The following is a 72,089-nucleotide window of genomic DNA, read 5'->3' as shown; positions in this document are numbered from 1 at the left end:
CACATTTATAGAGCTGATTCTCAGCCTCATCCAGGACACTTAGTTTTCTTACTCCTTTTTCTCCTTCCACTGCTGTGACCTGTAGTGCCCCATCTTTTGGTGGACACTGGAGGGTCAGGTTCATCTTCCAGAGGGTCACCTTCAGGGTTATGTGAAGAAACATAGTCCATTTCAACCTTTTCTTCTAACTCTTCTTCCCCTAGAGCACCATACTGCCCGGAGGTTATGGCCAGCACTGGCGGATCCGGGGTTTTCTTTGCTGTAGTGCTGTTCTTTCTTTTTACAGTCTGGAACCCGTCTTCATCCACAGAGGACCTCCTGAGCTTCCTGAGCCCTGCAGCTGGACCATCAGGCTTTGTAGACGTAGAGGGCAGTTCTTTAGGTGGTTTGGCAACTGGTTTACTCGTCACTTTACTTTGTATGAGATTTCTCTTCGGTGGCTGGTACTTGTAGTGCTACAGATGGTACTTTAGTTTCCACAGCAGGATTTCTGGATTTAGAAGCCTTTTTAATGGCTGGTACTTGTAGTTCAGCAGATGATGGTACTTGTACTGGAGCATATGGGCTATGAGCCTCTACCTCTGCTGCATCAGGAGGGCCATCACCATCTACAGCAGGGTCACTAGTACTTTTCATTACTTCAGTATGAGGATTGTCCGTTTCTGGGGCTGTATCCGCTCTTGAAGTGACATCCTCCTGACCTTCCTCCATGGCCTCTGAGAAGATCTCATCACTGCCTTTATTATGATCTGCATGCGGACATTCCCGGAACGTATGACCCGCTCCTAAATACAGGTTACAGATAACCGGACCTGTACAGTCATTCTTTGAATGTCCAAACTGTCCACAAAATGAGCACTTAATACGGGAGCAGTTGATGGCGAGGTGCCTGCCCCCACATCTGTGACACAGCCGCGGCTGACCGGGGTAGTAGCATATCCCTCTCTCTGAGCCCAGGTAGAAGGAGTGCGGCAGATGTCTGGTCACACCATTGTTTTGCTCTAGTTGTGTCCTCACGGTGTATCCACCATTCCAGATATCTTCCTCATTTTTTCCGGATGACTCTTCACCAGACACTGTCTGCTCAGCCAATGCTCCAGATCTGCCAGCGCACCACCTCAGACTGGAACAAGATGGTGGCCCTCACTACCTGAGGCTTGGACAACTGGATCACCTGTAGATGCTCCCAGATTGACTGTTCTATCGTGTCATTGTATATATTCCAGAATAAGTCCAGATCATACTGAAGCTTAAAGCTGATGTTATAGATCCTGCTGGAGGGGATTTGGATCAGGGCGTACACCTCAGATGCCTTAGGGTACTTTCACACTAGTGTTTTTCTTTTCCGGCATAGAGTTTGGTCCTAGGGGCTCAATACTGGAAAAGAACTGATCAGTTTTATCCCCATCGATTCTGAATGGAGATCAATCCGTTCAGGATGCATCAGATTGCTGGATCACTCTGCAAGTGTGAAAGTAGCCTTAAACTTCATGAAGTCCTTTAGAAGAACTTTCCCTATGTACAGTCTGTAGGGGAGGTTTTCTTCTGGTCCCGTATACTTAAGCCCGACAGCGTTCCTCCTCTGAGGTGGAGGGTTAGCCGACCTTGTGACATTGAAGAACAGTCTCCTGAATTGTGGACGGTCAGCAGGAGGATCAGTGCTGGGCCTCCCCTCTACAGGCTTACTGACTCCAGATTGTCCTGCAGATCCACCTGTGTCTGCTCCAGACTGCTGTGCACCTGACACTGTGGACGGCTGAGGGTCCTGTGTACTGACCTCCATGTCTGCTCCAGTCTGTGTGTTTGTCTCCCCTGAGAGCTGACTTTCACTCACAGCGCTGAGCGGGGTCTCCTCCACAGCACTGAGCGGGGTCTTATCCACAGCACTGAGCGGGGTCTCAATCACAGCACTCAGCAAGGTCTCATCCACAGCACTGAGCGGGGTCTCATCCACAGCACTGAGCGGAGTCTCATCCACAGCACTGAGCGGGGTCTCCTCCACAGCACTGAGCGGGGTCTCCTCCACAACACTGAGTGGGGTCTCAATCACAGCACTCAGCAAGGTCTCATCCACAGCACTGAGCGGGGTCTCCTCCACAGCACTGAGCGGGGTCTCCTCCACAGCACTGAGCGGGGTCTCCTCCACAGCACTGAGCGGGGTCTCCTCCACAGCACTGAGCGGGGTCTCAATCACAGCACTGAGCGGGGTCTCCTCCACAGCACTGAGCGGGGTCTCCTCCACAGCACTGAGCGGGGTCTCCTCCACAGCACTGAGCGGGGTCTCAATCACAGCACTGAGCGGGGTCTCAATCACAGCACTCAGCGGGGTCTCAATCACAGCACTCAGCGGGGTCTCATCCACAGCACTCAGCGGGGTCTCATCCACAGCACTCAGCGGGGTCTCATCCACAGCACTGAGTGGGGTCTCAATCACAGCAGTGAGCGGGGTCTCATCCACAGCACTGAGCGGGGTCTCATCCACAGCACTGAGCGGGGTCTCATCCACAGCACTGAGCGGGGTCTCATCCACAGCACTGAGCGGGGTCTCAATCACAGCACTGAGCGGGGTCTCATCCACAGCACTGAGCGGGGTCTCATCCACAGCACTGAGCGGGGTCTCATCCACAGCACTGAGCGGGGTCTCCTCCACAGCACTGAGCGGGGTCTCAATCACAGCACTGAGCGGGGTCTCAATCACAGCACTGAGCGGGGTCTCATCCACAGCACTGAGCGGGGTCTCACACACAGCACTGAGCCGGGTCTCCTCCACAGCACTGAGCGGGGTCTCCTCCACAGCACTGAGCGGGGTCTCAATCACAATGTCCATACATGAAGCACTCTCCTGCTCACACACAGGATTGCTGCTCGCATTCACTTCACAGAGTTACAATCTGAGTCCACTGCAATTAACCCCTTGTTGGATGACTCACTTTGCTCCATAGTATTCCCAGCATTTTCAGAGACGGACTGCTCAGACCCCATACATAGTGACCCTGAAAGCAGTGACCCTCCAGGCGCTGCACCCACACATCTCTGAGGGGTTCCTTGCTTCACCATATTGTACACATCGCCGTAATCTTTACCATTTATTTCTATGATTTCTTTTATCTTCACATTCTGGGCTCTGGCCTCCCCCTTTTTCTCCATTGCCCAGCTCTCCACTTTAGGTATTGTGTTTTTACCTTTATCTAGTTTATCTTTTAATATATCAAGTTCACATGTGCAGTCATCCAGGCATTCATACTTCATCAGCTTTTTCTTGGGATCAGTCTCTGTCTTAATCTCATCTCTTAACTTAGAAATGCGCCTTTCCAGTTTAAATAAACTTTTCTTTGTCACAGTTGTACTCAATCCAGAAGCACTACAAGATTCAGTAGACTCACCAACCACCATTTCCAGATTATCGCTTCCAGGATCTCCATGTTGCAGGCCACACACAATGCTCTGGACTTTCCCAGGATCATCAGCCCAGCTCCCCTCCCCTCCACCTGGGTCAGAAGCCATGTCTTGTCTATCCTTTCTTATGGAAAAGAATATAATTACTATAATACTGCTCCTATGTACAAAAATAGAACTACTATAATACTGCTCCTATGTACAAGAATATAACTACTATAATACTGCTCCTATATACAAGAATATAACTACTATAATACTGCTCCTATGTACAAAAATATAACTAAAATAATACTGCTCCTATGTACAAGAATATAACTACTATAGTACTGCCCCCTATGTACAAGAATATAACTACTATAATACTGCCTCCTATGTACAAGAATATAACTACTATAATACTGCTCCTATGTACAAGAATATAACTACTATAATACTGCTCCTATATACAAGAATATAACTACTATAATACTGCTCCTATGTACAAAAATATAACTAAAATAATACTGCTCCTATGTACAAGAATATAACTACTATAGTACTGCCCCCTATGTACAAGAATATAACTACTATAATACTGCTCCTATGTACAAGAATACAACTACTATAATACTGCCTCTATGTACAAGAATATAACTACTATAATACTGCTCCTATGTGCAAGAATATAACTACTATAATACTGCCTCTATGTGCAAGAATATAACTACTATAATACTGCTCCTATGTGCAAGAATATAACTACTATAATACTGCTCCTATGTACAAGAATATAACTACTATAATACTGCCTCTATGTACAAGAATATAACTACTATAATACTGCTCCTATGTACAAGAATACAACTACTATAATACTGCCCCCTATGTACAAGAATATAACTACTATAATACTGCTCCTATGTACAAGAATATAACTAATATAATACTGCTCTTATGTACAAGAATATAACTACTATAATACTGCTCCTATGTACAAGAATACAACTACTATAATACTGCCTCTATGTACAAGAATATAACTACTATAATACTGCCTCCTATGTACAAGAATATAACTACTATAATACTGCTCCTATGTACAAGAATATAACTACTATAATACTGCTCCCTATGTACAAGAATATAAATACTATAATAATGTCTCCTATGTACAAGAATACAACTACTATAATACTGCCCCCTATGTACAAGAATATAACTACTATAATACTGCTCCTATGTACAAGAATATAACTAATATAATACTGCTCTTATGTACAAGAATATAACTACTATAATGCTGCTCCTATGTACAAGAATACAACTACTATAATACTGCCTCTATGTACAAGAATATAACTACTATAATACTGCCTCCTATGTACAAGAATATAACTACTATAATACTGCCCCCTATGTGCAAGAATATATCTACTATAATACTGCCTCCTATGTACAAGAATATAACTACTATAATACTGCTCCTATGTACAAGAATATAACTACTATAATACTGCCTCCTATGTACAAGAATATAACTACTATAATACTGATCCTATGTATAAGAATATAACTACTATAATACTGCTCCTATGTACTAGAATATAATTACTATAATACTGCTCCTATGTACAAGAATATAACTACTATAATACTGCTCCTATGTACAAGAATATAACTAATATAATACTGCTCCTATGTACAAGAATATAACTACTATAATACTGCTCCTATGTACAAGAATATAACTACTATAATACTGCTCCTATGTACAAGAATATATCTACTATAATACTGCTCCTATGTACAAGAATATATCTACTATAATACTGCTCCTATGTACAAGAATATAACTACTATAATACTGCTCCTATGTACAAGAATATAACTACTATAATACTGCCTCCTATGTACAAGAATATAACTACTATAATACTGCCTCCTATGTACAAGAATATAACTACTATAATACTGCCCCCTATGTACAAGAATATAACTACTATAATACTGCCTTCTGTGTACAAGAATATATCTACTATAATACTGCTCCTATGTACAAGAATATAACTACTATAATACTGCTCCTATGTACAAGAATATAACTACTATAATACTGCCTCCTATGTACAAGAATATAACTACTATAATACTGCCTCCTATGTACAAGAATATAACTACTATAATACTGCTCCTATGTACAAGAATATAACTACTATAATACTGCCTCCTATGTACAAGAATATAACTACTATAATACTGCTCCTATGTACAAGAATATAACTACTATAATACTGCTCCTGTGAGGTGGACTCACTTTCAGAGATGGACTATCTGAACTGATAGATATATGGCAATAGCATAGCACTTTTTCATCTATGCATTTTCTATGGACTTCTATGGAATATTGGTTTAAAGATGTTTGCTGCCAGTAATTGGATTGCGATATCTCGTAGTGAAGAAGGCAAAAAAGGCTCGAAGCAGCGCCACAAGGGATGAAGATCTTCCAAGATTTTTCAGAAAATACATTTATTAGGTACACGGGCAATGGTGTTACTACCTGGTGAAGGGGTTGCTGCAACCCCAAATCTTGGAAGAACTTCATCCCTTGCAGCGCCGCTTTGAGCTCTCTTTGTTTTCTTCACCACAACGTATCTGTGTCAAGCTTCGGCGTACATTTCTCCTGAAGAAGCCGCACGCAGCAGCAGGGAACTTCACGGCTATCACATGTTCTTCAAGCCGTTGTGCACTGAGCACAACCACATTTGGTGAGTGGACTTCTATGGAATATTGGTTTTATGATGTACAAACCGGATTCCAAAAAAGTTGGGACACTAAACAAATTGTGAATAAAAACTGAAGGCAATGATGTGGAGATGGCAAATGTCAATATTTTATTTGTAATAGAACGTAGATGACAGATCAAACATTTAATCCGAGTAAATGCATCATTTTAAAGGAAAAATACGTTGATTCAAAATTTTCACGGTGTCAACAAATCCCCAAAAAGTTGGGACAAGTAGCAATAAGAGGCTGGAAAAAGTAAATTTGAGCATAACAAAGAGCTGGAAGACCAATTAACACTAATTAGGTCAATTGGCAACATGATTGGGTATAAAAAGAGCTTCTCAGAGTGGCAGTGTCTCTCAGAAGCCAAGATGGGTAGAGGATCACCAATTCCCACATTGTTGCGCAGAAAGATAGTGGAGCAATATCAGAAAGGTGTTACCCAGCGAAAAATTGCAAAGACTTTGCATCTATCATCATCAACTGTGCATAACATCATCCGAAGATTCAGAGAATCTGGTACAATCTCTGTGCGTAAGGGTCAAGGCGGTAAAACCATACTGGATGCCCGTGATCTCCGGGCCCTTAAACGACACGGCACCACAAACAGGAATGCTACTGTAAAGGAAATCACAGAATGGGCTCAGGAATACTTCCAGAAACCATTGTCAGTGAACACAATCCACCGTGCCATCCGCCGTTGGCAGCTGAAACTCTACAGTGCAAAGAAGAAGCCATTTATAAGCAAGATCCACAAGCTCGGGCGTTTTCACTGGGCCAGGGATCATTTAAAATGGAGTGTGGCAAAATGGAAGACTGTTCTGTGGTCAGACGAGTCACGATTCAAAGTTCTTTTTGGAAATCTGGGACGCCATGTCATCCGGACCAAAGAGGACAAGGACAACCCAAGTTGTTATCAACGCTCAGTTCAGAAGCCTGCATCTCTGATGGTATGGGGTTGCATGAGTGCGTGTGGCATGGGCAGCTTGCATGTCTGGAAAGGCACCATCAATGCAGAAAAATATATTCAGGTTCTAGAACAACATATGCTTCCATCCAGACGTCATCTCTTTCAGGGAAGACCCTGCATTATTCAACAAGATAATGCCAGACCACATTCTGCATCAATCACAACATCATGGCTGCGTAGGAGAAGAATCCGGGTACTGAAATGGCCAGTCTGCAGTCCAGATCTGTCACCTATAGAGAACATTTGGCGCATCATAAAGAGGAAGGTGCAACAAAGAAGGCCCAAGACGATTGAACAGTTAGAGGCCTGTATTAGACAAGAATGGGAGAGCATTCCTATTTCTAAACTTGAGAAACTGGTCTCCTCGGTCCCCAGACGTCTGTTGAGTGTTGTAAGAAGAAGGGGAGATGCCACACAGTGGTGAAAATGGCCTTGTCCCAACTTTTTGGGGATTTGTTGACACCATGAAATTCTGATTCAACATATTTTTCCCTTAAAATGGTACATTTTCTCAGTTTAAACTTTTGTTCCGTGATTTATGTTCTATTCTGAATAAAATATTAGAAGTTGGCACCTCCACATCATTGCATTCAGTTTTTATTCATGATTTGTATAGTGTCCCAACTTTTTTGGAATCCGGTTTGTATGTTACAAGTTATGGATTGAAGGATATATTATCGCAATGAATTGAAAATACATATGATACTGAAAGCGACCCTTGTGGTTTGTTGTTGCGGTGTATTGTGGACCGGGAGAGTCCTGGGACATTGTGGCCTGTGCCAGGTTACACCCTCTCCTGATATTTTGATTGCTATCTCCTGATGTTGCTCATGACCCCGGCCGTAACATTACGTAGATCTAGGCCAGCCCTGACCAATATGTAAAGTTCACTTTACATCTTTTGTTTCTTCTGTAATTTGCAGTCGTTCTCCTGAGACAAGTCATTGCCCTCATCTTCCCTGATGATTCAGTATTGAAGGGACAGGTAAAGGCTTGAAACTAGAAATGCAATTATATTGCATAATTATATAAGTGCAATGTGATTGGGACTAATGACTAATTACCCTCTGGAATTTTCCTTTAAGGAGGTTATGCAAGGTTCTTATTACTTTCTTGCCCTGGAGATCGAAAGTGTTGATGACGGGGAGGCTGGCGATGATGGATTGTTAGGTGGTAAAAAGCTGACAGAAGAAACTTCTGCTCTCACAACCTATATAACACGTGGACTCAGTGCATACTGAGACCGAGGAGGAACTGCTGTGTAGTCGTAGTCAGGTGTGGGAAGGGCCAGAACCGTTCTGGTGGAGCGTGGGTGCCAATGAGTGCCAATAAATTGTCACTATACAATGATGAAAGGCAGGTAACAACTAGACTCAACTTGCTTGAAGTTGGGGATCACACCGCCACCTCCTCTTGACGTCCTATGTGTCTAATGTTACCGCTAGGACCACCATGAAAATCAGACGCGCTGCCCGCGTCTCCTCTCAGGCAGCAAATTTTTTACAGAATCACTCAATCACACAGGGGCACGGTAGTCACATGGACCAGGGTCGGGCTGGGCCGGGGGACAGGAGGGCACATGTCCCCATGGACCCATGTCCAACAACACTCAAGGAGGACAACCCCTTTAATAATTTTAGCCACTGGACTTTGTGAGTAATGCCGCCTCCCTATGTTTGTGTGTTCTCACAATATTGAATACCACTGACCTGCTAATACCCACCAATCATGGTGTCTGGGCCGTAATGGAAAAGGAATATTTCAGCCATTTGTGACAACTAGTGATGGACGAACATTGGCCGGGACGATTCGCGTTCGCGATCAAATGTTCGCGAACCACGCGTTCGCAGCGGGCCCCATTCACTTTAATGGCAGACGAACCTGAAAAACCTTCAGGTCATATTTGCAGCCAGCAAACACTTACTAGAAGTGCACAAATAGTCCCACAACATGGACAGTGACATACCAGAGGGGGATCCTTGGCTAAAATTCCCACAAAAAATATGTATTTTAATCAGGGGCCATTTTTATGCGTCTTAAAGGGAAACTCTCAAAAATGTGCCCTGCTGGAGCCTAGAAATGTTTTTTTCCTATCGGTTTGATGTATAGAAATGTGCAGCACTCCACGTTTTTGTATCCTGCAGAGTCCATTAAAATAATGCATACGTTCACGTAAATTTATTTTCTACCATGGAACTGTATGGTGAACGGACGCCACTGTACGGCATCAGTCTGAGGCATCTGTTAACGCATACATTTTTGGTTTACATTAAATGGATGTCAAAAATAGGATGTGAACCCAGCCCTAGTGTCAGAATAAGCTCCAGTACACAGCGGAGCAGCGTGGCGGAGAGGGGAGGCCGCCATGTACTGAAGGAGCGCTACCTGGTCCTGGTGGTCAGGGGTGAGGACTGTGCTTCCCAAGGATCATTTTCTACTGGGAAATACAGGGCACAGTATAATACACTAGAATCTATATAATATACAGATATTAGCCCTACCCCCGAATAATAATACAATTAGGTGGTCATTTATTATATAGAAATACGTCTATGTTAGGCGTATTTCTGACACAGATTGTGGCGCAAAGGTCCTTAGTACCGCAATCTGCATATTTTTCCCTCTCATGCCAGGTCTAAAAAAGGATGGCGTGGGCAGGGAAAGGGATACAGTTGACCGGATAACACCGCCATACAGTGACCGGATAAAAGGGTATAAGAGGGCACAGTACAGGGAATGACTAGGGGCACTGCACACGGTGTGGTAAGAGGGCACAATGCAGGGTATAAGGGGGCACAGTATGGGGTGAGGGGCACAGTATGGGGTAGATGGCACAGTACGGAGTGAGGGGAACAGTACGGGGTGGGGGCCACAGTCACATGACCCTGTGACATTAAAAGGTCCTTATTGTGAATGCGGTTCATACGCCACCATAATGAGAGGCAGAGGAGTGAGAGATGGGTGTGATTATGTGGCTAGAGATAAAAAATGTAACTGTCGGCCAGTACAGCCCCCAAAAATTAGGCAATAGGCATTCACCTGACAGCAAATAACTTTGGATTCTGTGGCTGGAGGTACATTAGGCGATCACAGGATAAATATGTAACTGTCGGCCAGTACAGGCTCAAAAAATTAGGCATTCACCTGACATAAAAGGCCTTTTATGCCGCTGTATATACATAAGGCAAGGACCATTCTTTGTTTTGGGTGGTGGCAGATATGTGTGGGCTGGCATGAGGAAATTCAATTACACGTCACAGGTGTTGAATTCCTCCGATATCCATGCCTCATTCATTTTTTTAAAAAGTGAGGTAGTCCACACTGAGCTAGTCCACACTGTGAGCTAGGCAAGTGCGCTTTTCGGTCACGATCCCCCCTGCTGCGCTGAATCTCCTTTCGGACAGGACACTCGACAAGGGGCAAGCCAAGAGTTCCATGGCAAATTGTGCCAGCTCTGGCCACAGGTCAAGCCTGCACACCCAGTAGTCAAGGGGTACCTCGCTTCTCAGAGCGTCCACATCGGCCGTTAACCCAATGTAGTTGGACACCTGTAGGTCTAGGCGTTCCCTGAGGCTGGATCCAGAGGGAAGCTGTCGATGGGTTGGCTGCAAGAATGATCTCATATCCGAAGTGACCAACACATCTTCAAACCGCCCTCTTTTTGCAGGCACGGTAGGATTGGTACCTGCACCTGTTTCGCTGTCGGTGGAAATTCCTCTGCCAGAGCCCACAACAGCAGAATGCAGCATCTCTCGCAGCAAGGCCTGGAAATGCTGCATTCTGACAGCCCTCTGTGATGCTGGCAACATGTCGGCCCTTTTGTGTTTGTACCAGGGGTCTAAGTATGTTGCCACCCAGTACAGGTCCTTGAGATTTATGCTTTTTATACGGGGGTCCCTTTTCAAACACTGGAGCATGAAGGCCCCCATTTGCACTAAATTGGAAGCAGTGGAGCGGCTTGACTCCTGCTCATTGCCCAGGAGCAAGGTAGTGTCGTCGCTGAACGTCAGCAAGGCGAGCCATGGCCGTGTAAGATCTTCTAAAATGGCCAGAGATTTTCCTGGCCTGCCGCAAGACGTCCTGGACCCCGGGGTATTTGGCAACAAATCGCTGCACGACTAAGTTCAGGATGTGTGCCATGCACGGCACGTGTGTCATTTTGCCCTGTTTCAGCGCGCGCAGCAGATTGGCACCGTTGTCGCACACCACTTTACCAACTGTCAAATTGAGTGGGGTTAGCCACTGATCGGTCCGTGACCGCAGAGCTGAAAGCAGTGCATGACCGGTGTGGCTCTTGGCTTCCAGGCACAACAGCCGCAGCACAGCATTGCAACGTCTCACCTGGCACGTCGAATAGGTTATGGGGAGCTTGAGGGGTGCAGCGGAAGAGGCGGTAGCAGTGGAAAAGGAGGAGTCAGCCGAGGAGGAGACTGAGGATGGAGTAGGAGGAGGAGAAGAGGCAGGCCTGCATGCAATCCATGGCGGTAACAACAAATCCACACGGGTGCCACGGGTTACATGCTTTATGGCCGTCAGAAGGTTCTCCCAGTGGGCAGTAAAAGTTATTTACCTTCCCTGCCCATGTTTGTATCTTGGCACCGACACTGTGTGCCAGAGATACATTCACTTGCCGCTGAACGTGGCCATATAGCTCTGGGATGCCCTTCTGCGAGAAATATTTCCTTCCTGGGACCTTCCATTGTGGTGTGCCAATGGCCACAAATTTTCTAAAGACCTCCAAGTCCACCAATTTATATGGCAGTAGTTGGTGGGCTAGCAGTTCCGATAAGCCAGCGGTCAGCCATTGGGCAAGAGGATTATCCGGCTTCATCACTTTTTTACGCTCTAACATTTGGGCCACGGAAGCCTGCCTTGTGCCAGATGAACGTGACGACGGCACGGTGAAAGTGGAAGGTGGAGTGGAGGACAAATGGGAGGAGAGAGAAGAAGGAGAAGAAGAAGAGGTAGGACGTGGAGCGCCAGGAGTGTGGCTTTGTGGGTTCTGACGGCATAGCTCCCACTGGGCTCGGTGATGGGAGGCCAGGTGCTTTCTTAAGGCGGTGATCCCTAGGTGAGTGTTGGGCTTACCGCGACTTATGCGTTGACAGCACAGGCTGCAGATGGCAACAATATTGTCAGCAGCTGACACGTTAAAAAAAGCCCACACTGTGGAGCCATGTGCCGGCGCCTTGGGAGCGTAAGATGTGATCGTGCATGGTGGATGGCTCGCTCCAGATACATTTGCAGTCAGCTTTTTGCCTCCTGTGCACTGCGAGTTCTGCCTGCTTCTCCTCCCTATCTGCTGCTCCGTCTCTCCCTCTGAACTCTCCTCCTCTTCCTCTCTTGTAGGGAACCCACGTGACATCCATCGACATGTCATCATCGTCACCTTCACCACCACTGACATTAGATATCTCGGAGTAGGCAGCAACAGCGGGGACCACCCTCCTTGGGCTGATCTGGGTACTGTCGTCAGACCGCTGGGTGGCGGCCGTTGCTACCTCCTCTTCCTCATCCGATGCCAAGGATGGCTGCGCATCGGTAAGGTCTGGGAATGGATGGGAAAATAATTCCTCTGACTCGAGTGGAGGGGCTATGGTGGTGGTGGTGTCTTTGGGGGGTGCACACAGCAGAGAGTGAGGAGGGTGCAGATACAGAGGATGAGGAGGGTGCAGAAGCGGAAGGCTGAGTGAGCCACTCAACCAACTCTGGTGCGTCCTTTGACGTAATCGCACGCACCTTCTCCAACTTCCCACTTAGGCTCCGGCCTGGTGCACCTGCCCAACCCCTACCACCCCTGCGGAATGCCCTACCTCTTCCTCTGCCTGTCATTTTCAAAATGACCCTGTGCCAAAGTCCCTAGAGAAGAGCAGTATTTGTGGAAGCAGATATATCGCACCCCTTAATCTGTATTTTGTGGAAGCAGGAATATAGAACCCCTTAATTTGTATTTTGTAGAAGCAGGTATATCGCACCCCTCAATCAGTATTTTGTGGAAACAGGTATATAAAACACCTGAATCAATATTTGGTGGAAGCGGGTATATCGCCCCCCTCAATCAGTATTTTGTAGAAGCAGGTGTATCGCACCCCTTAATCAGTATTTTGTGGAAGCAGGTATATCGCAGGCCTCAATCAGTATTTTGTGGAAGCAGGTATATAGAACACCTGTATCAATATTTGCCAAAGTCCCTAGAGAAGAGCAGTATTTGTAGAAGCTGATATATGGCAGGCCTCAATCAGTTGTTAGTTGAAGCTGGTAAATAACCCTCAAGCAGTAATTTTGTAGACGCAGGTATATGGAAAACCTCTATCACTATTTTGTGGAAGCTGATATATGGCAGGCCTCAATCAGTTGTTAGTTGAAGCAGGTACTGTATATCAAAACCCGCGATCTGTATTTTGTGGACGCAGGTATATGGAAAACCTTGATCACTATTTTGTGGAAGATGATATATGGCAAGCCTCAATCAGTTAGTTGAAGCAGGTATATCACCCTCAAGCAGTAATTTTGTGGATGCAGGTACATGGAAAACCTCTATTACTATTTTGTGGATGCTGATATATGGCAGGCCTCAATCAGTTGTTAGTTGAAGCTGGTATATCAAAACCCGCAATCTGTATTTTGTGGACGCAGGTATATGGAAAGCCTCTATCACTATTTTGTGGAAGCTGATATATGGAAGGTCTCAATCAGTAGTTAGTTGAAGCGGGTATATCACCCTCAAGAAGTAATTTTGTGGACGCAGGTATATGGAAAATCTCTATCGCTATTTTGTGGGAGCTGATATATGGCAGGCTTCAATCATTTGTTATTTGAAGCAGGTATATCAAGACCCGCAATCTGTATTTTGTGGATGCAGGTATATGGAAAACCTCTATCACTTATTGGTGTAGACTGATATATGGAAGGCCTCAATCAGTTGCTAGTTTAAGCTGGTATATCATCCTCAAGCAGTAATTTTGTGGTCGCAGGTATATGGAAAACCTCTATCACTATTTTGTGGAAGCTGATATATGGAAGGCCTCAATCAGTTGTTAGTTGAAGCAGGTATATCAAAACCCGCAATCTGTATTTTGTGGACACAGGTATATGGAAAACTTCTATCACTATTTTGTGGAAGCTGAAATATGGCAGGGCTCAATCAGTTGTTAGTTGAAGCAGATATATCACCCTCAAGCAGTCATTTTGAGGACACAGGTATATGGAAAACCTCTATCACTATTTTGTGGAAGCTGATATATGGAAGGCCTCAATAAGTTGTTAGTTGAAGCAGGTATATCAAAACCTGCAATCTGTATTTTGAGGATGCAGGTATATGGAAAACCTCTATCACTATTTTGTGGAAGCTGATAGATCGCAGCCCTCAATCAGTATTTTCTGGAAGCATACAAATGCACTATAATATACTTTCTATGTTAGAAAGTATATTATAAGTATATCACACCCCTCTGTGTATCACACCTATCGATAGCACAACGTTACCAGTCCTTAAAAGGACTTTTGTGGCCCTATTAGCTAGCGTTTGGTGTCCCTAAGTTCCTAACAGCCTGTCCCTGCTCCAAAATGCAACCTCTCCCTACACTGGCAAAACACATAATGTAAAATGGCTGCCAGATTGGGTTCTGTTATAGGGTTGGGGTTGTGTCCATGTGCTGAAATGTCTCAATTGGCTGTCCTGTCCCACCTGATGGATGTGTCATGGGTCAAAGTTTGGCGCAATGCAAAAGAATATGGCGCGCGTGGACATCGCCATATGTTCGCATGTTCAGCGGAGCGCGAACGCTTAAAGTTCGCCGCAAACCGACCGCTGGGCAAACCGCAAGGCCATCATTAGTGACAACTACCACACTTTACATATTCAACATATCTACTATAATAATACACATATAAGAGTAGAAGGACCTGCACAGATTAGGTCACATGACCATAACAGGTGTGCAGCTCTTGGATACTGTACAAGGACCTGCACAGATAAGATTACATGAACGCAATAGATATGCAAGTATCAGGGGCGTGGCCCGCAGAAGCAGGGGTCCCAGGATGGAAGGAGGACGACAAATTAATTATTTACTTTAAGGGCCCACCAACCACGACAGCAGGGGGCCTGGCACTTATACCCTAGAGTGGCACTGGCACTCTGTCACAGTCTGGTAATGCTGGGAGTCATAGTTCTTTCCTCTTATACACCTCCCCCTATAGTGTCTACTGATGCCCTATAAAAACAGTCTAGTTGTCCTGGGAATTGTAGTTCATTCCTGTTAAATACCTCTCCATATAATGTCATCTAATGCTCCATAATAAAATCTTAGACATGCTAGGAGTTGTAGTTCTCTTCTCATATCCTTCTCAGTGTAATGTGCACTGATGCTCTCTAATAGTGTGGACAAGTTGGGAGTTACAGTTCCCTCCTCCTATACCCTTCTCCGTCTACCGATGCCCTATAATAACAGTCTGGACATGCTGGAAGTTGTAGTTCATTACTCTTACACCTCTCTGCCTGTATAATCCTCTGATAGACCATAATAACATCCTAGAAATGCTGGTAGTCACCAGTGGCACGTGATCTGTCACTGCTGAGGCCACTCATTCACTGCAGTGGTCGTGTAACCAGCCTCAAATTGGATGTTGATGCAGGGCGACCCGGGACCTGCAGAGCTGGTGGTGGAGCCAGATTCCAGCAGGGGGGATCAGGTAAATAAGTTCATTGCAAGTCTGGTCATGAGGTGATCTCGCACCATATGTGGCAAGTCCCTGCTGTGAATGTGGGGAACTTGCTAAGTGGGGGCCTGTTTAAAAATTTGCTATGGGTCCCAGTCATTTCTAGTTACATCCCTGGCAAGTCTTGTTATTGATGAAGGACCTACACAGATAAGGTCACCTGACCACGATACGTGTGCAGGTCTTGTTATTCATGAAGGACCTACACTGATGAGGTCACCTGACCATGATACGTGTGCAGGTCTTGATATTGTAGAAGAACAAACACAGATAAGGTCCCCTGACCATGATGCGTGTGCAGGTCTTGTTATTGTAGAAGGACACACACTGATAAGGTCCCCTGACCATGATATGTGTGCAGGTCTTGTTTTGTAGAAGGACCTACACAGATAAAGTCACGTGACCATGATACGTGTGCAGGTCTTGTTATTGTAGAAGAATATACACAGATAAGGTCCCCTGACCATGATACGTGTGCAGGTCTTGTTATTGTAGAAGGATCTACACAGATAAAGTCACCTGACCATGATACATGTGTAGGTCTTGTTATTGTAGAAGGACCTACACAGATAAGGTCACCTGACCATGATACTTGTGCAGGTCTGGTTATTGTAGAAGGACCTACACAGATAAAGTCAACTGACCATGATATGTGTGCAGGTCTGGTTATTGTAGAGGGACCTACACAGATAAAGTCACATGACCATGATACGTGTGCAGGTCTGCTTATTGGAGAAGTCTTTGAAGTGTGGACGTGCCTAGGACTCCATAAAAGGGCGCACAATAGGGTAGTATGTCCTAAGAGGTTTAAAGGACAGAAACACTCAAAAGTGGAGGCTCACCTTTTGGGGTTGTGCTAGTATAGGCACAACCCTCTTGTAGACTTATCAAACGGAAAAGCTGGCCTTCGTGTGTGCTGCCGCAGGTTTGTAGAAGGATGTCCAGTTCCTCCAGAAAGGTAGTCGCATGAAGAAATCAAGATCCTGCTTCGGCGCTTCAAGACCCGGTCAAGATTATCTTGAGTTTTCAAATCTTCTTTATTCCATTTAAAATGTATTCAGTATAAAAACAACGCATTTCGGGGAATTATGATCCCCTTCATCAGGTTAGCAATTAAAGCCCTTTAATTGTTAACCTGATGAAGGGGGTCATAATTCCCCGAAACGTGTTGTTTTTATACTGAATACATTTTAAATGGAATAAAGAAGATTTGAAAAGTCAAGATGGTCTTGACCGAGTCTTGAAGTGCCGAAGCAGGATCTTCATTTCTTCATGCTTATTGGAGAAGGACCTTCACAGATAAAGTCACCTGACCATGATATGTGTGCAGGTCTGGTTGTTGTAGAAGGACCTACACAGATAAAGTCACATGACCATGATACGTGTGCAGGTCTTGTTATTCATGAAGGACCTACACAGATAAGGTCATCTGACCATATGTGTGCAGGTCTTTGGAGAAGGTTGGGAACAGCCAATGGCCTATGGTTACTTGATCTATGACGGAATAATAGGGTTCTGGCCAGTAAATAAAGTATGAGATTTCTCAGAACTATTTAAAAAGATACCGTACATATCCTATTATAATAAACAGCTCAAATATCTGCTGAAATTCCTTTCCAGTTAATCATCACTTGATTAATGTTCAGATTCTTAGCATTTCAATTATATGCTTTAAATTTATCTAAGAAAAACATATGAAATGTTATTAACATTCCAATTATCTCAAATCAATGATGGGGAGAGTAGTATGGTTATACAGTATATGCCAAGTCCACAAGTTAGCTTCCTAATATAGTCATAAAATTCAGCTTCTCTGAAAATTTTTGCCAGAAGATGCCCAGGTTATACAAGCATGGTCCATATCACTATATACAAGAAGATGTATAACTTATACCAGCTGTACATATATAATTATATACAGGAGATACCCAGGTTATACCAGCATGCTCCATATCACTATATACAAGAAGATGTATAACTGATACCAGCTGTACATACACTCACCTAAAGAATTATTAGGAACACCTGTTCTATTTCTTATTAATGCAATTATCTAGTCAACCAATCACATGGCAGTTGCTTCAATGCATTTAGGGATGTGGTCCTGGTCAAGACAATCTCCTGAACTCCAAACTGAATGTCCGAATGGGAAAGAAAGGTGATTTAAGCAATTTTGAGCGTGGCAGGGTTGTTGGTGCCAGACGGGCCGGTCTGAGTATTTCACAATCTGCTCAGTTACTGGGATTTTCACGCACAACCATTTCTAGGGTTTACAAAGAATGGTGTGAAAAGGGAAAAACATCCTGTATGCGGCAGTCCTGTGGGCAAAAATGCCTTGTGGATGCTAGAGGTCAGAGGAGAATGGGCCGACTGATTCAAGCTGATAGAAGAGCAACGTTGACTGAAATAACCACTCGTTACAACCGAGGTATGCAGCAAAGCATTTGTGAAGCCACAACACGCACACCCTTGAGGCGGATGGGCTACAACAGCAGAAGACCCCACCGGGTACCACTCATCTCCACTACAAATAGGAAAAAGAGGCTACAATTTGCACGAGCTCACCAAAATTGGACTGTTGAAGACTGGAAAAATGTTGCCTGGTCTGATGAGTCTCGATTTCTGTTGAGACATTCAAATGGTAGAGTCTGAATTTGGCGTAAACAGAATGAGAACATGTATCCATCCTCTGATGGCTACTTCCAGCAGGATAATGCACCATGTCACAAAGCTCCAATCATTTCACATTGGTTTCTTGAACATGACAATGAGTTCACTGTACTAAAATGGCCCCACAGTCACCAGATCGCAACCCAATAGAGCATCTTTGGGATGTGGTGGAACGGGAGCTTCGTGCCCTGGATGTGCATCCCTCAAATCTCCATCAACTGCAAGATGCTATCCTATCAATATGGGCCAACATTTCTAAAGAATGCTATCAGCACCTTGTTGAATCAATGCCACGTAGAATTAAGGCAGTTCTGAAGGCAAAAGGGGGTCCAACACCGTATTAGTATGGTGTTCCTAATAATTCTTTAGGTGAGTGTATATAAGAAGATGTATAACTTATTCCAGCTGTACATATATAATTATATACAGGAGATACCTAGGTTATATTAGCATGGTCCATGTCACTATATACCCTTTGTACTTCCGATCTACTCTGAAACCACTAATCATCGGGGGTGCGGAGTGTTGGATCCCCATGGCTCACTGGAGCAAGAGAATTTATGGTCTCTGTAGATTAACTAAAGACCGTATGGTGACCAAGGCTGCCATCATCACTACGGAAGTGACTGGCATAACTCACAAGAGGGAGGTCAGATAGTTAATAAAGATGGGAGGAACATGCGGAATAACAGGAGCGCAAACAATTGTCCTGGACATCTCCTTCTATTTGAAGTTCTGTAAAATTTTATTGGAAATATTGGTCTTGGTAAGAAAAGCACAATGCGGGGCCGCCGTGGGAAGTGCGTGTTTTGTCTTTGTGCCGCTCTCGGTGTCTTCCAGTCGCTCTTCTCATGGATTTCAGATACAGATACTTTACATTAATACCTCAAGTTCAAAATCTTCTGGTTTCTTCTATGAAGACATACCAGACACAAAGAGTGAGCAGGCAATTATCAGGAAGGGACCGTTCCTTCCCCATAACTGCCTGGTCATCAGTGAAGGTAAGAGTTGTATATACAAGCAGCAATCACCGCCTCTGCCTGGGGGCGAGCCATTGCTCATTAATCCTAATACTGGGCAGACAGATCATTTCACCTGAAGCCAGTGATCGGTAGCACATTTACATGGCCAAATTATTGGGGACAAAGGTTCGTAGTAACGTTCATTCCCAATAATGCCCAACAATTGCCCTGTGTAAATCCACCATGAGACATCTCCAAGAGATGCTGCAAATTTTATTGTGAGGACCGTGGACACGAATCCTAAATCAGACTACTTTTAAAGGGGTTGTCTGACTTGGAACAGGGCACGTGGACCTACTGGAGGTGACCCTACTATGTCGCTGAAAAGAGGATGCTCGATCTGTCGCAGGCTTACTGCGGATTCGTTGCAGAATTTCTCCATTGATTTCATTGCAGATAAAAAAAATTTCAGTCTCCCCACAAAAGTCGGCGCCAGCGTAAGATCTGCTTCAGTTTCTGAACTTCCACAGCAAATCTGCATGCACAGGACAGAGAATAATGGGGTTATTTATTAAGGCCGGCGACTGAATCTGCGACAGATATACACCAAAAATTGGCGTATATCTAATAATAAATGACTCCCTAAGTGTCTGATTGCTGGGAACCCACTGATCACAAGAACAGTGATCCAATGCCCCCAATTGAATGGAGCAGTAGTTGAGCATGCACATTGGCAGTCCATTCATCTCTATAGAGATAGTTGGATATTCTCCTTCAGCTCCATAGGCTTTACAGACAGTGGCAGTGAGCATGGACAACCACCATTCAAATAGAGACACAGGACTCTCATTCTTGCAACTGATCGTCGGTCCAGCTGTCAGACACTTATCCCTTATCAAGTGGCTAGAGGAAACATTTTGATTCCAAGGAAACCGCTTTAAGTTTCAGGCTGTTGTCCTCAAACCATATAGTAGCACACATAGCCAGCAGGGGGCATGCTTTTCTGTCTATCTGCAGCTTCATGGCCTGGGGAAGGTATTGTAATACTGTGTATGGTAAAGTACTGGAGGGGGTGTATATATTGGTCAGACTTCTTAAATGGGTGATATTAAAGGATCCAGAAAGTTGTATTTGTTTCATCAAAGTGTACTTTGACTGAACTGTTCGTTCAGAATTTGTTTATAGGGTGGATTTTATTTTGAATGGCAGGTAGGTTTGGTAGAGGGACATACCATTCCACCCCTCACTCCAGTACAGCATTTTCCCTAGCATTAGATGAACCTATGTAGCTACTGGGCTTATTACTGATGTGATAAAGCCAGGGCTGAGAGCACCATTTATTGTTAGCGCCTGGAAGCTACAAGTCGTCTGCTGATCTACAAAGTTACTGAGAACATAGGTTAGTGCCCAGACAGGCAGGTGTTTTCTTTGAGTTTTGTTCTGTGGATCCACTCAAGTGCATGTTAAAATGTCTTTGGACTTTTAAACGGCTGTATCCAGTGAAATCTGTCATTGCCGAGCTCGCTGACCAGTGACAGTACTAGATATATATATATAGTATGGTCAAACATCTCATGCTTAGTCTCATGAATCCCATGTGTCCCATCAGTAGAAAAAGCCTAAGAGAGACCGATATACTTAGCATACAGAGCTGACAAGTCTTTACTATCACTCTTACCCAATAGCCAGAACCCTTTGGTAAAGAGTTAAGGTGAGCCCCATGTCAATTCCACATTGAGCCTATTTACCAGATTGCCGTGAGCCCTACAAGCCCCGTGGCTCCTGGCATGACTTTTCCCTCGGGTCTATGTTATACTTGCCCCCCCACCCACCATCTAATGCAACATCTTAAATTCCTAAACGTGGTGTATGTGAACTTTTGGGCAACACAGTTACAGTGGACCCCCTGTCCACCCCTCACTTGACTTGACAAGCATAAGACATGTTTACCCAGATTGCCATGAGCCCCCAAGCCCAGTGGTCCCTTCCATTTGCATGCTTCTGTCCACTGCTCGCTACCACTGTCCCTAAGATTCTCAGATGGATCAGGATCTGCTTCCTAGTGTAATGTGATATTTCCATGTTATTTTGTCTGCATGCTCTCATCGTGTCCTCCTCCACCTCACTTACATACTATATATTCTCGTCAGCCATAAGCAAAGAGAGAAAACATCTTCTTCCTGCACAATAAATACGACGTACACCACTCTGACAATCTGTTTTATTTCCCGGCATATGCTCATGATATAGACTTTGTCATGCATTTAGCAGATGCTTCTGGGAATGATGCTCTTTGGTTGTCATACCTTGGACCCCGTCATGCATCATCTTCATCATACCGGATCCCTGGTATTACACAGTTTCATGTCTGATGTATTTGCATGTCTATATATACATATATACAATTTAGACCAGGAGCCTGAAAGTTATGGCTTTCTCTGGCTGTTGTAACACTATGACGGGCATGCTAGTCACAACAGCCAGAGGGAGCCTCAACTTGCAGATCACTGATTTAGACATTTGGCACAGAGGATAAATTAAAATGTAGTCCATTTAGCAGCGTAATATCCCATCTCTGGAACACAGGTCCAGATGGACCATTTTACATTTAAACTTTTTCTTTTTAAAGTTTTTTTTAGCATGCTCTTTCTCAATAGTTCTCCGTTATCAACCAATGGGTTTTCTTATTTCAGTGCTTAGGATGATCGGCTGGTCCTTTTGCCCATCATTGGAGCAGTTAGACACTGCATTGGCTACTTGGCAGAATTTTCTGAGTAGCATTTGTCTAAGTAAGAGGTAAACCCAAGGATCCAGTATTTGGTTGAGCGAGGCCAGGCGAATGGCCGTCAGAAAGAAGTTGCAGTCCTTCTGAACCTCCGCGCTTTGCGTGCGCGAGGTGGGGTTGCAGCGTTCCACTGAGGTATGATTGAAGATCATCTTTAGCATAATGACCTGTTTGGCAGAAAAGAAGAGGAGCGTATGTTAGACTAGTGGAAGAAGTGGTGGAAAAACATAATACAGGAGGAAATACAAGCTGAATAATAGGTTATGTGCCAGCATGGTGAGTGGGTCCAGTCCCTAGGAATGCATTGATGGAGGATGGGGGCAAATGCAATTAAGTAGCAATCATCGTCGTTCCTCTTTCAACCCTTCCATGGATAGTCAGAAGAGACTCCAAATGTATTAGTATAGCAAAGAGAAAAAAAAATGATCTAGGGCGCAGCTGTCAGGAGTTTTTATTGGCAATCATTTATTTTTTTATTTTTTTAAGTTTTGACCAATAAAAACTCCTAAGAGTTTTGGGAGTGTCTACTCTATGGAGTGTCTTCTTTTTTCTTTGCAAATTTATTAGGAGGCGTGCATCTCTTGATACACTGGGTGCTTCTTACTCCAATGGACTTCTGACTAAGACATGCACATGACTGAGTTTTCTGTCTGGATGCGATGCCCCACATGTTCCACATGGGAAAAAAACTTCTAACGGTTGTTTTATTTTTGGATTATTCACCTGTATATTTTTTTATGCATTTATTTGTTGGTGCCACCATATTCCCCACATTTCTAGCCTTCCTATATATAAACTGGGGAAACTTGGGGATATAATCACCTACTATGTTATCCTCTTTCCAAATGTCCCAATGTTTTTTAATAATGTTTTTAAACATCTTAGTCTGACAGTTATGTAATGATAGGCGGTATTTCAAATTGCTCCCCTTCATTCTTCTCTCCATTTTCATTCTCACATCTCTTGTTCTTAATTCATTTCTGTCTTTCTAATTCAGCTATTATTGTTTTTTGTTCTATTATCCTATCCCTACTGTAACCTTTTGCTTCAAATGTATGTTGTAGTTCCTCTGCTTCTTTCTCATATTCCTCCCTTTTTGTACAGTTTCTTTTTATTCGCATTAATTGGCTCTTAGGTATATTTTCCAGCCACTGGGGGAGATGACAACTATCTTGTGAAATAAAACTATTCACATCTGTGGGTTTGTTATATGTCCTTGTACATATTTTATCCTTCTCTATATAAATAGTTAAGTCAAAAAAATTGATCTCCCTTGTACTAAACGTCAGTGTAAATTCCAAATAAAATTCATTTTTATTTAACTCTTTAGAAAATTGAACCAATTCTGCTTCCCCTCCTCCCCAAATAAAGATTACATCGTCTATAAACTGTTTCCAGAGGACGAGATTCGCCCGGAGCTCACCGTTGGGGTGGATCACTTCATGTTCCCACTGCCCCACATATAAATTTGCGAACCCCGATGCGAATCTCGTCCCCATCGCAGTACCCCACTGCTGAAGGTAAAAAGTATCCTCAAAAATATTTTTTTTTTCTTTAAAATGAACAAAATAAGCACCCCCCTATGAAATCGATTGGATCTCTAGGTAGTTCTCCCTCTTTTTAAAAAAAAAAAATAATTTGCAGCTTCACATCCTTTCTCATTTTCTATTAAAGTATAAAGTGATTTTACATTAAATGTGCCAATAATATAATGCAATCTCCATTCTATTTCATTTAATATCTGTAAAATGCGCTTAGTGTATTTCAAATAGCTCGGTAATAGGGCTGCAGTAAACGATTATTTTAGAAATCAAGTATTGATTAATTGAGTAATCTAATAAGAAAAAATTTATTAATTGACTACTTTCCTTTATAAAAAAAAACTCAGACCCCCTGCCATCAGTCCCCAACACCCTTCGTTCCCCCCTGTGTGATCAGCCCAAGTGCTTCAGTTCCCCCAGTGCCATCGGATCCACTATCCCCCAGTGCCATCGGCTCCCCCCGTGCCATCAGCTCTCCCCCACCGCAGTGCCATCAGCTCTGTTCCCCCAGTGCCTTCAGCTCTCCCCCACCCCAGAGCCATCAGCTCTCCCCCCTTGTGCCAGCAGCTCTTCCCCCCTTGTGCCAGCAGCTCTACCTCTTGTGCCTTCAGCTCTATTCCTTATGCCAGCAGCTCTACTCCTTGTGCCAGCAGCTCTACCCCTTGTGCCAGCAGCTCTAGCCCTTGTGCCAGCAGCTCTACCCCTTGTGCCAGCAGCTCTCTCCTTTTGTGCCAGCAGCTCTCCCCCTCCTTGTGCCAGCAGCTCTCTCCCCCCACTTGTGCCAGCAGCTCTCTCTCCGCCTTATGCCAGCAGCTCTCCCCCCTTGTGCCAGCAGCTCTCCCCCCCCTTGTGCCAGCAGCTCTCCCCCCTTGTGCCAGCAGCTCTCCCCCCTTGTGCCAACAGCTCTACCCCTTGTGCCAGCAGCTCTCCCCCCTTGTGCCAACAGCTCTCCCCCCCTTGTGCCAGCAGCTCTCCCCCCCTTGTGCCAGCAGCTCTCCCCTTGTGCCAGTAGTTCTCCCTCCTTGTGAAATCATCTCCCCCCTGCTCCTCCTGACACCCGGAGTGTATAGCGTCACTGGTTGCTATGACGCTGTGTACTCCAGGCGCCCGGCCTTAGTCGCACCAACTTACCTTTCCAGCAGGGGCTCCGCCGACACTGCATCGTCACACAGCGCGTCAGGTCACACAGTGCGTACGTCAGGAGGTCAGTGCAGCGCGGGACCATGGTTGTGCTGTAGTGTCCGAAGGCCCCCTGCTGGAAAGGTGAGTATTGCGGGCCAGCGGGAGACCATGGAGCGGGAGTAATAGCATCAAGGATTTTTTGTGTTGAATTACTCGATTCAATCGAGTAATCCTTTAAGCCCTAGTCGGTAACATCTGGGCACAAGGCTGTAAGTGGGAATCCGCATACCTCGATAGATTACTGGTTAGGCATTCAGTGCCTGTTTTCCTAAAAAAAAAGTTTGCAGCTTCACATCCTTTCTCATTTTCTATTATAGTATAAATGGATTTTACATCAAGTGTGCCGATGATATAATGCAATCTTCATTCAGTTTCATTTAATATCTGTAAAATGTGCTTAGTGTCTTTCAAATAGTCGGTAACATCCGGGCACAAGGCTGTAAGTGGGAATCCGCATACCTCGATAGATTACTGGTTAGGCATTCAGTGCCTGATACAATCGGTCTACCAGGCGGTTCCATTGTGCTTTTATGGATTTTAGGATTATGATAGAAGGCCGCAATCCTTGGGTGTCTAATTTCTACAAACTCTGCCTCCTTTTTATTTAATATTCTTAGTTTTTTGCCCCTTTGTATTAATCTATTGTTTCTGTTGGGTCTATCTTCAATATTCCATATGTTTTTTGATCCCCCAATAAATTGTATACCTCCTTACAATAATTTTCTCTATCCATAATTGCGATTAGAGATGAGCGAAAGTTTAAAAAATTCGATTCGCTGGTTCGCCAAATTTTTGGGGAAAAATTCGGTTCTATCCGAATATATTTGTGGCAAATTTTGTTAAAAAACTGCTATTTCCTGGCTGCAGAGAGCCTCCATAGTGGTGTAGAACACTGTGCCTTGCAGTAACACGCATAGGAAGTCTGCTGTGGTAGTTTAATATTACTGTGAGTCGGTATGACATGCAGATGACAGGCGTTGATCTTAGAATCACTGCAAACTTCACTTATTTGGGCAGTCACGGGGCCAAAACTGACCAAATTACTCAAGTATGAACTCAGCCTTACAGGTCCATGTTAGCGCCAAGAAGAAGCGCACTCCTTTTACACTGTCGGGAGCAGATTCCACATAGATGTCTACAGAACCTGTTCTATTAAACGCTTATACAAGTAGAGCCCCCGACAGAGTGGAGAGGGTGTCAGCAGTAAGTTTGTGTTGACGTCACTGATAGTTTTGCCCTTCCTCTGATCCGTCAGAACAATAACCCCCGAAAAACGGATCCTGTCTGTGGAGCATCCGTCTTCACTCAGTCAGCATTTGGTCAGTAATCCATCAGTATTGCTAATGCCCAAAAAAAACTGGTGTGGATTCAAAACAGAGATGACACGTGAATGGAATATTTGCATGTCTTCTGTGTTTTATACCCACTCCTGCTATTGGCTACCAAATCACAAGCTAATTCTGATGGGACCGTACAGGCCTTACAAGCTGCTACACAGACAGGATCCGTTGTGCGTCTCATTTTACCTTCCTTCTGACAGATCAGAAGAAGGGTCAAATAAATGATGATGTCAGCCAGGCCAAAAAGGCAAAATAGTGGACCAGTCATGAAGTAGGGAGGGTGGAAACAGCATGAGAAGTCCACAGAGTAGCCATATAACATAGTGGTGAGGTGGAAGCAGCATGAGGAGACCACAAAGTGGCCCAATGACAGAGTGTGGAGGTGGCAGCAGCATGATGAGACCACAGAGTGGCAAGGTGACATAGTTTGGAGGTGGCAGCAGCATCAGGAGGCCACAGAGTGGCAAGGTGACATAGTGTGGTGGTGGGTGGCAATACCAGTTCCTACTGAATATGGTGGGTGAAAGAAGGAGCACTTGGCATCAGTTGTGTGGCATAAGGCGGGTGGCAGCATCAGAATAGTAGCTGAGGTAGGTAGCCAGAAGAAACCAGTCCCTTTTGTCAAAGTGTTGGTGTGGCACCATGGATGATCTAGCTTGATGCATCAGGAATTGGTGGGTGGAAATCCTGGCTGATCCATGCCTGATTCATCTTGACAAAACTCAGTCTCTCCACATTTTGAGTTCTTTTAGGGGTAACTATGGTCCCCGCCGCACTAAACACCCGCTCTGATGCCACACTACTGGCCGGGCAGGACAGCTTTTCCAGGGCAAACTCTGCCAGTTGTGGCCACAAATCCAGTTTGGCTGCCCAGTAGTCCAGCGGATCTTCAATGACGGCTGGCAGGGTGCACTCCAAGTATGCCACCACCTGCTAGTTCAGGTTCTGCTCTACGTCTAGCTGCTGGTGAGTAGTTTCTTCACTATGCGGGGGAAGAAAGCTGCTCATCAGCGACTCCAGACTCAGGCTGCTGATGGAGCTGGTACTGCTCTGGCCACCCCACCCCTCCCCAGCAGCCATGGCAGTGGAACGTAAGTGCAGAGGGCCCCCTGGTCAGACCTGCGAGAGGGTGGCCGATGGCGCAGATAGGCAGCGGCCAACCTACTACATATGATGTCTCTGTAGTAGTTCAGTTTGTTCTCCCTCTCAGCGGGTGTAAAAAAAGGCCCCCATTTTGTACCGGTAGCGAGGGTCCAACAAGGTGGAGAGCCAGAAGTCATTCCTCTGCCAAATGGTGACAATTCGGCTGTCACTACGCAACCAAGTAAGCATGTAGCGGGCCATTTGCGCAAGTGACTCGGAGAGACTCCCTGCCTCCATCTCCAATGCATACTGCCACGGTGTGTCCGGGTCCTCTGTCTCGTCTTCCTCATCGCCCTGTAGCTCCTCTGCCTGCCCCTTCTCTCCTGTCACCTGTGTAGAAAAACCACCTATTTCGCTACACATTGCTTCTGCTCCAATGTCCTCCTCTCATCCTCCTACTCCTCAAGTTCAGCCCCCAAAGGGCTCATGTAGCCATGAGATTGACGAGCCACGTTTCCAGTCCCCTGACCAGCCTGATTTTCCAGCATCTGTTCCAGGACATGAAGCAGTGGAATGACATCATTCATCCCGTAGTCCTGGCTACCGACAAATAACGTGGCCTCCTCGAAGGGCCTTAGCCACTGGCAGACATCGAAGTTACACAGAGGAGTACTCCTGTCCGCTTGGATCATCAGGAAAACATTTATGGCCTTTCTCTGTTCGTACAGTCGGTCCAACATATGGAGGGTGGAATTCCAACGGGTGGAAACGTTGCATATCAGCCTATGTTGGGGGATGCCGTTCTGCCGCTGCAGCTCAAGGAGGGTGTGCTTTGTGGTGTATACGAGTGGCTGAAGTGCATGCAAAATTTCCTGGCCATTTTTAGGATGTCTTGCAGATTGGTGGAAGACTTCAGGAACCGCTTGACAACCAGATTGAACACATGTGTCCCTGCAGTGGAGGCTGAGGACATGATGGAGGATGAGGAGGCAGAGGCGGACAATGTCGCTAAACCAACGGCGTGGCAACATAGAGACGGAAGCGGCGTCACCTGGACAAGTTGCTGGTGTGACTGTGCAGGAACCACATTGACCCAGTGGGCCGTAAAGGAGATGTATTGTCCCTGACCGTAGTTACAGCTCCACACGGCACTGCCGTGCACTTTGGCAGACACCGACAGGGTCAAGGACTGGCTCACTGTAATGGTGCAGAACCCCAAACAACCAGGCAGAGTTTAAACAATGGTGGATTTATTAAATGACGGCAGTACAGTCCAGACCAGAAATCCTATGCAGGTAATCAATCCAAATAATAACTTGTGCAGAAAAACTCACAAGGGACAGCCAGACCAGGCCAAAGTTCATATGCACAGAAATAGTCCGTGTAGTACCTAGGGACGAGCTATTTCCAGGGTCCGATCCGAGGTCCAACGCGAGACAAACTGTTCCACATAGAAGTTTCCCACAGGCAGTCTCTAGAGATGGATTGAGGAAGTCAGAGGTCACAGGTAGTCTGGAAGAATGTGAACAGCAACATACACCCGAGTTGTCAAAACAACAGTGGGCACTGACCAGCCAGGGAGATCACTTCTTAAACACCTGCTAGCCAATCACAGAGTGCCATGTGTCCATTCCTCATAGGCCATATGATTATCCTAATCCCTGACACTTGTGCGGCCTTGGCTGGTCATTGATCACTTAACCCATGCCTGCCCTCTAATCGACTAGAGTTTATGTACAGGTATATTCCCCATCAGCGACCGGTGTAGCGAATAAGATGCGCGTTACGATGCGCGTAACCCTTTGCAAACCTCAAGCGGCGCAGCATGGATACGCGATCGCGTCGGCACAGATGCCGGAACCGCGTCCGCCCGCAAAGGAGTCGGAACCGTAGATTCCGCAGGCACATGCGTGACCTGTCCTGCTATTCCAATGGGGTCCCCCGCAGGCTGTGCCCCACGAGAATTCCTGGGGGCCCCAGTGGACCGCGAAGCAGGAGAGTGTCTTACACCCACCTTCTGTTCTACATGTGTGTGCAGGGCTGGTACTGCCTTTTTGGCAAAGAAATGACGGCTTGGGACTCTCCACCTCAGCTTAGCACAAGCCATCAGTTCTCTGAAAGGTACAGAGTCCACCACATGGAAAGGGAGGGACTGCAGCACCAGCAACTTGGCCAGGAGCACATTCAGCTTCTGCGCCGTTGTATGCATGCACACATACTGCTGTCTCTTGGCAATCGCTTCGGTGATCGATTGCTGACGGATTGAGTGACAAGGTGTAGGAGGAAGAGCAGGAGCATCAGGACCAGCAGATGATGGGAAGGACAGACAGCTCCCTTCGGCTGAGGTGGTGGAGCCTTGACTGCCTGAAACCGGGAGCGTGCCACTGGGTGATGCAGCGGTTACTGCGGCAGGCTGGACAACCACAGCAGAGCCACGGTTCTCCCAGGCATATGTTGACGCAGGGCCATGGTGCCAACATTGGCACCCTGGCCACGCTTTACCTTCTGCCCACAGATTCTACATTTGGCCACGTTCACCTCCTCCAGTGGCTTAACAAAAACTGCCACACCGCCGAGTAGTTGATTTTATCCCCAACACTATGCACTGACGGACTGCTACCGCCACTGCTTCCATGAACCCCTGCACCGCTACCTCCTGGGCAGATAGGCTCCCGCGAAGCGGGTGGTCTGGCCCGAGCACGTTTGGCTACCGACCTCCCCTTGCTGCCACCCTGCTGACTCCTGCCCACGCTAGCAACTTGCTGGCTCATGGGCAAGCTGCCACCCTCTTCTTCCGATGATAATGAAGCCCCTTCGTCACCCGGCTCCCAAGTGTGATCAGCTACATCATCATCATCGAGTACTGACTCTGCACGTCACTGATGTCCTCCTCAACCTTCTCTGGGTCAGGAGCCTGACTGCTCGCAACACCAGCTCCCACGCCACTCTCCTCATCACTACTTGCCCATCTAGCGGAGGAAGCGGCGTATGTCTCCTCCACATCTTGGCTGGCCAGTAGCTGCTGACTGTCCTCTAGTAGCTCATCCTCGCTGAAAACTGGAGCCGAGCCTATGGCATATAATACTTCTCGCGGTAAGGAAACTGCTCCCGGGCCATGCCAACTAGGCGTTGTGTCAGAGGAACCCACCGACTGTTGGCTGGGGGTGTCTGATGTCACTTGGGACGAAATGGATGACTGAGTCAACCATTCAGGAACCGCTGGGTTGCTGGTCAAGCCACGACCACTAGATGACACTGGGAGCTCAGGCCTCTCGCTGCGACTCCTGCTGCCACGGCCCCTTACTCTGCTGTGACCTCTGCCTGCGCCAGAAACATTTAGGCCTCTGCCACTCCACTGTCCAGGGCCTGGCACTTCTCTGTCTGACATACTGTTAGATCAAATAACCAAATGTTAGATCAAACATTTTTTATTTCGCCACTAATACACGGCAAACATGGATTTAGAGTATATCACTGCACCACTGAACGGCAATTAGGCCGTAATTGTTTTCCACTTTTCCACTACACAAAAGGCTTTTCAACATATAAGTGCAATGCTGAATGGCAAATATATTTTTCTTTTGCCACTAATACATGCCAAAAATGGCTCCACAACATATAATTGCACCACACAAGGGCAAATAAGACGTACTCTAGAGATTTTTCCTTGTAATAAACCCTGTTAATGGCTGTATCAATCAGCACTTGCACCCCAATAACAAGAATGGTTTGCTGGAATTACAGAGTTGTATAATGGCAATTTGGATCCGCAGTCAGTGCAGCAAGGTGTAATAGGATTGTTCGTATTACCCAGGCTGTGACCTCCCCTACTGAACCCTGTTCTATACAAATGCTGTGGAATGATTCCTCCCTATCCTTTACCTGCACTTATAAATCGTTTTTTCACTGTCCCTAGCGCCTGCAGACGTCTCTCCCTGCACTAAGTACACTGGTAAATGGCAGAATCTAAGATGGCTGCCGCTATTTATCGGGCTGTGACATCACAGGGCTGGCTGCTGATTGGCTGCATGCATGGTATTATGGGTGATCCCGCCGTCCCAGAGTTCTTTTCTCCATGTCCTCACACGTGCAGCAGCCATTTAAAAAAAAAAAATGTGATTCGTTACCACCAAGCGCGAGGAAATTCGGCTTCGGTGCGAATCAAATTTTTCCTGAAATTCAGATCGAATTCCACTTCGTCAACTTCGATTCGCTCATCTCTAATTACGATGCCACCACCTTTGTCCGCTGGACGTATAATGATGTTATTATTCTCTTGCATCGCCGTCACAGCTTCCATCTCCAATTTTGATATATTGCTCATACAGTACAGACCAAAAGTTTGGACACACCTTCTCATTCAAAGAGTTTTCTTTATTTTCATGACTATGAAGGCATCAAAACTATGAATTAACACATGTGGAATTATATACATAACAAACAAGTGTGAAACAACTGAAAATATGTCATATTCTAGGTTCTTCAAAGTAGCCACCTTTTGCTTTGATTACTGCTTTGCACACTCTTGGCATTCTCTTGATGAGCTTCAAGAGGTAGTCCCCTGAAATGGTCTTCCAACAGTCTTGAAGGAGTTCCCAGAGATGCTTAGCACTTGTTGGCCCTTTTGCCTTCACTCTGCGGTCCAGCTCACCCCAAACCATCTCGATTGGGTTCAGGTCCGGTGACTGTGGAGGCCAGGTCATCTGGCGCAGCACCCCATCATTCTCCTTCATGGTAAAATAGCCCTTACTTTCAAAGTTTTCCCAATTTTTCGGCTGACTGACTGACATTCATTTCTTAAAGTAATGATGGCCACCCGTTTTTCTTTACTTAGCTGCTTTTTTCTTGCCATAATACAAATTCTAACAGTCTATTCAGTAGGACTATCAGCTGTGTATCCACCTGACTTCTCCTCAACACCACTGATGGTCCCAACCCCATTTATAAGGCAAGAAATCCCACTTATTAAACCTGACAGGGCACACCTGTGAAGTGAAAACCATTTCAGGGGACTACCTCTTGAAGCTCATCAAGAGAATGCCAAGAGTGTGCAAAGCAGTAATCAAAGCAAAAGGTGGCTACTTTGAAGAACCTGTTATGTATATAATTCCACATGTGTTAATTCATAGTTTTGATGCCTTCAGTGTGAATCTACAATTTTCATAGTCATGAAAATAAAGAAAACTCTTTGAATGAGAAGGTGTGTCCAAACTTTTGGTCTGTACTGTATATTGTAGTTTTTTGGGGATTTTTTGGGACCTTTTACTTTCCGTATATCTTTTACTACTAGGTTCATAAATGTGTTAAAAGCCGTAGAGTACTCCTGTATCGGGTGATATCTAGACGTAACTTTCAAGTCAGCCTGTTTGTAGTCATTATTAATCTCCTCCTTCTTAATATCATTATCACCTCTTTCATTTTTTTGTTGTTTTTTTTTCTCCATGAAATATTTATTTAATGCTAATTTCCTCATGAATTTTCGAATCCCTATGAACGCTTCAAATTTATTAAAGAATGTTGTCGGCGCAAACTTCAAACCTTTCTCTAATATTTTTAGTTCTCCTTCCTTGAGTGTATATTTACTCAAATTATAAACCTTTTGTCCCGATTGTTTCCTTGGTTCATTTGATGATGACTTCTTCTTTTTGGTGAGTTTCCCCTCGCCTACTTCCCCTTTTGTATTTCCTTTCCTTCTGGCCTGAAAAAAATCCTGTTTTACTGTTTTTCTTACCACTACCTTCTTATTCTCCTTGTCTCTTTGTTCATTACCCTCTTCACCCTCCATCTCTTTCTTTTTCTTTCTATCTTTCCCTATATTTCTATTATTCCTTTCTCCTTTCATCATTATATTGGATGCTCTTTTTTGTACAACTTTTTCTTCTTTTTCCTTATCATCATTACCATTTTTTGGTGTATGATTTTGTAATCTTTGATGTTGCTGCTGGACTTCATCCTCAATACTCTCCTCACTACAATCAATTACTTTTGTGTACATTAAATCCATCTTTTCTTTTATTATAATTTCTGGGGTTAGTGGGGTTCTATAGTCTTCTTCTTCATTATGTATAGTGATAATGGATGATATTTCTTCCATAGCATTATTCCCACTTTGTATAAATTCATCTACTGTTTGTTTGAGGATTTTGGATTCTTGATGCTCTACTTGATTTTTGGGGAGGGCATCACGATTAAATTTCCTAATTTTTTTCTCCCTTATTTCATCTTCCTTTTGGTGTAATCTTCTTTTTATATTTTCTACCATCTGTTTTATACTCATATGGTCTTTCCATGCTCTTAGTTTCTGAAATGTTACCATGATCTCTCTATTTGTTCTCATTAATCTTTCTCTTTATTTGTTAATAATAATAAAAAATAAAAAAAAAATCCAAAAAACAACAATATATGAGCAATATATCAAAAGTGGAGAGGGAAGCTGTGACGGCGATGCAACAGAATATCATTATACGTCCAGCAGACAAAGGTGGTGGCATCGTAATTATGGATAGAGAAAATTATTGTAAGGAGGCATACAATTTATTGGGGATCAAAAAAAACTAGAATATTGAAGAAAGAACGGAAACGGAAACATATAAAAAAGAATTCAATGGATTAATACAAAGGGGCAACAAACAAAGAATATTAAATAAAAAGGAGGCGGAATTTGTAGAAATTAGACACCCAAGGATTGCAGCCTTCTACCATAATCCTAAAATCCATAAAAGCACAATGGAACCACCTGGTAGACCGATTGTATCAGGCACTGAATGCCTAACCAGTAATCTATCGAGGTATGCGGATTCCCACTTACAGCCTTGTGCCCGGATGTTACCGACTATTTGAAAGACACTAAGCACATTTTACAGATATTAAATGAAACAGAATGGAGATTGCATTATATTATCGGCACACTTGATGTAAAATCACTTTATACTATAATAGAAAATGAGAAAGGATGTGAAGCTGCAAACTTTTTTTTTTTTTTAGGAAAACAGGGAGAACTACCTAGAGATCAAATCGATTTGATAGGGGGGTGCATATTGTTTATTTTAAAGAAAAATAATTTTATTTTTGAGGATACTTTACACCTTCAGCAGTGGGGTACTGCGATGGGGACGAGATTCACACCGGGGTTCGCAAATTTATATGTGGGGCGGTGGGAACATGAAGTGATCCACCCCAGAGGCGAGCTCCGAGCGAATCTCATCCTCTGGAAACGGTTTATAGACGATGTGGTTTTTATTTGGGGGGGGAAGCAGAATTAAATAAAAATGAATTTTATTTGGAATTTACACCGACGTTCAGTACAAGGGAGATCAATTTTTTTGACTTAACTATTTATATAGAGAAGAATAAAATATGTACAAGGACATATAAAAAACCCACAGATGTGAATGGTTTTATTTCATGAGATAGTTGTCATCTCCCTATATACTAGTTTAATATATTGCTCTCACATTTATTCCATACAGTGCCTACATACTACTGTAGTATCATATAGTGTCTTCATATTAGTAGCACACCATGCTTACACAGTGCCCACAGACAGGGGTGGACTGGAAACTTTAAGTGGCCCTGGAAAAAAAATACTAAAAGTGGCCCATTTTGTAGTCGGGTCCAAATTGATGGAAGGCAGGGTCAGCAATACCATATTGTGGCACATTATACCACCCCAACAGATACCACAGTCCATGACAAAATATATCCCTAAAAACTTCCACTGGCCGACTGTTAGGAGGGCTCAGGCGGCCCCTTGTACATCGGCCCACCGGGAAATTTCCCTGTAAGGTCTATCGCCAATCCGCCCCTGCCCACATACTAGTGCCATATAGTGTCTTCATATTAGTAGCACATCATGCTTACACACTAATGCCACACAGTGCCCACATACTAGTGCCATATAGTGCCTAAATACCACTTCCATACAATGCCCTCGTATTAGTGCCATACAGCGCCTACATACCTGTGCTATACAATGCCCACATACTGGTTCCATACAGTTTCTCCATGTTACAGTGCCTACTCATTAGAATTACTGAGCCTTCATAGTAGAGACATATATTATCCATATATTAGAACTACAGGGCCTACAGTCTAGTTACGTATACAGCCTTTATACTAGTTCCATACAGTGCCTATATACTAGTTTCATATGGTGGTGTCACTTTAGTGCTATACATACCTACATACTAGTTCCATAGAGTGCCTACATACTAGTGACATATAATGCCCTGTCATTAGTACTATACAGTGCCTATACACTAGTTCCATATTGTGCCTTTATACTATTGCCATACAATGCCTATATACTGTACTTGCGCCATACAATACCCACCTACTTGCTCCATATAGAGTATGCTTCATATTACTAACACAGTACTTAGAACTAAGGGGCACATTTATTAGGACTGGTATTTTAGACGCCGGTCTTAATAAAGCCCCTGGGCTGGCGGTGGATCCACTGAAGTTATGTAGACGCGCCGGCGCCTCTACATACTTTGGAGGATCCAGCACCGATTCTAAATGTAAGACTGCTTCCTTGCTGTCTCAAATTAAGACCAGAGATGGCCAACCTGCTGCTTTCCAGCTGTTGCAAAACTACAACTCCCAGCATGCCCAGTCTGCCTACAGCTGTTAGCCTACAGCAGTGCATGATAGGAGTTGTAGTTTTACAACAGCTGGAGAGCCGCAGGTTGGCTAGCCGTGATTTAGACCATTTTCTACGCCTATACCAGGCAAAGGAAATGACGAAAGACGGGCCTCCCCCTTCCCCCCACTTTTTTAGACCTGGTGTGAGTGGGAAAGAAGTTGCAGATGCTGCCACAATACGGCGTGCAACAGAATCTGTGCCAGATATACAGTACAGACCAAAAGTTTGGACACACCTTCTCATTCAAAGAGTTTTCTTTATTTTCATGACTATGAAGGCATCAAAACTATGAATTAACACATGTGGAATTATATACATAACAAACAAGTGTGAAACAACTGAAAATATGTCATATTCTAGGTTCTTCAAAGTAGCCACCTTGTGCTTTGATTACTGCTTTGCACACTCTTGGCATTCTCTTGATGAGCTTCAAGAGGTAGTCCCCTGAAATGGTCTTCCAACAGTCTTGAAGGAGTTCCCAGAGATGCTTAGCACTTGTTGGCCCTTTTGCCTTCACTCTGCGGTCCAGCTCACCCCAAACCATCTCGATTGGGTTCAGGTCCGGTGACTGTGGAGGCCAGGTCATCTGGCGCAGCACCCCATCACTCTCCTTCATGGTCAAATAGCCCTTACTTTCAAAGTTTTCCCACTTTTTCGGCTGACTGACTGACCTTCATTTCTTAAAGTAATGATGGCCACTCGTTTTTCTTTACTTAGCTGCTTTTTTCTTGCCATAATACAAATTCTAACAGTCTATTCAGTAGGACTATCAGCTGTGTATGCACCTGACTTCTCCTCAACGCAACTGATGGTCCCAACCCCATTTATAAGGCAAGAAATCCCACTTATTAAACCTGACAGGGCACACCTGTGAAGTGAAAACCATTTCAGGGGACTACCTCTTGAAGCTCATCAGGAGAATGCCAAGAGTGTGCAAAGCAGTAATCAAAGCAAAAGGTGGCTACTTTGAAGAACCTAGAATATGACATATTTTCAGTTGTTTCACACTTGTTTCTTATGTATATAATTCCACATGTGTTAATTCATAGTTTTGATGCCTTCAGTGTGAATCTACAATTTTCATAGTCATAAAAAAAATAAAGAAAACTCTTTGAATGAGAAGGTGTGTCCAAACTTTTGGTCTGTACTGTATATCTGGTCGTAAATGACCCCCTAAGTGCCTTCATAGCGGAGGTTTATATCCACATGACAGGGTTATAAAATGAACACAAAATAGTGGGATACAGTGGACAGATATAATAGTGCTATATGGTGCCCTTATACCACCACCAAGATAATCTAAATGAACAGTTTAGAGCAGATTACACACTGGGAAAAAACTCCTCCATGGCTGCAGCTAGAATAACATATCCTTTACATTTACTATTTGCTATGCAAACACCATTTAGCTCCACTACATCAGCACACAAGTGATTAATTAGCCACATACTAGTTAACATACAGCTTGAGATCTGATGATGGCAGTGACATGAAATACAGCGATAAATCAGTAATAAATCAAAGCAAGGTGCAAAGCAAACACCATTCCTCATAGTGACACATGAGCTAAATATACGGCAGAATTCCTGCACAAGAAGCGGTAGTGACCCATAAACGTGATGTATGGATCTACAGAGGGGGCTCCGAGTAAACATACATGGGAATTTACTTCACTTCCGATACATTGTATCCCATACATTACATTGTAACGTGTGGGACATAATGTAACGTGTGGGATAATGTAATGTATGGGATACAATGTAATGTGTGGGATACAATGTAACGTGTGGGATACAATGTTGCTGTTGAGATTCTATCCTCTGTGATTACATTTGGAAGATTAATTTCTAGACCTTCATAAACAGACAAAAAATGTCGATATATATATATTATTCTCACATTCAACACAATGGGGTTTTAACTATGGGAGATTCTTAATGGGATGTGTAAAGCAGGTGAGCCCTCTATTTAAAGGGGTTGTTTGAGATTGGACAGAATTTAAGATACCGTAGATTTTATCCAATCTTGACCAACCCCTTTAAATAGAGGGGGGGGGGGGTCCATCAGGGGTAAAATGAGATTTGAGACCTCAAAACAAAATCTGAAACCCCCACAGCCTCCAAAAAGTGCAAAAGACAGAAAAGTTCTATAGCTACAAAAATCAATCAGTGTGTAATGAGTGTATACAATTAATTTCATCATAAATCTTTATGGGCACTAAAACTCTTTCACTGACCCAGAGCTCCAAACCTTCTGTTTCCTTTCAGAGTTCATTCAGCCACCCCTAGGGGGAGCTTACTGCATTTAGATCTGTACAGCTCTCATCGAACTCTTTGGGAGCTGTATAAATCTGATAAATCTGTACACAGTTGGCAGTGAGCTCCCCCTACTGGTGGCTGCAGATAGCCAAATTTTAAAATTTTACCCAATGATTGTGGTTTGGGATCATAATACATGAAGGTTGTCATTGAGTGAAGTTCATGAGCTGTCACCGCTATGTATCATCCTGCAGCAATGATCATTTCCCTCATGATACGCTTATTGTTGAGGACCTACCCACTGAAACTGGGTTCTTTAAAGTGGACTACTCCTTTAAATGGTTGCTAAGTGCAGGGAAGCAACCATAAACAGAGTTCCCATTGATGTTTGATCTCCCATGTTTGCTACGGGTCTCCACTCAGGCTACAAGAAAGGGGTCCTGAATGTGGACCTCTCCCGCCCTACTTTGACATCCATAAGCTATGATAGGTCATATGGAAAAGGGTTGTCTCAATCAGAACTTCTAGTTTGGAGCTTAGCGCTCCATTCATAGACTATGTATGCCGTCTGTGTATCGAGCTCACCGTCCACATCACTGTCTCCATGTATACAAACATAACTGACAACTGAGATGTAGATGTTGCACTTGGTGAATTCATCTGTTAGGTCTCCTTTAAGCATTCTGCTATCATAACCTCGTGACTATTCTCTGATATAGTAACCAAATTTAAGGCAATTACTTCCTGACATTCCAGAGACATCTGAGAGGCGCTGCTGTGCACTGGGCTGGAATCCTTCACTGCTCATACCAGCACCAGGATCAAAGGGAAGTCGCTGGACTGCACTTGCTGGAAGGGATCCATCAAGTGTGCTGAGAACAAAAAGGCTCGGTGGTGGCTGATTTATCATAAACTTCACTGAAAGCCTCGGATTCATATTAGAGGGGTCTGTACACTGTCTGTATACCGCCCTAAGACGGTAACATGATGATCTGGTTTAGGGCCCACATGAGAAGATGCTAATATAATATGGTTAGAGGGTATCTCTAATGCCTCAGTTCAAGTTTTTCATCTAGAATTGAAAGTTGAGTGCTCTGTGCTGTTTATTAGCTTCATTTACTTGCAGGTGGCATGTTCCATTCAGCTTGAGGAGAGGTTGTCCGGCTTTAGGAGGAAACCGGGCAACACACACGATCCACCTGTGATAAAGAAAAAATAACTTACCTGACAGATACCACGTTGCGGCTCTGGTTCTCCCGGCTGGGATCTGTTTACCCGGCTGCAGCAATGATGTCATGTCAACAACACATGACTGCTGTAGCCAATCGCTGGCCTTTTCGATGCACTGCTGTGGCCAATGATTGGCTACAGTTGTCAAGTGTTGTTGACGTGACATCCCCAGCAGTTGCTGGGTGGGAAAACTGGAGCAGTAGCACAGGATTTATCTGGTAACTAACGATGTACAGTTAGTATTAGAAATTAACATTTTATTTACAATTATTTAATTTGTCCAATTACTTTTGAGCCCCTGAAATGAAGGGATTGAGTTTAAAAAACGTTTTAGTTCCTCACATTTTTATGCAATCATTTTGTTCAACCGACTGAATTACAGCTGAAAGTCTGAACTTCAGCTGCATCGGAATTGTTTTGTTCAAAATCCATTGTGGTAAAATATAGAAGATTAGAAAAATGTTGTCTCTGTCCAAATATATATGGACCTAACTGTATATTTTATTGCATGCGGATCACGTGTGTTTCTTATGAAACCAGACAAACCTTTGAGCTGCAGCAGCGTTTTACTTTCTCCCTGCTGATGTCTGCTAGAGATAGATAAACAGAAACATACTGAAACAAAAAATGCAACAGCACTTGTCAATATAGGTGTATTGGTTCAATCCCTCTGCGACCATGGGTTGTAGGCCAATGGATATAAAAAAAAAACTGACAAATGAGGTAGAGTGCTGCCTCGTTCTTCAATTTTTCAGACAGATAGATAAATAAATAAATATTTATCAAGCTGTTTCTGTGTCTGTAGAGGGAAGTCCTGTGATTACAGCAGCATCAGCACAGAGTCAAGTAAGCAATAACTCTCATCTCTCTGTCTTTACTAATTACTGCAGCCCTTATCTTCATCCCTGTTGATATCAGCTAGTGGCAGGTAGGTACTGTAGACAGATAAAGCTAAAATAACTAAATCCTGTGATTACAGCAGCATCTGTGCTGAGTCAAGCAAGAAAAATCTCTATATCTTTGTTATAGGAGGGTATTTTAAAGGAATTTTCCCATCAAGGCATTCCTCACTTGGGGAACCAGAACCAGAGGCATTGCTGCCACTCGAACAGCCTATGTATTACATAAATGCCCATTTGTCTAATTGGCTGCTGTATAATCCTACATACCGTGTGCCCAACTGCTTCATCCCTCATCTAAATCAGCTGTTTGCCGGGGATCAAGTGAGCACCATGACTGCTCTTAGATTAGAGGGGTAGTTTGGGATGAGACAATCCGTTTAATGCTGTATGGAATTATTACTAATTATACAGCTATTTCTTCAGTGGAAGAACATATGAGCAGTTCCTTGAGCTGAGACTCTGCATTAAATTTAATATTATAATTACTGCCGATGCCGTGATGATGTAGGGCGAAGCTATGTCGCGCTCCCCCTCCTCCCCCACTATGGTAAATCTTGGAGTCTGCATGTAATGCAGCCGCTCCGATGTTGAAGGCACCGCCGGGCTGATAGCGGTTAGAGGAGGTGCTCCCTTTTCGAATTGGTGCTCCCTGGACTCGGAAGCTTGCCAGCTCCTGCTGACTTTCTCCCTCCTCGCTACTCTACTAATGGGACGGGAGGGTTTGGTCGTTTGGGTCGTCTGACCCCGTCGGCCTTCATCTGCCTCAAGGTTACCTTTGCCTCGTGGCTCCATGAATAAGCCATCTCCTGCCCCTACTTCGCTCTTGACAGGACTGGAATGTTTGGCTGTCTGTGTCCTTTGCTTCTACTTGCCCCCCTTGCCTCAATGCTAAGTTATTTCTTCTATGAGCCCTAATGTGCCTCCTCGACCGCTCTGCTGCCTATTAGGTATATATATTTTTATAAATGTCTTCAGCTCGCTCTGTTTGAGACATTTTTGATGTTGATATCAAAAGTGTATTGGGACTTATCCAGATAAACTGTTGCTGCATTTTTTCAACTTGCATGGAAAAACTATTGGGAATGGCTTATATTGAGACAATTTTTTGAGTATACAGTTGCAAGAAAAATTATGTAAACCCTTTGAAATGATATGGATTTCTGCACAAATTGGTCATAAAATGTGATCTGATCTTCATCTAAGTCACAACAATAGACAATCACAGTCTGCTTAAACTAATAACCAGCTGAAGCTCAACAGAAGATGGGTGCTGCAACAGGACAACGACCTAAAGCATAGAAGTAAATCAACAACAGAATGGCTTAAACAGAAGAAAATACGCCTTCTGGAGTGGCCCAGTCAGAGTCCTGACCTCAACCCGATTGAGATGCTGTGGCATGACCTCAAGAAAGCGATTCACACCAGACATCCCAAGAATATTGCTGAACTGAAACCGTTCTGTAAAGAGGAATGGTCAAGAATTACTCCTGACCGTTGTGCACGTCTTCTACTACAGGAAACATTTGGTTGAAGTTTTTGCTGCCAAAGGAGGTTCAACCAGTTATTAAATCCAAGGGTTCACATACTTTTTCCACCTGCACTGTGAATGTTTACATGGTGTGTTCAATAAAAACATGGTAACATTTAATTCTTTGTGTGTTATTAGTTTAAGCAGACTGTGATTGTCTATTGTTGTGACTTAGATAAAGATCAGATCACATTTTATGACCAATTTGTGCAGAAATCCATATCATTCCAAAGGGTTCACATACTTTCTCTTGCAACTGTATATATATATATATATATATATATATATTCAACGAATGAAGAGGCAGCACTTCCAGTTGTTTGGTGATAGGGTGACGACCCCAAACTTTATTCCAGCAACGTTTCTGCCTTCTCAATGAGGCCTTTGTCAAGCTTGACAAAGGCCTCATTGAGAAGGCAGAAACGTTGCTGGAATAAAGTTTGGGGTCGTCACCCTATCACCAAACAACTGGAAGTGCTGCCTCTTCATTCGTTGAATATATATCCTGGAGGAGAAGCCAGCCTCTGTGAGGATTTTTTGCACCCAGTACACAACATCTGACTGTGCTGCTGCAATATTTGTGGTATTATATATATATATATATATATATATATATATGTACACACACAAGAGAGCTAGGGAAAGGGGGAAGAAAATGTATCCTAAGCAAAATAGATGCTCAGAGGAACATTTGTCTCAAAAATCTGGGCAAAAAACACTAGAATCTGCAAAAATAGATCAGTATTTAAAGTCTCCAAATGTAATGACAAGAGCAGGACAAAAAAGGGATGGCTGATCTAAATGGTAAAAAAAAATTCCAGGGTTAAAGTGGGCAAAGTAATGGAGCATGATCTTCAGAATGAAGAGGCGAGGAGGGAAGAACTAAATGATTAATCTACTGTGGATGTCATGGTCCCTCCAGTGACAGAGGTTAGAAGATCTGAGAGACTGGCTGCACGTTAGGCTATCTGACATCCTATCTGTTTTAACTTGTTGCAGTGTTGCTGTTGGTAATGACCACACCTCTTGTCTCAGGTGCAGCTTGTGGTCATTACTGCTCCTCTATTTAGTCTGGACTCACACTTCATACCATGTGGTTGATATTCTCTGCCTGGAGTTCCTGCTCATCCATTATCTATTGAAGATAAGTGTACTTCTCTTGGTATTTTGTTGCTCCCATTTGCTCGTTGTTTACTAGGCCTCAGGGAGACGCTGGTTCCTTCATCTGGGAAGGAACCAGTGGTCTCAGACCCTGTCACTAATCCTAGGGCTTTTTAGGGTTATTAGGGCCTAGGTTTACAGTGTATGAATACTCCCACCTTCAGGGTCTATTCATACTGACAGGAGTCAGGGCTAGGTTTAGGGTTTCCTTAGGTAGTCACAATTTCCCTTTCCCTAGCCTTGAGGCCTAGTTCCTGGTCATTTTCCTTCTGTTGTCATTCTGGTGTTCCTCCCCTCCCCCTACACTGTGACAGTGGAGTCTGCCCCATTAAAAGAAATCTTGGCTGCGGTAAAAAAGAATGGAGATTTAATACCGAATATTTCAACGCAGCTTGGGGTAATTCAGACAGACGTGGTCCTGATAAGGCATGATGTTACAAAGATCCGGGACAGAGTTACAACTATAGAAAAAACAGTGGGGGCTCTGGAGAATGAAGTAAAAATATCTAAATCCGAAATTTCCACATTGAGAATGGAGGTTAACATTCTTTAAAAGAAGGTGGTGGATTTGGAGGACAGGTCTAGGAGATTTAATATTAGAATTTTGTGTTTACCTGAAGGCTCGGAAGAAAAAAATCCTGTTGAATTGATACAGACCTTAATTCATGAAAAGTTTGGGAAGGAACACTTTTCCCCTCTGTTTCTACACCTGGTTCCAGGGGGAAAACCTATCCCTGGGAGACCGCCACGGATACTCTTGGTGAAGATACTGACGTCAAGGGATAGAGACATGGTTTTGAGAAGGGCAAGGGAGTGTTCTCCTATTGTATATAATGGAAGTAAATTGCCTTTCTTTCCGGATTTCTCTAAAGAGATCCAGGAAAAGAGACATTTACAGGAAAAGGACATTAAATATTCATTTGTCTATACAGCAAAACTGCGAATAATATTCAATAGGGAAACTCATTTTTTTTGATACCTCAGACTCTGCTATAGACTGGTTGGATCGGAATAATATTTAAGCAGTCTTCTGCATGATTAATTTTTCCCTTTTCTTGTTCCCTTTTTTTTACTTTAGATGGCGGTGGGAGAGGGGGAAGGAGCGGTCTTGGGTTAGAGATCTGCACAGTGTTGTGGCAGATCCGGAAGTGTGTGTGGGGGGGTGGTCTGGGTTGCAATGGGTCTCCTAAGATGGTGGGGGTGGAGATCTGGAATATATCTATACTATGGGAATCTGTGGGCTGGTTGGATGACAGAGTTTTCACCTGGAATGTGCGAGGCCTTGGGGATAGGATTAAAAGACAGCCGGTTTTTGACCAGGTCTAGAGACATCTACCAGCGATTGTTTGCCTGCTTGAGACTCATGCTACTGAGGAGTCGGTTTTGCGATTCAGTAGGGGATGGGCTGCCATTCCACCTTTACTAGCTACTCCAGAGGGGTTACAGGTTTGATTCATCGGGGGGTTGATTTTGTTTGCGAGACATCCTCTATTGATAAACAGGGGAGGTTTGTTTTTCTCTATGGGAAACTCTCTGGGAGATTGTGTATTCTGGCGTTTGTTTATATCCCCCTTCCTTTTCTTTATACGCTCTCAATTGTCCATTAACCTTTGTGGATCAATGGCCTGAATGTCCCTCGCTAGTAATTGGGGACTTTAACTGTGTTATCAATCCAGAAATAGATAGGATCTCATTGGGGGAGATACTTATACTCCAGCCCAAGGGTCTCCTTTGGCACATTTTTGTCTGGAGGCAGGATATGTGGAGGTATGGGGATGGGTTGGAAAAGGTAAAAGAGTTTACTGTTGTATAAGTAAATCTGGAAATTCCATGTCTAGGATAGATCTGGCCTTAATAAATAAAAACCATCTTAGACTTATTAAATCGATGAAATATGAGGCCTGGTCGATGGAATATTAATGGGAGCCTGACGGAGAGCTTCACTTTGAGTAGAGGTACCTGTCAGGGTTGTCCACTCTCCCCATTACTATTCGATATTTATATTGAGCCCCTTGCTGCTAGAGTTAGGCAGGACTCCGGGATTGAGGGGTTTGGGATATTAGAAGTAGAGGATTGTATTTCTCTATACGCTGATGACGTGTTTTTTTTTTTTATAAATCATACTAATGTTTCACTTCCTGAAATTATTCAAATAATTAACGCCTTTGGTGCAGTCTCGGGCTTTGATATTAATTGGCCAAAGAAAACGCTTATGCCTGTGGATAGACCTGATTATTCTATTGAGGGGCCCTTGAGTTCACTTAGGATTTCTGACTCAATTGAATATTTAGGCATGACTGTATCCCCTAAAGTTGAAGATTTTTTACATTTAAATCTGATTCTTTTGATAAGTAAGTTAAGGTCAAAAGTGACGATATGGTTTCGACTTCCTTTATCCAGAGCTGACAGAATATCCCTGGTTAAGATGGTGATATCACCCCAACTTATTCTTAGGAATTCCCCATTATGGATTGAGGATAAATTATTTAAGTTAATAGAGAGAATTATTCATGATCTGTTGTGGGGAAGAAAGCGAGTGAGGCTCAAATTGGAATAACTATAAGTCGATGGAACGGGGAGGGCTGAACCTTCCCTATTTTAAGGGTTATTTTATATCTTTACAGCTATGGCTTTATAATCACTGGGAGGAAAGTTCATTTTGTAGGAATCTGTTGGGTAGATCCACCTATGATAATATGTTTACATTATTAGAATCTGGGTTACTATCTAGGGTTCATCAGGATTATAGGGAATCTAGAAAGTTATTTATTAAGACGTGGAGCACTATAAGAGGTTGGTTGGGAATAAAGGGATCTCTCCATTGTACGACCCTTTGGCATAATCACTATTTATACAACAATTCCTTTGGAAAAAGGACCTTGGCTGAATACATTTAAAACATAACTTTTACTGATAATAATTAAAATCTAAACCCACATAGTGCTCAAATGAACGGTGAAAAAATGGAAAAGAAAAAAATATAATTTGAAGATAAAAGTATATGTACCAGTAGACAGTAGCTAGTGCGAATTGGAATGGTCTTACCAGTTTTCTTCTGGGGACAAAAAACTAAATAGCCCTATATAAATGCCCTAACATTGGTTGGGATAGGGGCTATGCCGTCCCTACCTAGCAATAATCGGCGCACCCGCCCTGATAGGGACGACCCCGTCAGGAACCTTTCCCTTAAAGGGTCCTATTCCCTAAGTATATCCCTCTCTCTCATGTCCCAACGTGACATGTTTCGTCCCATCCCAGGACTTATCAGGGGATTAGTATACACAGGAGCAGTGATGGTCAGTTTGCAGTGTGGGCTGCCATCTTGACTCACAAGTCCGGCGATGCACAGGTAAGCCCTTACCTGTGCCTGTGCCGGGAGCCGGTCTGAAATCAAATGCGGTCACCGGGAGCAGGCAGTTCCGAGAACAGCCCGATGAAGGCCCCCGGCGGCTGTTCTCGGAACTGCCTGCTCCCAGTGACCGCATTTGATTTCAGACCGGCTCCCGACACAAGCGCAGGTAAGGGCTTACCTGTGCATCGCCGGACGGGTGAGTCAAGATGGCAGCCCGCATGTGTTCGCTGGCGAACACTGCAAATGGAGCGCAAACCCAGCCGGCGCGCCAGAAGCAGATGCAAGGGGAGTACACGTGATCTAAAGGAGCAGTCACATGATGGTGGGGCGTGTCCAGGAGGCGTGCTACAGAAGTGCCGCGCAATTAGTTATCTAGCTTCATAATCGCATGCGCCGCCGCACACTAAAAGCCACAGTCCATATGCTAGTGGCACATATACTACTATGGCAGAACTGCCAACAACCGGATTTAAGCTGGTACCTCAAACCAACATCTCAACAGGGGCTAATAATAATAACAATAATAAGTCCATGCTAATAATCACTGCCCAAATATCTCTGAATGATAAAAAAAGAAACAAATAATAAAAAAAAAAAAATTGAGCAACATCCAAATCCCTACACATGACATAGTCAACAAAGAGTAAGGCCAAAATCAATGCTTTATGTAGATAGACATACAACAATTAGCTATACTCCTAGGGCACTTCATTAAGCGATTAAAAATCAATATAATACCCTGGTGTGCCAAATAAGATGGTATAATGTAGTATCAGGGCTAGATGATATAGTCCCTGTTTATACCCACATGTAGATAAACATAATAAACACCAGAGAGACCCGGCTTATGGGATTATACAAAACAGCTAAAATTAAGCTGTTCATTTAGGCCATTAGGATACACCGTTTTTAAGTAATATATCCATTTAGCCTCACATTGCAGAATTCTTTGATCCCAGTTGCCTCTCCTTCCTGTTGGCTTAATGAGATCAATGCCCATAAATCCTAGGTAGTCTAGATTGCCATTGTGTTCGTTCCTAATATGACACGGATGTGTCCCTATTGTTAATCACATCTCCTACATGCTCGCCAATTCTTCGTCTAAACTCCCTAGCAGTCTCCTTGCCACATTTACATGTCATTTTATAGATGATACCCTTCGATTTACAGTTAATCATGTTCTTAATAGTGTAGGTCTTATTGGTGACATTGCTTGTAAAGGTCCTACCACAGCGTACAAATTTACAAGAAACGCACCTCCCACATCTGTAGCAACCAGCAACAGGTTTATTCCGCCAAGTCCTAACTGGAGGGGGAGGCACAACATGGCTCTTAACTAATGCGTCTCGAATGCTGGTCCCCCTCCTATATGGAATACTAGGATAGTTCCTCACTACAATGCTGATGTCTGAGTCCATATGTAAAATGTGCCAAAGCTTGAAGACGATCTTTTTGACACTAGGGGATGCCTCATCAAAAGTACCGATTCCCTTTAATTTCCTGAAATGGCCGATTCTTCTTGTGCCTTTTCTTTTTTTTTGTACTAAGAAGAGAAGTACGATCTTGTGCACGTGCCATTTGAAAAGCTGGCTTCGGGACATAAGAGGGATAACCTCGATCCAAAAATCTGTCTCTCAAGTCAGCTGCTTGTTTAAAAAACTCAGATTGTTTTGAACAATTTCTTCTCAAGTATTGGCCACATGGGATACCTTTCCTAAGTGGGTATGGAAGCGAGTTTGTAGAAGTGGGTTTCCTAAAAATTCCAGGGAGCCATTCAAATGTTTGACTATGCAAATACCTAGGAAGGGTGACCTAGTTGAATGACACTCTGATGTGAAGCGAAGGCCAATAATGTTGTTATTCAGACCATTGGCCCACGAAGTGAAGGCTTCCTTGGTTCCCCTCCATATCACAAAAAACATCGTCAATAAATCTCAACCACATCTGTATGTTCTCACTCCCTAGTATGGTATCATCTCCAAACACTACCATACTCTCCCACCAGCCCAGGAGCAAATTTGCATACGATGGGGCACAAGAACTCCCCATCGTGGTGCCCCTGAGCTGGTGGTAGAATCGGCCATTATATGTATTCAGCCAAGGTCCTTTTTCCAAAGGAATTGTTGTATATTTGAGGGTTGGAACTTTTTTCTTATATGCAACTACCGTGTATTTAATAGTGGATTTACATAATTACTATTTACAGGAGTTGAACGATCTAGCTCAAGATAAATACTGGCAAAAAAACAGTATTCTGTATGTTGCACAAGTGGTGAGTAATGGAGACATACTGTACTTCCTTTTTCAGAGTTGGCACAGAGAGAGCATATAGTTAATTTACCTTGGTTTAGATATTTACAGTTACCTTCGACACTTTTTAGTGTAAAGAGGAAATTTTTGCTACAGATAGATACTTTTACACCTTTGAATGATTTGATAGGAAATTTGGGGCAGAAACTTAAAATTTTGCAATTATATAAAGTGCTTCTTGAAACACTATTTAATGATATACGTTCCCCCGGACAAAAGGTTTGGGGATCTGCATTAGGGATCCCGCCAGATGATTGGGGGAAAATAATGACTAATTTAAGAGAGGGTCACATACGGTAATTTTAATCATGTTTTGGTTTAATTTAATATCATACACAGAATACAGGGTGGGCCATTTATATGGATACACCTAATAAAATGGGAATGGTTGGTGATATTAACTTCCTGTTTGTGGCACATTAGTATATGTGAGGGGGGAAACTTTTCAAGATGGGTGGTGACCATGGCGGCCATTTTGAAGTCAGCCATTTTGAATCCAACTTTTGTTTTTTCAATAGGAAGAGGGTCATTTGACACATCAAACCTATTGGGAATTTCACAAGAAAAACAATGGTGTGCTTGGTTTTAACGTAATTTTATTCTTTCATGAGTTATTTACAAGTTTCTGACCACTTACAAAATGTGTTCAATGTGCTGCCCATTGTGTTGGATTGTCAATGCAACCCTCTTCTCCCACTCTTCACACACTGATAGCAACACCGCAGGAGAAATGCTAGCACAGGCTTCCAGTATCCGTAGTTTCAGGTGCTGCACATCTCGTATCTTCACAGCATAGACGATTGCCTTCAGATGATACGAGATGTGCAGCACCTGAAACTACGGATACTGGAAGCCTGTGCTAGCATTTCTCCTGCGGTGTTGCTATCTGTGTGTGAAGAGTGGGAGAAGAGGGTTGCATTGACAATCCAACACAATGGGCAGCACATTGAACACATTTTGTAAGTAGTCAGAAACTTGTAAATAACTCATGAAAGAATAAAGTTACGTTAAAACCAAGCACACCATTGTTTTTCTTGTGAAATTTCCAATAAGTTTGATGTGTCACATGACCCTCTTCCTATTGAAAAAACAAAAGTTGGATTCAAAATGGCCAACTTCAAAATGGCCGCCATGGTCACCACCCATCTTGAAAAGTTTCCCCCCTCACATATACTAATGTGCCACAAACAGGAAGTTAATATCACCAACCATTCCCATTTTATTAAGGTGTATCCATATAAATGGCCCACCCTGTATATGTCACACCAGTACGGCTTAATAAATGTGGGCTTGGGGCTGATTATTTACACATGTTTTGGTCTTGTACACAACTAACATATTAGGAGGCAAGAGCTAGACTTATTACTCAAAAACCGAAAATAGTGATTCCATATATGATGGAATGTTGGATCCTGGGTGATTTTTCCCAAATCAGTTGTGATAACTATAAAATAACTCTTTTGATTAAAAATACTTTTTTTGGGCGAGACTTTTAATCTCGCGTGGCTGGTTTTCATGAAATACTCCTAGTGTTTATTCATGGTTAAATCTGGTTAATAAGATCAAGAGATAGGAAAAGAATCTTGTACAAACAAAGGAATATTGAGGAAAAATGGAATACGATATGGGGGATTTGGAAGTCTTAAGTCGTCCAGCTTTCACCCCACCGTCATCCCTGCCACATCTTGGACGTTGGAGGAGATAGGAGACGCATCGCAAGGTGTGGGGGGGGGGGGGGGGGGGAGGGTTTGGGGCAAAAATGAGAAATTGAATAATGTTGAAGATCAAGTTGTATGGAAAATCATTTTGTATTTTTCATTGTTGATAAACAAATAAATAAATAAAAAAATATTATAATTTCTGTCATTAGTCAGCAACCACGACGCCTTGGCCGGACCAGACTGTTTAATGGATACCTCATAGGAAGCAAGAGTTTATATCAAGGAGTAAACCAGCGTATGGCAATCAGAAGTTGCCAAAAATAATTTTCTTGAAGGAGATGAAGCTATTAGACAAGGGTTAACGGCTGCTATTACAGGCGGACGGAGCTCTTCCGCGAGTGTTACAGTAACAGCGTATGAATGATTCATCAGATACAAGTAAATCACAAGGAGCGGGACCGAAAAGAGTTTCACCTGGATTCTGAGGAATATCCTGCCTGTACGCACCCTGAAATGTCTATTAAATACTTGCATTCGCCATTAAATAATTCTGGAGTATCTCTTAATTCTGGAGTACCTCTACATTTGGCCATACCGCTGTTATTCCTCCTGGAAATGTATAAATTAGCTGATAGCTGGGCGTTACTGGCGTTTATAACCAGGTGAACGGTGCTTATTCAAAAGACCTTTACATTAGCTGATGGAAAGTACATAAAGCACGAACGATGGTTTCTACAATGGTGCATCCCACAGCACGTGCTCTTACATTATGTAGAACGCATATCCCCTATTTACATGGGGAGAGGCGCTGCCGACCAGTGAGCATTTTTACGCTTGCATATCAACAATCCGGTTAGCCAGCCAATGAGTATTTGCTCATTTGTCAGCTGATTGACGGGACATTAACATGGGATAATTATCAAGAATGACCATTCGATAACTGGCTGGACCATCTGCCTCTATAAGGGCCCTTACCCACAAAAGCCAATTGAATATTGTGGTCACTTTTCTGGTCAAACAATATTTCGGTTATATTTTTGGTCGATTTTTTGTTTATTATTTTAGTTGGTATTTTTGTCATTATTTTGGTCAGTGGGGGTCATTTATATTGACAATGACAAATGACAAACATTTATAACATGCTTTTCTCACAGGGACTCAAAGCGCAGGGATACTTGGGTGGCTGGGGAGTCTCCCTGGCTGCCATATATAGAGGTGCTCAACCCCAACACACACTAGGGTCAACTTCGTAGGAAGCCAATTTTGGAGTGTGGGAGGAAACCGGAGAACCCGGAGGAAACCCACTCAAACAGGGGAAGAACATACAAACTTCATGCAGATGTTGTTTCTGATCAGATTCAAACTTAGGACCCCAGTGCTGCAAGGCACCAGCGCTTAAGGGACTATTTTAGTTATAATATTAGCTATAAATCCCTTTTTGACCGGCTGTGTGACAATATTTAGTTGCACGGCCGGTTTTATGCTGTGCTGTGAATTTGGGCAGGAGGATGTGAATGTTGGGGGCCGTGCTGGGCCTTCGGAACCAGCAAATTTACTAACATTTATACCTGGACACAGCGGCTGGAGCAGATTTTAGGCCAGGCACATGGACTACTGTAGATGCGCCTAATTTATGAGGAGGGGGGAATTTAACCCTTTAAGGACCCATGACGTAGCTGTACGTCATGGGTCCGATCCCTAAACATGGCACCCGCTCGCGCATACAGCGGGGGCCTTAGCCGCGGGGTTTCTGCTATTTTAAATAGCAGAGACCCGCAGCATATGTATGCGATCGCATACATCTTACCTTTCAGATGCCGCGGTCAAATGTGACCACGGCATCTGCGCAAACCGGAAACCAGAAAGCGCGCACTTCCAGTCCGGTAACAGCGATCCCCGGCTGAGATCGGGGAACCTGTTACCTCGATCTAATTGACCGAAGCCTCAAGCAGGCTTCAGAGTCAATTAGATGTATATATCAATACAAGCCAATAGGTGGCAGCCTTGTATTGATATAGTGCAAATTAAGTCTTCAATGATGGCTATGAGGTGACAAAAAAAGTTTTAAAAAAAAGGTAAAAAAAAGTTTTTCCTTAAATTAAAAATACATAACCAATAAAAAAAAATGAACATCATGGGCATCGCCGCGTGCGAAAATGCCCATACTATTAAATTATAACAATATTAATGGCATACAGCAAATGGCGTAGCGGGGAAAAAAATAAAAACAGCCAATTTGCCATTTTTTTGTCACTTCAACTAACCAATAATTTTTTTATAAAAAGTGATCAAAAAGTCGCACACACTTAAAATTGGTATAACTGAAAAAAGATTGTCCTGCAAAAAATGAGCCCTCACACAGCCCCGTACACATAGCTACAAAAAAGTTATAGGATTCAGGATAAGGTATTGAAAAAAAATTCAGTATTAAAACGCAAGAAAAATTATACAAGTGTGTTATCGTTAGAACTGTACTGTACAATGTAAAAAATAAATAAATAAAAGCCTTTATCAGAATTGCGTTTTTTCCCAATTCTACCCTATTTGGAATTTTTCCCCGCTCCCTTCTGCATGGTATGCAACCGTAAATGGTGCCATTAGAAAGTACAACTTGTCCTGCCAAAAACTAGCCCTCATCAGGCTATGTGAATGGAAAAATAAAAAAAAGTTTGAACTATGGGAAGGCGGGGAGTGAAAAACTAAAACGCAAAAATGGAAAATCCCAGGGTCCTTACGGGGTTAAAGGCGTTATCCAAATTGTAAAACATGCCCTCCAATGCCTGGGCCCCTCATACAGATTATACTCACCTCTGTTTCCCAGCACGGCTGCTGCTGCATCTTCCCGTTGCGCAGATCAAAACATCTGGCGACGGGGGCAGCCAATAGCATCATGGATGACGCTAGGGGGGCTCATCCCTGTCGCGGCCTGCTATTGGCTGCCCCTCATCGCTGAATGTTTTGATCCGCGCGACGGGGAGATGCAGCGGCGGCCATGCAGGGATCAGGAGCGACATGGGTGCTGGGGATCGGGTCAAGTATGACCTACAGTACAGACCAAAAGTTTGGACACACCTTCTCATTCAAAGAGTTTTCTTTATTTTCATGACTATGAAGGCATCAAAACTATGAATTAACACATGTGGAATTATATACATAACAAACAAGTGTGAAACAACTGAAAATATGTCATATTCTAGGTTCTTCAAAGTAGCCACCTTTTGCTTTGATTACTGCTTTGCACACTCTTGGCATTCTCTTGATGAGCTTCAAGAGGTAGTCCCCTGAAATGGTTTTCACTTCACAGGTGTGCCCTGTCAGGTTTAATAAGTGGGATTTCTTGCCTTATAAATGGGGTTGGTACCATCAGTTGCGTTAAGGAGAAGTCAGGTGGATACACAGCTGATAGTCCTACTGAATAGACTGTTAGAATTTGTATTATGGCAAGAAAAAAGCAGCTAAGTAAAGAAAAACGAGTGGCCATCATTACTTTAAGAAATGAAGGTCAGTCAGTCAGCCGAAAAATTGGGAAAACTTTGAAAGTAAGGGCTATTTGACCATGAAGGAGAGTGATGGGGTGCTGCGCCAGATGACCTGGCCTCCACAGTCACCGGACCTGAACCCAATCGAGATGGTTTGGGGTGAGCTGGACCGCAGAGTGAAGGCAAAAGGGCCAACAAGTGCTAAGCATCTCTGGGAACTCCTTCAAGACTGTTGGAAGACCATTTCAGGGGACTACCTCTTGAAGCTCATCAAGAGAATGCCAAAAGTGTGCAAAGCAGTAATCAAAGCAAAAGGTGGCTACTTTGAAGAACCTAGAATATGACATATTTTCAGTTGTTTCACACTTGTTTGTTATGTATATAATTCCACATGTGTTAATTCATAGTTTTGATGCCTTCATAGTCATGAAAATAAAGAAAACTCTTTGAATGAGAAGGTGTGTCCAAACTTTTGGTCTGTACTGTATATGAGGGGCCGGAGCATCGGGGGGGGGGGCATGTTTTACACTTTGGATATCCCCTTTAAGACGGCGTAAAAAGCTTATCTGTGAATAAATACTCCCGTGTGAAAGAGATTTAATACATAGAGCACACGAGCTAAGTGAGGCAGTCATCTGATTCGGGTTGTTGGATTTGGCTTCCTATTATCAGTAATGGAGATCAGTCAAGTAAAGCTTAACAACGAGTCAGATTACAGTGGAAATGGAGACGACATCAGCGGCCGCGCTCCCCACAGCCGGTCCGACAGGACCACAGAACAGTCTCTAGTCCCATGTCTGCCCTTGTTGCCCCTAACCCCCACAAATACCATCATTGGTGTCAAGTCTGGGGCCTCAGAACTAACAATTTCCATTCTGAATACAAATTAGCACTAAAGTGGTTGTCACTTCCCTTCCCCCGCACAGGAAGGAAGAGATAGATTAAGCTGGATGAAGTCTCATGAAGAACCCTTATCAATATGTCCTATTTACATGGGCCGTGCATTTACACCGCCAGATCATTAGCAATGATATGGCAGTGTAAATGCACTGCCGATTACCCAATGAACAAGCAAAACGCTCGTTCATCGGGTAATTGGATCATTAGTGCTACACAAAAATCCTTGTTTCCTGGTGGCAGATGGTGCTGCCGGGAAACGACGAGTCTTTATGGGGAAGAGCGATGGCATTAGCGATCACTCCTCCCCATACTCTGGAGGAGATCGGTTAATGTGAATGCACCGGTCTCCCCCACTAGCGATCAGCAGATTGTCGATAAGAAGTGGTTCCCTCCCGACAATCTGCTTGTACATTGTCTCATGTACAGGGACCTTAAGGCAGAAGGACATCATAGATGCCCCATTCATGACTCCCCGACCCCTTCCTCTAGTAGCAAGAATGGGGAGCCGCTAACCAGGATTGGCTCGGCTGGACCTGGCCCATCCAGATGATCAGCCCGTCAGCGTATAAGAATTCATTTCTCCAGCAGGAGCCTCCCCTAGTGATTACAGCTGATCGATTTGCACTTGGGGGTCCATGTAAAACCACCATGGTGCTGGGCCATGGACATAAGGAGAGAAATTAAAAATTTTACAAAAAGGGGACGTGACGAGGGTGTGGGCAGGGCCATCGCCCCCCCCCCCCTTCCGACTCATTCATCATTATGCACTCCATAAACTGCATAAAGAATGATTGAAATCTACGGCAGCTCCAAGCTGCCGTAGATTTCGTTCCGGCGCACGGACTGCCGGAGGAGGCCATGTAGCCTCATCATAAATTTACATGGCTCCTCCGGCAGTACAGGACCCATGAAGAGGAGCGGCATCGGACACCGATCCTGATGAATGAGGGCCAAGGTAACTATTATCCCGAGAATGGATTTCCTCATTTACATGCAAATTCAGCTCTGTGGATATTACCGTAATTAAACACAGCAAGGGATAAGCAGCTGCCATCTGCTTCCCCCGCTGATCTCCTAAAGAAATAAGAAAAAACACAAGAAAAAGTTAACAGTCCCTTTAAAAAATTATCTGACACTCGCTTTTCAGGGGTCTCATGACCAGTGACCCTATTAGGGGGTTGTACGATGGCATGTGCAGAGTGAACCCATATAAACAGCTGATCATCGGCTGCCTGCAGCAGCATCTCCCTCCCTTCCCTCTGCTTCAATTGACGGGGAAATAGTAGAATATTACAGCCTCATGGATTCTAATGGGGCCCAACCTTCCCCCATTTTACCCCACCATTGGGGGGGGTCTTAGCTCATAAAACCCCCTAATACCATCTTCTGAGCTGACCCCAGAGAAAAGTAAAGGTAAGAAAATGCCGGCCTAACCGTACAAACTATCTAGTGAAAATTTGGGGTCACCACCAGACTCTCCTGCTGGGGGAAAGAAGGATCAGGCATGCTGGAGATATTGGTAGAATAGTCTCTCTGCACTGGATAACATGCATGCTCTCCCAAGCTAAGCATGCACGTTGATGTGGGCATAAGAAGGAATCCTTTTATTTCTGACAGCCATCTACAGTATAGGGTAAGTTGACGCATTGCAGATTTATTTCAGACATGTGCTTCAGAAAAAAAAAAACATTCATGTATGGAAGAAATTTCTGCAATAAATGGTGGACGTTTATCGCACTAATGCAAGTGTATAAGATCCCAGGGGATATCCGGCATAATGGATTCCTATGGCGTCACATGTAATCCAGGTGAAACTCCAGAAATTAGAATATTGTGCAAAAGTTCATTTAGTTCAGTAATGCAACTTAAAAGGTGAAACTAACACATGAGATAGACTCATCACATGCAGAGCGAGACATTTCAAGCCTTTATTTGTTATAATTTGGATGATTATGGCTTACAGCTTATGAAACCCCAAAGTCACAATTTTGAGGTCCCCTTTGCTCAGGGGGTATGGATTAATTAGCGGACTAGAGGGCGACACTTTGAGCCTAGAATATTGAACCTTTTCACAAAATTCTAATTTTAAGCTGAATTAATGTAATTCCTTTTCATTTGCATTACTGAAATAAATGGACTTTTGCTCGATATTCTAATGTTGTATGTGACGGTGTTTTTATGGGGCTGTAATATTATGACTGCAAAAAATCCAACTCTGAGAAATATTTGTGCTTATTGGAAAGTGCGTGCAATAGTTTTTACCTTCACCATGTGCTTGGGATATGATCATTTTACCGGCTGCGAGGAGAAAGGCTTCTCCATTAAGTCACAGAATATAGTTACATAGTTACATAGTTAATACGGTTGAAAAAGATATAAGTCCATCAAGTTACTTGCTTGTATAATAACATAAGGTAAGTGACCGTCGACCCCCAGCCTTAGGGTTCATACACACAGCAGTATAAGGGCTAATGCACACAAACGTATTTTCTTTCCACGTCCATTCCGTTTTTTTTGCGGACTGTATGCAGAACCATTCATTTCAATGGGTTTGCAAAAACACGGAAGTTACTCCGTGTGCATTCCCATGTCTGTATGTCTGTTCCACAAAAAAATTTAACATGTCCTATTATTCTCCACATTACGGACAAGGATAGGACTGTTCTATTAGGGGTCGGCTGTTCCGGTCCGCAAAATATGGAATGCACGCGGACGTCATCCGTATTTTTTGCGGCCACATGTTCAGATTTCGACAGGCAGTTTTGGAAGCCAAAAACCAGGGGTAAATTAAAAGAATAGAATAGTCGTATATTCTGTACTTTTTTATTTTCTCTCCTTTTCTGATCCGCTCCTGATTTTGGCTTCCAGAACTGCCTGCAGAGACCTGACCGTGCGCCCGCAGCCTTACGGATCTGTTATACCGCACACACAGAACTCTAAGGGTCGAATACTCTACCTACAATTTTATATACCGTACATGCAGATATTTTTCTCTTGTACCACATTCCATCACATGCATATCTTCTATGGGAAAGCATGGTGCCCTAGGAAGGCGCCATATGGCGGCACACTGAGTGTCGTACAGAACCACAGGAGCTCCGCGCTCTGTCCTGCCGGCTGCAGGTCCACAACTCTACTTATGCTTTAATCCTGTGGCTCTCCGGCTGTTGTGAAACTACAACTCCCAGCTATTGTGAATCCACAGTTCTCACGCTGGGAGTTGTAGTTTCACAACAGCCGGAGAGCCACAGCTTGGAGACCACCGATATAACCACAGACGCGAGATCTGATCTGGTGTCAGCTGAAAGCCCAGTTCTGTAGAAGGGAAGGAACCCGACCTGCGCTGTATTGTGCAGATCTGCTCTGCTCCTTCTGCTTCTGCCCGGGCTCAGGTCTAAGTGATGGCCACTTACTGTCTCTGGTGACGCCTCACAGTCAGTGATCATCCCCTCTAGGAGTGGAGGATCAGACATCTCCAGCCTGGAAGATTAAGTGGGAAGAGCGTGGCTAAGTTAATAGCTCAATTATAGGTAACAGCAGCGGATCAGGGGCCGGCGTGGACACCAGCTGCTGCAGAACAGCTTTCACTGGGGACCTGTTAGTCGAATAATTGTTGGAATGGGATTGTAAGACTTGCAAGTATTAGAGGAATTACAGAAAATACTATCTCCATGTGTGGTAGCCATGTGTGGTAGGGATCCCTTGAAATAGCCCAGCATTGGAATCAGCTGCTGCAGAACATCTTTGGCACAGACCTGTCAATCGCTTAACCATTGGAATGGGATTGTACTGCTGCAGCAGTATAACATGGATAGGCCGTACACGTGTTCTGAGGATCATTAGGACTGAACATCAGAGGCCAGCGTTAATAGAAGCTGCTTCAGAACATCTTTAAAAGCAGACATGTCCATTATTGGACTGTGGACTGCTGAAATCAGATACTAAATGGTACAGAAATGTAACAAGAGGGAATAGTATAAAAGAAAAGAACTTTCCACGTGCGGTGGCAAAAAGCTCTGCATCAATAGCAGCTGCTGCAGAACATCTTTAAAAGCAGACATGTCCATTATTGGACTGTGGACTGCTGAAATCAGATACTAAACGGTACAGAAATGAAACAAGAGGGAATAGTATAAAAGAAAAGAACTTTCCACGTGCGGTGGCAAAAAGCTCTGCATTAATAGAAGCTGCTTCAGAACATCTTTAAAAGCAGACATGTCCATTATTGGACTGTGGACTGCTGAAATCAGATACTAAATGGTACAGAAATGTAACAAGAGGGAATAGTATAAAAGAAAAGAACTTTCCACGTGCGGTGGCAAAAAGCTCTGCATCAATAGCAGCTGCTGCAGAACATCTTTAAAAGCAGACCTGTCCATGATTGGACTGTGGACTGCTGAAATCAGATACTAAATGGTACAGAAATGTAACAAGAGGGAATAGTATAAAAGAAAAGAACTTTCCACGTGCGGTGGCAAAAAGCTCTGCATCAATAGCAGCTGCTGCAGAACATCTTTAAAAGCAGACATGTCCATTATTGGACTGTGGACTGCTGAAATCAGATACTAAACGGTACAGAAATGAAACAAGAGGGAATAGTATAAAAGAAAAGAACTTTCCACGTGCGGTGGCAAAAAGCTCTGCATTAATAGAAGCTGCTTCAGAACATCTTTAAAAGCAGACATGTCCATTATTGGACTGTGGACTGCTGAAATCAGATACTAAATGGTACAGAAATGTAACAAGAGGGAATAGTATAAAAGAAAAGAACTTTCCACGTGCGGTGGCAAAAAGCTCTGCATCAATAGCAGCTGCTGCAGAACATCTTTAAAAGCAGACCTGTCCATGATTGGACTGTGGACTGCTGAAATTAGATACTAAACGGTACAGAAAGGTAACCTGAGGGAACAGCATTATAGGGAGAGAACTTTCCACGTGTGGTGGTAAAAAGCTCAGCATCAATAGCAGCTGCTGCAGAACCTCTTTTATTTTCTCCTGTCAAACACTTGATTGCTGGAATTGTATTACATTGCTGCAGAAGTAGAACATGAGGGTCTGGTTTACAGGGAAAGCCTCATCCACGTGGGCAGGGGTTCTACCAGTTATGGCTCTCAGTACTAGGACGCATTCACATGCGGCAGATTTCGTGGAAGAAGATTCTGCGACTAAAAATCAGTTCCATTCACCTTCATGGGGCTTGTAGAAATCCACGTGCTTGAAATGAATGGAACTGGTTTCCAGTGGCAGAGTTCTCTGCTATCAGGGGTAAATCCTAGAATGGGACTGGAGAAGTATATAATGGAGAAGCAGCTTACAGCTTAATCGCCTGGTGGAGGATTACAGGACTAAACATCAGAAATCAGCAGTCATTGCAGCTGCTGCAGAACATCTTTGGAAGCAGAACCTTTCCCTTGCACCACAAACTTATGAGGCCGCAAGATGCAAACTTTGTGCAATGCATAAAACTACTACTAGTAGTACCATAAGTCCCAGCATGCAGGTAATAGTGAAACATTGCCTACCAGAAGGGGGGACCAGCAGGCAAACAGCACACACATGATCCCCATGAGCTGGATCATGGTCTCCATTGTAATCCTCTCCCACTGCTTGCTGATCTTGGAGGCTGAGCTCCTGCTTTTGCATCGGGTCACCAGGGCTTTAATAGTGGCCAGGTTGCAGGTGAAGGTAGTCCCAAGGGACAGGAGACCAAGAGAGGCAAAAGTGGAAGCAAAAACAATGTTCCCTGGAGTCTTGTGGTCAGTGCTGATAAAACACCAGGTCCCTGGCCACTGCAGTGTGTACTGCCCCAACCCCATGATGGGCAGGAGGGCAAATCCAAGCACTGCCCCCCAGATGCACAGTAACACTGTTATGGTGACTTTGGTCCTCATGTTGCTGGAGTACCAGTGAGGAGACCTGATGGCCAGAGTCCTTTCAATGGCCATGGCACTGGCTATAAACAGGGGGCACAGGCCAAACATGGTCATGCTCAGTCCAAAGAAGGCGCACAGGTGGCCAGAAGGGTCCACTTTGCTCCACTGCCTCTTGGCCAGGTAGACTGAGATGACAATGGGGCTGGTGAGGAGCTGTCCCATGAAGTCAGTAAGTGCCAGGGATCCTATGCACAGCAGAAAGGAATGCTTCCTCTTACTCTCCTTCTTCTTGTAGGACTTGTAGATCAGCAGCATGGCCAGTGCATTCCCCACCAGCCCAGTGATCATCATAGACAAGGGGAAAGCCACAGACACCGAGCCCCCACAGTCCTCCAGCAGGCGGGACAAGTTCCCCCAGCTCCTCTCCTTCAGGACATTGGACGTGTTGGGGTCCCACATCCTTCCAGAGGTGTCGTTAAAGCTGTCACAGGGGTCTGTGCTGAACTCCATGCTGCCTCCGGGGATCCTGCAGGAACACGGCGCTTCTCAGGCTCATGTCGACAGCAGGAGGAGGACACGGTGTGCTGTGCCACCAGCTCCGGGAGCACTCTGCTATATAACCACCAGGGGGCGTCTCCGGCCGACGCGTCACACCTCAGCCAGGGCACAGAGAGCATGGCACAGTCTGTGTGCCAATCAGCATGCCAGCAAGAAGACTAGGAAGTGGGGGAGTAAGGAGAAAGTCTTCAGGAGGCAGCAGATCCATGCATCATATATTACTGCCCCCAAATCATCAGCTTCATATTACCCCCAATCAGCTTCATATTACCCCTCCCTGTATACCAGCTTCATGTTACCCCTCCCTGTATACCAGCTTCATGTTACCCCTCCCTGTATACCAGCTTCATGTTACCCCTCCCTGTATACTAGCTTTATATAACCCTTGCCCTGTATATAATAAGCTTTATATTACCCCTCCCTGTATAAAAGCTTCATATAACCATTGCCCTGTATATAATAAGCTTTATATTACCCCTCCCTGTATATAAGCTTTATATTACCCCTCCCTGTATATAAGCTTTATATTACCCCCCCCCCTGTATATAAGCTTTATATTACCTCCTCCCTGTATAAAAGCTTCATATTACCTCCTCCCTGTATATAAGAATATTACCCCTCCCTGTATATAAGCTTTATATTACCTCCTCCCTGTATATAAGCTTCATATTACCCCCTCCCTGTATATAAGCTTCATATTACCCCCTCCCTGTATATAAACTTCATATTACCCCCTCCCTGTATATAAGCTTCATATTACCCCCTCCCTGTATATAAACTTCATATTACCCCCTCCCTGTATATAAACTTCATATTACCCCCTCCCTGTATATAAACTTCATATTACCCCCTCCCTGTATATAAGCTTTATATTACCTCCTCCCTGTATATAAGCTTCATATTACCCCCTCCCTGTATATAAACTTCATATTACCCCCTCCCTGTATATAAACTTCATATTACCTCCTCCCTGTATATAAGCTTCATATTACCCCCTCCCTGTATATAAACTTCATATTACCCCCTCCCTGTATATAAGCTTTATATTACCCCCTCCCTATATATAAGCTTCATATAACCCTTGCCCTGTATATAAGATTTATATTACCCCCTCCCTGTATATAAGCTTTATATTACCCCCTCCCTGTATATAAGCTTTATATTACCCCCTCCCTATATATAAGCTTTATATTACCTCCTCCCTGTATAAAAGCTTCATATTACCCCTTCCTGTATATAAGCTTTATATTACCCCCCCTGTATATAAGCTTTATATTACCCCCTCCCTGTATATAAGCTTTATATTACCTCCTCCCTGTATATAAGCTTTATATTACCCCCTCCCTGTATATAAGCTTCATATTACTCCCTCCCTGTATATAAGCTTTATATTACCCCCTCCCTGTATATAAGCTTTATATTACCCCTCCCTGTATATAAGCTTCATATTACCCCCTCCCTGTATATAAGCTTTATATTACCCCTCCCTGTATATAAGCCTTATATTACCTCCTCCCTGTATATAAGCTTCATATTACCCCCTCCCTGTATATAAGCTTTATATTACTACTCCCTGTATATAAGCTTCATATTACCCCCTCCCTGTATATAAGCTTTATATTACCCCTCCCTGTATATAAGCTTTATATTACCCCCTCCCTGTATATAAGCTTCATATTACCCGTGCCCTCATCTTCATAGGACACCATTGAAGGGTCTGTATTTGCTACATTAAACACAATATTGATTCAGTTCCTGGAATATTCCCAGTGATGTTTATACAATTCGATACAATGTTGCATTTCACCAGCGGCGCTTGTTTTATTAGGACATCGCGGGCGCCACCTGGCGGCCGAACGCGGCATGTGCTCCATTTCCTTCTTACAAAGAGTATCTGAGATGACAGACCCCCTTTCTAGGTTACACCTGTGGTGGTCCACGAAGCTGGGATAGGAGAAGTTTGTTGGGCTCCTCATGCTGTAGATCTTCTTCATGCATCATTGTACCTGGTTCTTTCATGGAGGGAAACCTGTGGTTTTCTGGGTTTACATTAAAGAGGTATTCCAACCTTACAGGATATGCCATAAATGTATTATAGATGTGGGTCTCACACACCTGTGTGAACAATAGGAATCCCGTTTTGCTGCCTCACCCAATGAGTCAGGGGTCTTCCTTTCTCTACATAGGTGCGGGATCCACATCTATCTGACATCTACGGCTGCCCATGGATCGGTTGTGGTGGAGACGATCCCATCCATAGCTTTCGAAGTGGTGTCAGTCACAGATTTGATCATTTGACTGATTCCGCAACTGTATCCTCTTCTGATCCAGCTGCTAGGAAAGTGGTCATCTGGGTAAATTTTGTGACCACCTACTTCAGAGCTATGGATGGGATCATCGCTACCGTCCATTTTTTTTTTACACAGTTTTGCAGTACATTTTTTTTATAGCACCCATGAAGCTAAAATATTTGCAGAGCTATGTGTTTCTATGGTAACAGACTACAAACAAACTCTACGTGTCGTCTGATCCTGCAAACATACTCTAAACCAGGGACGCCCAACCTGCAGCCCTCCACCTGTTGCAAAACTACTCCCAGCATTCCCTGATAGCTGACGGCTGTCCAGGCATGATGGAAGTTGTAGTTTTGCAACAGCTGGAGGGCCGCAGGTTCGGCATCCCTGCTCTAAACAGTGCATAGAGAAGATTAGAGATGGCCTTGCGGTTCGCCCGGCGCCATATTCTTTTACATTGTGAAGAACTTTGACCCATGACACATCCATCAGGTGGTACAGGACGGCCAGTTGAGACGTTTCAACACATGGACGTACCCCCTACCCTATAAATAAACCCGATCTGGCCGCCATTTTACATTCAGTGTTTTGCCAGTGTAGGGAGAGGTTGCTGTGTGGAGCAGGGACAGGCTGTTAGTGACACCAAACGCTAGCTAATAGGGCCACAAAAGTCTTTTTAAGGACTGGTATAGGTGTGCTATCGATAGGTGTGTGTGACTTACTGAGGGGTGTAATATACTTATAATATAGTTTCTAACATAGACAGTATATTATAGTGCATTTGTATTGTGCAGCAGTTGTGTGCGGGTCTGCTGCGATACCGCAGCTATATAGAGGGACAAACGCTACTGGAACAAATAATTTCTACTGGTGTGATTTACCAGTTGCCCCCCCAAAAAAACTGATTGAGGAAGGGGTGTAATATACCTTCTTCCACAAATGCTGCTCCACAATACGGCCGATGTGGACGCTCTGAGAAGCGAGGAACCCCTGGACTATGGGTGTGCAGGTTTGACCTGTGGCCAGAGCTGGCACAATTTTGCCACGGAACTCTTGGCTTGCCCCTCGTCCAGTGTCTTTTTCCGAAAGGACGTTCAGTGCAGCAGGGGGGATCGTGACCGATAAGCGCCTAGCTCACGACAGTGTGGACTACCTCACATTTCTAAAAATGAATGAGGCATGGATCTCGGAGGAATTCTACACCTGTGACGAGTCGACCATGTTTGATTGAGATTCCTCATGATAGCCCACAAATATCCGGCCGCCACCAAGAACAAATCATGGTCCCTGTCTTAGGTAAATACAGCGGCATAAAAGGCCTTTTATGTCAGGTGAATGCAGTGGCGTAGGGATCGCCATAGCAACCATAGCAGTGGCTATGGGGCCCTACGCCAACTAGGGGGCCCGTCCGACCGCATTCATTTTTTTTTTTTTTTTATTGACACTACACACAGGCAGCCAGGAGGTGGCGTAACTAGCGGGGAAGCAGCTGCTTCGGTGCCCGACAGTTTATTTTCAAGTTAGTTAAATATCGATGTTTTTACTGTTCAGGGCCCCCTTCACAGCAGCGGTCTTAATGTTCAGGCCCCCTCGCTAATGTGCTCTAATCCTTACTGTATTCTAAAGTCTCCTGATGTGTCTGGGATTCGAACCCACAACCTCCAATGTATCACTGTATCAGAGGCAAAGCATTAACCCTCACAGCCATAAAGAAGGCAATGCGACTGATTGAAAATTTTTTGACACTTCTACTGTTATAGCTGGCTTATACACATGACAGCTGCCCCAACACACCCAGCACTGCTATATCTCTATATGACAGCTATCCCAGCACACTCAACTCTGCTATATCTCTATATATGAGCAGCTGTCATGTGAATAGATGTACACTTAGCCAGCTATAACAGTAGAAGTCTCATTTTTTTTCAACCAGCAGCAAGGCATATCTTATGGTCTAGAGGTTAGGTGCTTTGCCTCTGATACAGAAGGTCGTGGGTTCGAATCCCATCAGAAACCTTTTCTGAAATACAAGCAGTGACTCCATATATGGGCATACAGGGAGGGACACAGGAAGAGGCTGCATCGCATCGCTGACATGGAGTTAAGTAGAAGTGTTTATTTTTATTTTTTTTAATACCCGACTGTTACTGCCATGGGGGGAGCGGGGGTCACTTGATACTGGCACATGGGGGGAGGGGGGTTGGCACCTGACCTGATACTGGCACCTGGGGGGGGGAGGGGGGGGGGGGGGTTGGCACCTGATACTGGCACATGGGGTGGGGGGGGTGGGGGGAGAGAGGCACCTGATACTGTGGATGGCACTGTTTAGGGGAGGGGGATCTGTGGATGGCACTATTTAGGAGAGAGGGATCTATGGATGGCACTATTTAGGGGAGGGGGATCTGTGGATGGCACTATTTAGGGGAGGGGGGATCTGTGGATGGCACTATTTAGGGGAGGGGGGATCTGTGGATGGCACTATTTAGGGAAGGGGGGATCTGTGGATGGCACTATTTAGGGGAGAGGGATCTGTGGATGGCACTATTTAGGGGAGGGGGATCTGTGGATGGCACTATTTAGGGGAGGGGGATCTGTGGATGGCACTATTTAGGGGAGGGGGATCTGTGGATGGCACTATTTAGGGGAGGGGGATCTGTGGATGGCACTATTTAGGGGAGGGGGATCTGTGGATGGCACTATTTAGGGGAGGGGGGATCTGTGGATGGCACTATTTAGGAGAGAGGGATCTGTGGATGGCACTATTTAGGGGAGAGGGATCTATGGATGGCACTATTTAGGGGAGGGGGATCTGTGGATGGCACTATTTAGGGGAGGGGGGATCTGTGGATGGCACTGTTTAGGGGAGGGGGGGTCTGTGGATGGCACTATTTAGGGGAGGGGGATCTGTGGATGGCACTATTTAGGGGAGGGGGATCTGTGGATGGCACTATTTAGGGGAGGGGGATCTGTGGATGGCACTATTTAGGGGAGGGGGATCTGTGGATGGCACTATTTAGGGGAGGGGGGATCTGTGTATGGCACTATTTAGGGGAGGGGGGATCTGTTGATGGCACTATTTAGGGGAGGGGGATCTGTGGATGGCACAGAGGGGGGGGGATCTGTGGATGGCACTGAGGGGGGGGGGATCTGTAGATGGCACAGAGGGGGGGGGATCTGTGGATGGCACAGAGGGGAAGGGGCCCATAATTCTTTTTTGCTATGGGGCCCATGCATTTCTAGCTACGCCCCTGGGTGAATGCCTAATTTTTGGGGCCTGTACTGGCCGACAGTTACATATTTATCCTGTGACCGCCTAGTGTACCTCCAGCCACAGAATCCAAAGTTATGTACTGTCAGGTGAATGCCTATTGCCTAATTTTTTGGGGCCTGTACTGACCCACAGTTACATTTTTTATCTCTAGCCACATAATCACACCCCTGTCTCACTCCTCTGCCTCTCATTATGGTGGCGTATGAACCGCATTCACCATAAGGACCTTCTAATGTCACAGGGTCATGTGACTGTGGCCCCCACCCCGTACTGTGCCCCTCACCCCGTACTGTGCCCCCTTACCACACCCTGTGCATTGCCCCTAGTCATTCCCTGTACTGTGCCCTCCTATACTCTTTTATCCGGTCACTGTATGGCGGTGCTATCCGGTCACTGTACAGAGGTGTTATCCGATCACTGTATGGCAGTGTTATCCGGTCACTGTACAGAGGTATTATCCGGTCACTGTATGGCGGTGTTATCCGGTCACTGTACAGAGGTATTCTCCGGTCACTGTATGGCGGTGTTATCCGGTCACTGTATGGGGGTGTTATCCGGTCACTGTACAGAGGTATTATCCGGTCACTGTATGGCGGTGTTATCCGGTCACTGTACAAAGGTGTTATCCGGTCACTGTACAGAGATGTTATCCGGTCACGGTATGACGGTGTTATCCGGTCACTGTACAGAGGTGTTATCCGGTCACTGTACAGAGGTGTTATCCGGTCACTGTACAGAGGTGTTATCCGGTCACTGTATGGCGGTGTTATCCGGTCACTGTATGGCGGTGTTATCTGGTCACTGTATGGCGGTGTTATCCGGTCACTGTACAGAGATGTTATCCAGTCACAGTATGGCGGTGTTATCCGGTCACTGTACAGAGATGTTATCCGGTCACTGTATGGCGGTGTTATCCGGTCACTGTATGGCGGTCGTATCCAATAACTGGATGGCCATAACTGTATCCCTTTCCCTGCCCATCCTTTTTTAGACCTGGCATGAGCGGAAAAATATGCAGATTGCGGTGCTAAGGACCTTTGCGCCACATTCTGTGTCAGAAATACGCCTAACATAGACGTATTTCTATATAATAAATGTCCACCTAATTGTATTATTATTCGGGGGTAGGGCTAATATCTTTATATCATATAGATTCTAGTGTATTATACTGTGCCCTGTATTTCCCAGTAGAAAATGATCCTTGGGAAGCACAGTCCTCACCCCTGACCACCAGGAGCTGGCAGCGCTCTGTCAGTACATGGCGGCCTCCTCTCTCCGCCACGCTGCTCCGCTGTGTACTGGAGCTTGTTCTGACACTAGGGCTGGGTTCACATCCTATTTTTGCCATCCATTTAATGCATACCAAAAATGTATGCGTTAACAGATGACTCGGACTGATGGCGTACAGTGGCGTCCGTTCACCATACAGTTCCATGGTAGAAAAGAAAATTAAAAATAGACTCTGCAGGATACAAAAACGTGGAGTGCTGCACATTTGTATACATCAAACCGATAGGAAATAAAAAATTTCTAGGCTCCAGCAGGGCACATTTTTGAGAGTTTCCCTTTAAGACGCATAAAAATGGCCCCTGATTAAAATACAGATTTTTTGTGGGAATTTTTGCCATTGACCGCCCTCTGGTATGTCACTGTCCGTGTTGTGGGACTTTTTGTGCACTTCTAGTAAGTGAATGGGGCCCGCTGCGAACTTGCCGTTCGCGAACATTTGATTGCGTTCGCGCGACCCGTCCCGGCCGATGTTCGTCCATCACTAGAGAAGGTGGTATCCCTGAGTTATAGTCAGTCTGCACATATTTTCCCAGGTACCAACCACTGGGCAGTTCAGGTTGACCAGCAGCTGGTTTTCTGATGCTCTGAATCTCAGAACTAGAGATGAGCAAATTTCAGGTTATGAAATTCGTTAACGATTCATTTACTGGTAAAAAGTGAATTGCGTTAAGGATTCCGTTACCACGTACCATAACGCAATTCTATGACTGAATGCCTTTAGAGGCATTCCGTTATTCATTCCGTTATGATAGAAGTCTATGGGCTGCAAAACGGATCCGTCCCGTTTCCGTTATGCAGGAGAGGACTCCCTCATAGAATTGCGTTATGGTCCATGGTTAACGGAATCCATAACGCAATTCACCTTTTACCAGTAAACGAAGCGCGAACGAATTTCAAAATATAAAATTATCTCTACTCGGAACTTTATGAACTGAATAATGAGACAGACAGCGCCACCTAGTGCTCACAGGCCACACGGCATCTGCCTCTCGTATTTGCTTTACCTGTAGGGTTTGCAATATCAGACAGCAAATAAAAGGCAAAGGCTAAAATAATCACCTTCTGTTCCAGCTGGTTAATGCAAATACTTTGCTGCAGATTCAGCTGTTGATTCGCTTACCTAGTTCGACTCTGCGCCAGGCGCCACCACCTTGCCCGCCGCTGTGAGTAGCCCAGATGTCCTTGAGCCTAGAAGGAGCAGAGTGTGTAGAATAAGCACTAAAAGCTGCAGGAAATGAAACATTACGGAGGCATTAGGCCCATGCTACATGCGGATAACACTTTATATGAAACAGACTTGTCTACTTCCCCCCCCCCCCCCCCCGAACTGCATTCCCAGCAGGGCAGGCAAATCACCAGCAATGTGATGATGGCGGTCTCCACTAGAGGGAGCTAGCTGCAAACGTTTCAGGGTATACACCCCTTCCTCAGTGGCCCACTGAGGAAGGAGTGTATACCCTGAAACGCGTTTGGGCCAGTTGGGACAGTGAGCCGTTCCCCCCAAGGAATTACAAGTGATCAAGAAGAAACAACGGCGGTTGAGCTCATCTACACAATCTATCTCGTATTGAGACTGCAGCTTTGAGAAAGACGGATTACGTCATCACCGCCGCAGCCGAGGAGTCACGTGAGACGTCATGTTCAGACTCCATACCACGTGGGACGCCGCGGTTGTAGCTGGTGATCGGCTGTTTCTCTGACACACTAAACTGAGCCCAGTAACAGAGTGGGGTAAGAGACTTTTTTGCCATCTTCTATCCATTTGAATAGAGAGTCCTCCCAGGATTGGACATAGCTGTCTGTCCCTCTACATTGGAGCTCCGGAATTGGGCATTATACTACATTATTACCATCTTATTGAAGCTGCCAGATTGCACTGCTTGGATCCCTGTATAGAGCATTTAGATCTGCTGTGAATGACTGTCACTGTGGGGAGTGTTCATTGCTCATGAATTGTTTTGAACTTTATTGAACTTCTACCATCGTTGGCCACTTCTAGGACCCTCTTCCACCTTGTCTGTTTTATTTATTTATTTTATGGATGTTTTTAGGATTATTTGATGCTATGTATATTAAATAGTGATACTTTACACTGCCGTCTCCTGTTCCCTTATACGGAGTGCCCCTCTATTTGTTATTACTATTAAATTAAATAGATTAAATATACCCGAGCGAAGCCGGCTCCTTCAGCTAGTATTATATATACCGTATTTACAGTGCAGGCTTTCGCCAACTGCCTGATAGTCTTAATTTCAGTTATCCTGTTGTCAAAGACTTTGGGGACCCCGGAGGGAAGGGTTTTCACATACACAGCACTCAATAAACTAGGGTGTATAAAACAGAGTCAGCGGAGAGACTTAAAGGGGTTGTCTCACTTCAGTAAGCTGCATTTATCGTGTAGAGAAAGTTAATACAAGTCACTTACTATTGTTATTATCCATATTGCTTCCTTTGCTGGCTGGATTAATTTTCTATCACATTATACACTGCTCGTTTCCATGGTCACAGACGACCCTGCAATCCATCAGTGGGGGTCGTGCTTGCACAATATAGGAAAAAGAACTAGCATATGCGTCACGGTCCCTCAGGTGAATGGTGTCAGAAGATCAAAGAGACTGGCTGAGCGTGGAGGAATCTAACAGCCTCCTTGATTTCTCTTGATTCAGTGTTGATAGGGTTAATGACCACTTCCCTTTTCTCAGCTGTTGCTCAGTGGTCATCACTTCTACCCTTTATAGTCTGACCCCACCCTTCTGACTATGCGGTAGATAGCTATATTTGGGTTTTGCTGAGCTGGTGTGAGATCCTCTCTGGTGTTCCTGTTCTTCCATCTCTACAGAAGTTAAAGAGTTCAAGTAAACGGAGCTAAGCCGCACCCAAGCCAGTTGATACTAGTCGTGACGTCACTGGGCCAGCGGTAAACAGTGAGAAGGCCACTGCCTTCTCAAACAGCTGATTGGCGGGGTCCTGAGTGTCGGACCCTCGCCTGTCAGATGCTGATGATCTATCCAGAGGATAGATCATCGGTTTAAACAAACTGCAGAACCCCTTTAAGTGTCGTGTTTGTTTGTGTTTGTTATAATCCCTGCTGTTGTATCTGGGCCTGAGACAGAGACTTCCATTCGTCCATCTGGGGAGGAATGGGTTGTCTCTGGTCCTAAACTTATTCCAGGGCCTTATAGGGAAATCAGGGCCTAGGTATCCTGCATATGAATATTCCTACCTTCAAGGTCTATTCATATTGATAGGTAGTCAGGGCCCGGATTAGGGTTGTTTAGGAGGTGACCTGTTTCTTCCCTAGTTTCCAGGCCCAGTTACTGTTCCCCTTCCCTCCTGTGTTCAGTGTGGAGTCCCCCCCCCCCCCCCACTGATCGTGACATTATCTACCGCCATAAAAACCGCCATTTCGTTCACGTCATTGCAGCTATGGATCCTATGTCTGCACTGGTCAAACATCTGCAGAGACTGTCATTAGAGGTAGCTGACCTCTGTGCGACAGTCTTACGGATTCAGAGACCACAGGCGGCTGGTACCGATGGTGGGTACCAGGTCTGCCCTGAACCTAAGGTTACCCACCCGGACAGATTTTCTGGGGGTAGTGACAATTTCATTTGGTTCAGGGAATCGTGTAAGTTGTACTTTAAGCTGCCTCCATACTCTTCTGGGGATGAGTGTCAACGTGTGGGTATGATAATTTCTTTGCTTAAGGATGATGCACAGTCTTGGGCTTTTTCTCTGCCGACCGGATTACCGTCTCTCAAGTCGGTAGATGAATTTGTTAGAGTCTTGGGTCTTATTTATGATGACCCAGATCGGATCTCTCAGGCTGAGACCAAGTTACGTGATTTACGGAAGGGAGAGTGCTCCGCGAAAATCTATTGCTCTGAATTTAGGAGATGGGCTACGGATACGGAGTGGAATGATCCTGAGCTCCGTAGCCAGTTCTGTCAGGGTCTATC

General features: G+C 44.4%; 1 protein-coding gene across 1 annotated transcript; it reads right to left on the bottom strand.

The window, feature by feature from the left end:
• Positions 1 to 21,688: 21,688 nt before the first annotated feature.
• PTGER3 (prostaglandin E receptor 3) lies at positions 21,689 to 61,393 on the bottom strand. Its single transcript, XM_040408320.1, has 2 exons — positions 60,367 to 61,393; positions 21,689 to 22,437 (listed from the first exon to the last, which is right to left on the bottom strand). Exons 1-2 carry the CDS (start codon positions 61,225 to 61,227, stop codon positions 22,153 to 22,155), a joined length of 1,146 nt encoding a protein of 381 aa, XP_040264254.1. The 5' UTR covers positions 61,228 to 61,393; the 3' UTR covers positions 21,689 to 22,152.
• Between the last annotated feature and the right edge of the window lie 10,696 nt (positions 61,394 to 72,089).

This window comes from Bufo bufo, chromosome 9 (assembly GCF_905171765.1).
Source record: "Bufo bufo chromosome 9, aBufBuf1.1, whole genome shotgun sequence".
Lineage (NCBI taxonomy): Eukaryota > Metazoa > Chordata > Amphibia > Anura > Bufonidae > Bufo > Bufo bufo.
The sequence above is the reverse complement of the archived record's forward strand: the minus strand, read 5'-3'. Positions and strand labels throughout refer to the sequence as shown.

Excerpts from the sequence above, each read along its gene's own strand:
- PTGER3 (XM_040408320.1), bottom strand. The coding sequence starts at position 61,227 with ATGGAGTTCAGCACAGACCCCTGTGACAGCTTTAACGACACCTCTGGA. Across the intron at positions 22,438-60,366 it reads CCTGCTGGTCCCCCCTTCTG|GTCATTATGCTAAAGATGAT; the intron begins GTAGGCAATGTT and ends TCTGCCAAACAG.